This window comes from Tursiops truncatus, chromosome 11 (assembly GCF_011762595.2).
Source record: "Tursiops truncatus isolate mTurTru1 chromosome 11, mTurTru1.mat.Y, whole genome shotgun sequence".
NCBI classification, from domain to species: Eukaryota; Metazoa; Chordata; class Mammalia; order Artiodactyla; family Delphinidae; genus Tursiops; species Tursiops truncatus.
Genome location: NC_047044.1, coordinates 92,753,658 through 92,825,410, shown reverse-complemented (window position 1 = coordinate 92,825,410; position 71,753 = coordinate 92,753,658). Strand labels below are relative to the sequence as shown.

Genomic DNA, 71,753 nt, shown 5'->3' with positions numbered 1-71,753 from the left:
TAAAAATGAGCCACAGTTCAAAATTAATTTTGAAAAGAGATTTTTAAGAAAAGTCTCTGCTTCAGAAGGAGGTTTGATTGAAAGCTGCATCAGCCCGGAAGAGCACCCGCTCTGTCAGGATAAAGAGATAGTGCAGTGATACAGTACATGGGGTAGTAAAAGGAGGCAAACATTTGGTGGATGGGTATGTCTCATCGCTGCTAAAAGATATGGTAGGCCAGGGAAAAGTCCTTTGGTGGGAAGGATTCTGGAGTGGTCCGTACATGGTTTCTGGAGAAGCAGGAGGAAGAAGAGGTCCCTTGGACCTGCTGGCAACAAGGGACCACAAATTAGAGAATGAGGCATGTGATGGTTAGTTTTATGGGTCAACCTGACTAGGCTCTGGTGCCCAGTTGTTTGGTCAAATACCAGTCTAGATGTTGCTATGAAGGTATGTTTTAGATGTGATTTACATTTAAATCGATAGACTCTGAGTAGAGCAGATTACTCTCCATAATGTGGGTGGCCTCATCCAATCAGTTGAAGGCCTAAAAAGCAAAGAATGAAGTTTTCCAAAGAAGAGGCAAATCGGCCTCGAGATTGCAGTGTCTACCCCTGTCTGAGTTTCCTGCTTGCACATTTCACACTCAAAATTGCAACATCAGTTCTTCTCTGAATTTCTAGCCTGCCTGCCAGCCTCTTCTACAAATTTCAGACTTGCCAGCACCTGGAATCCTGTGAGCCAGTTCCTTAACTCTTTCTCTCTCTCTATATCCTACTGGTTCTGTTTCTCTGGAGAATCGAAACACAAGGCAGAAGAACGAACTCTGAGAGCAAAGGGGAGACTCTGAATGGAAAGGCATGAAAATATCTGCTCTCAGATGAAGCTGACCCGGTGGTGAAGATCTATATTGAAGGACACTCTCTGGGAGACTGAAACAGCACAAGCTTTATTCAATGACCATAGAATGGGGCTTTCCTGGTGGCGCAGTGGTTGAGAGTCCGCCTGCCGATGCAGGGGACACGGGCTCGTGCCCCAGTCTGGGAAGATCCCACACGCGTCTGGGCCTGTGAGCCATGGCCGCAGAGCCTGCACGTCTAAAGCCTGTACTCCGCAACGGGAGAGGCCACAACAGTGAGAGGCCCGAGTACTGCAAAAACAACAACAACAACAACAACCAAAAAAAAACCAAAAACAATGACCATAGAATGAAGAACTGGGAACTTAGTTTGCAAATCAACTTCTCATCAGGGGTGATCAAGGCAAGATTTTTAAAGGTAGGGTTGATGAGGGGGAAGCATAAGCATTGGTTTTTTGGGAATAGGTGGGGTTCTTCCTGGAACTGAGGTGCCACCTCTTTTTCTACTTTCTATGGTCCACTACTTCCTGTCATGGCGGCAGGTGGGTATGTCATTTAGCATGCTAATGCATGCTAATGGAGCTCAAGGCCTATTGGAGATCAGGTCTTCCACCATCTTGGGTTTAGCGTGTTCTAACCAGTTCTGGTGGCCTCCTGTTTTTCTCTTCTGATGGTTTCCTGTGAGACAAAGATAACACTTCCCCACAGCTTACATTCCCTCAGGGAAGCGGGGGTTAGAGTCTGAGGCTAACATGCATGGTAACATTTCTACTAGGAACAGTTTCCCAAAATTTATTTTGACTATCATTCCTCACTCACTGAGACTTATTGAAGTGTGTTGAGATGGACTGACCTCATCTTCAGCTCCGTTGCTGCCTGGATTAACTTAAGCCAATCAGCATATCCAGTCACCCAGCCCACAGTGACTAGTTTAGAGATCAGCATGACCAGAGTCCATAAAAGACAAGAAGACATTCACTCACTGCGGCTTCTGGGAAAGATGTCAGGATAATTAACCTTCCTTTGGGAAGGAGGTATTAAATTTCTACTTCTTACTATTCACAAATATTAATTAAGGTCGTATTAAGAACCTAGAAGAGTCTATTATTATTAGAAGATACAGAAAGGCAAAAGCCATACTGATACGTTGATAATTTGATTACATGATGTCAGGACTACAAAACATCATGAGTAAAATTAAAAGACAAGCAACTTAGGGACTTCCCTGGTGGCGCAGTGGTTAAGAATCCACCTGCCAATGAAGGGGACACGGGTTCGATTCCTGGTCTGGAAAGATCCCACATGCCGCAGAGCAACTAAGTCCATGAGCCACAACTACTGAGCCTGCACTCTAGAGCCCGCGAGCCACAACTACGGAAGCCTGTGTGCCTAGAGACCATGCTCTGCAACAAGAGAAGCCACCGCAATGAGAGGCCTGCGCACCGCAATGAAGAGTAGCCCCCGCTCGCCGCAACTAGAGAAAGGCTGCGTGCAGCAACAAAGACCAACACAGCCAAAAATAAATAAATTAAAAATAAATAAATTAAAAGAAAAAGACAAGCAACTTAATGGGAGTAAATATTTGCTACATACATAACAAGAATTAGTATCCATGTCATAATAAACCTTCTATATATAGATAAGAAAAAAAGGCAACCCAATAGAAATATAGGAAAAGGAGATAATGAACAGATAATCCATATAGAAGGATATGGGGGGGGGAAAGACAAAACAAAGACTACCCTAAGGGATATAACCCTTGATCTGTGATTTCCATTATTGCTCTTTCACACTAACATTTGTGTTTTGACTTCATTTCTGGTGTCTTTTGTCATATTCACTTATATGTATTTTTCTGTGATGAATTACATTTGTCTTTTCCTTTAGGCCCTTAAGTTTTCTACCTTGTTTTCTGCCATGTTTCCTGTTTTCTTTAATATTTCTTTTTAAAATTTTGGTCCATCTGGAATTTGATACACGTTGTGAGGAAGGGATCTAACTTTGTTTTCTTCCGCACAGATTGCCAATTAGGACAGCATCTTTATTAAATAAACTTGGACTGGGTTTTTATTTTAAATGTAAAAAAGGACATACACTACTGGAAAATTTTAAATTTTGATGCAATTGCTGTTTTTCTCCATAGGAGAATTACTGGTGCTTCTTGATAGATCTAGGTGCTTCTTGAAACTTATTCTACTTACAAAATAAAATTATGTCACAGGCTTAAATGATGATAATTATCTTTAAGCTTATTATAATCTAAGATACTTAAAGACAGAAATCATACTTTATTCATTCTATATCCTACTACAATTCATGGATTACTTTTCATATATTAGGTATTCAATAATACTTATTTAAGGTAACAGTATGGAAGTAGAGCATGTATCTAACTTATCCAAGAGAATTGAGACTATTTTGAAAAGAAGCTCAAACACAACTGTCTATGTTCCCATAGAAGACTCATTTTGCATGTGTGATAACATGCCTTACAGTTACTTACAGTTGAACACATTGTAACTGCTATACACCATGCAGTGAATAAGAGCACAGATTTTGAATCAAATTCTAGCTTTACCACGTATTACGTTTTATATTGTGATTGAAATAAACTTCTATCTAGTTTCTTCCAACTGGTTTTGTAACTAAAACGAATCCCAGCTGAGCCTGATCATCAATGAAACAGATAATTACAAGCAAAAAGAAGGATGCATAGATATATTAAACGTTGTATACTTGTTTAGAAACAGAATTGTACAATTTTTCACCCATCTGTGAAATGAGGACCAAAGGACTTTTCTTTGATTATGGAATCACTTACTGGAGTTCACACCAATATTGTGTGTGACCATATAAGTCATCATCCAAACTAGGACTCTGGGTGAAAGAGGTCACTAAAGTAATTAAAGTTGTGTAATTTTTGGAATATTTACTTATTGACAAATAGCTTTTAAAAAAAAATTTATTTCTTTCTAAAAAATAATGTATGTATACAAATATTTTTAAAATCTTCATATTAATTATCTGAATATTTAAAAATACAATAAGCAGAATAATTCAGTAGTCTTGATATGCGTTCACATGCTTTAATCAGTTTCTTAGCCTATCTTCTAATATTGGGTCACTGGTATTTTTCTAATGGATGTAATTTTTCTAATATGCTTTTCCTGATTTGTTTGTTTTCTTGTTTTTCTTTCCCCCACAAAATTGCCTACAATCATCTTCAAAATTGCATTTTATAGTCAATAAACTTTAAAATATTCACTTTCAATGAAAAAAAAGCCCACCCTAAGTATATGAAAGGTGTTCAAATTTGCTCATAATCAAGGGAGTGCATTTTAAAACGGCAGCATAAAATTCCATAGTGTGGATGTACCGAAATTTAACCATTTCCAGACTGGTGGAAATTTAGATTATTTTTAATTTATTACATACAATGCTCAATGAACGTCTCGATCTTGGCTTCTTTTTTTTTTTTTTTTCTATTTATTTTTGGTTGCGTTGGGTCTTCGTTGCTGTGCGCGGGTTTCTCTAGTTGCAGCGAGCGGAGGCTACTCTTCGTTTCCGTGCACGGGCTTCTCATTGCGGTGGCCTCTGTTGTTGTGGAGCACGAGCTCTAGGCACACGGGCTTCAGTAGTTGTGGCACGCGGGCTCAGTAGTTGTGGCTCGCGGGCTCTAGAGCACAGGCTCAGTAGTTGTGGCTCGCGGGCTTAGTTGCTCCGCGGCATGTGGGATCTTCCTGGACCAGGGATGGAACCCATGTCCCCTGCATTGACAGGCTGATTCTTAACCACTGCACCACTAGGGAAGCCCCTGTCTTGGATTCTTGAATCTATCTCTGCTTTTGAGATATTAAATCTTGTAAGCTTAAACCTAGAATGTAGCAGCAAACATCTTGGTATCTGGGCCCCAAATGGAAGCTGCATATTATGTGAATGTACTCTGAAACTTACCATCAGAATGTTCTTTGGATTTTATTCTTAATCATGGGCTTAATCTAATACACTTAGGGACTACAGGAACTTTTTCTGGTCAGATTAGTTCAAACAGTCAGAAATTGTTCTCTCTCCTTGAAATAAAGCTGATTGAAGGATTACATTGTCTGAATAGCTGTAGGATTCAGAAACTCCTTTACAAAGACTTACTTTATTTTTAGGTTTTAAAATATCCATGATTTCTTTTGGATTAATGGTCTAAACATGCATGTTTTACCAGAGCCTTACTTTTTCATTCATCATAGCTATAGCTTGTTTGTTGCTCATTAAATGTAAGTATGTTTCAGGGAGAGGAAACTGTTGACTCTCTGCCCAGCGGGGAGAGAAAATATTTATCAAATTTAAAATTAGTATGTTTCTGTTTCAGCAATTCCAGTTTTAGGAATCTCTCCTACAAAAATAGTCACCAAGAGTTTGCACACACATACACATACCCACAAACAAGGATGGTGGCTGAACCAGTGTTTATAATAAACAATGCAATTGAAAATATGATAAACGTCCATCAATAAAAGAATGGTTAAATAAATCACGACCTGTCCATAGGATGAGCGACAGCTACGTGTATCACCTTAGAAAAATGTTTGTGTAAGAGAGGGTCCCAGGAGGAAACAGAACTCACCCCCAGACGGGTCAAAGGAAGAAATTTTAAGGAACGGTTTACTTACAAAGGTTGAGCAGTGTTAAGCGAACGAAGAAGGGATGAGGACGTACCTACAGACTAGCAATAGTGGAAAGCTATTACCATTCTAGGGCTTAAGAGAGGCCTTAAGGTACATAAGAGAGGACATAAATACCAGAAACAGATTCACAGACATAGAGAACAGAATTGTGGTTGCCAAGGGGGAGGGGGGAGAGGGAGGGAAGGACTGGGAGTTTGGGATTAGCAGATGTAAACTATTTTATATAGGATGGATAAACAACAAGGTCCTACTGTATAGCACAGGGAACTGTATTCAATATCCTGTGATAAACCATCATGGAAAAGAATATAAAAAAAAAGAATGTGTAGGGCTTCCCTGGTGGTGCAGAAAAGAATATAAAAAAAAGAATGTCTAGGGCTTCCCTGGTGGTGCATTAAGAATCTGCCTGCCAATGCAGGGGACATGGGTTTGAGCCCTGGTCCAGGAAGATCCCACATGCCGTGGAGGAGCAACTAAGCCCGTGTGCCACAACTACTGAGCCTGCGCTCTAGAGCCCATGAGCCACAACTACCGAGTCCTCGCGCCACAACTACTGAGCCCGCATGCCTCGAGCCCCTGCTCCGCAACAAGAGAAGCCATCGCAGTGAGAAGCCCACACACTGCAACGAAGAGGAGTCCCTGCTCGCCGCAACTAGAGAAAAGCCCGCGCACAGCATTGAAGACCCAACGCAGCCAAAAATAAATAAATTAAATAAATAAATTTTAAAAAAAAGAATGTCTCTATGTGTATAACTGAGTCACTTTGCTGTACAGCAGAGATTGCCACCACGTTGTAAATCAACTCTACTTCAATAAAAAAAATTAAAAAATAATAGGAGTACAGTGAAATTTGGAACATAGGGGCAGGACCACCCAGTGGAACTATAGCCAACGCGGGATTCAGCTACAGTCATCCCTCAGTATCCGTGGGAGATTGGTTTCAGGACCCCTTACGGATACCAAAATCTGTGGATGCTCTAGTCCCTTTCAGTTGGTCCTCTGTATTCACAGGGATATATGTGGAACCTGAGGGTATGGAGGGCCGACTGTATTGCAAAAGACAGAGCTGAAGCAAGGGAAAGCAGGGAAGGAATACTCTGACTTCTTTCCTCTTAGGCTCTGATCTGTTGCTGGTATGTCCCATGGGCTGGACCCAATCAGAAGCGTCTGGCAGTGGAAGCTGAGTGAGGCAGTACACAGGAGACAGGCGGCTGGGGCACAGAGCAGGCAGAGGGAAAGGGCAAAAAATAATCTGTGGAGATAGAGAATGACTCTATTTAGGTCATATTTAGGCTCAATATTTAGGTCATATTTTCTCAGTGGAAAAAATTTGCCCAGCAATGCATAAGCACTATGCTATTTTGTAAAAGAAAATCACAGCCACATATTTGTATAATTGTAGACATTATGAAGAACACATAGCAAACTACAAACCTTCATATTACTTCTAGAGGGTGAAAACAGATGGAAGGGGAAAACCTCCTAACTTTTCGACATTTTTATACTATATGAATTTGTTACAAGAACTATTTCTATTGTGGTTAGGAAAATAAACTACATTTTCCATGAAAAAAAAAACACTGTTATGCCTAATATGAAGACAAAGTTACGAGAGACCCCTAAATGGTTGTTAAACAGTTAATTCACTTAAGGGCACTGCATAAACACCCCCCAAAATCTGTTATTATTATTATTATTTTTTTTGCAGTACGCGGGCCTCTCACCGTTGTGGCCTCTCCCGTTGCGGAGCATAGGCTCCGGACGCTTAGGCTCAGCGGCCATGGCTCAGCCGCTCCGTGGCACGTGGGATCTTCCCGGACCGGGGCATGAACCCGTGTCCCCTGCATCAGCAGGCAGACTCTCAACCACTGCGCCACCAGGGAAGCCCTTATTTTTTATTGTTAAAGTAAAAGAGTCAATCTTAACCGCTCTGGTGTTGGTTATAGTTCTCTGTTGCAAAGATCAGAAAGCAGGGCTTCACAACTTCTGAAGACCGTGCTCCTAGAGCCCATGTTCTGCAACAAGAGAAGCCACCGCAATGAGAAGCCCGCACACAGCAACAAAGACCCAACACAGCCAAAATAAATAAATTAATTAATTAAAAAAATTAAAAGTAAATAAATAAAAGGCTACAAGGTCATCAGAAATCATAAATAGTCACTGGTTTGGGAAAAGGTACCAATAACTTATATTTGCACCCAAATTTCTAGATCTCAGAAGGATTCCACATTCAATTTCTAATTTAATCATGAAAACTCTGTAAAGGCAATTGAGGCTCAGGGAGGTTAAGTGATTTGCCTACAGTCACACAGGAACCACAGACTCAGGATTCAAGCCCCGTGTTTTCACTGTATACATAGAGGTCTACCTTATAGGAATCTGCTTTCCCTCATTCTCAAAGGTGGTTTAAACTTTTTTTTTAGCATAGAAAGTAAAGGCAGAAATAATTTTTAAAGTGCTAAATTTTTAGGGGAAAAGTAGATTATGAAAAGTTATTTTCTCATCTAACTCAAAAGCAAATAGAGTCGAAAACCCACTATAGTAACCATTTATTTTTAAAAAAGCAAAAACTAGAACATGAACAATCAACTTTCAGGGTGTTGGAATATACACCCTTGCTTCACTATAATGTTTAATGTGGAATGACTGAATTCTTCTTATTAAAAATAGGCTTTAAACAAAGTTAAAAAAGAAAACCAGTATCTAACATTCTCTTGTCTACAAGAGACATGCTAAAAATGAAACTATTCAAATATCTGAGATTTGAGGGAGCACTTAAGATTTATTATGCTTCTCTACATACAGAACAAGCAGGTGTTATAATCCAGGTTGCAATGATTGTTGCATGTCTAACTTGGGAGAAAATGAGTAAGCCTGGGAAAGGAAGAGACAAAGGTAATTGTTTCCTGGTGTCCTGGGAGATAAGAGAATCTTTACGGCTATCGAAGGGATGTGGACTCAGCTGCAGTCTTTCTGGCACCAGAGGAAAAGGCATGTGGTAAAGATGTTACTATAATAGGGCCCATGGGGCCAACGCATCTGTATTAATGATGTAATATATGTTTCACCCACATAATCCCAGGTATTCTGTGCAGGTGTGCACACCTGTGGAAGAGAAAGTGGAACAAACTTAAACTGGCTTCAGTTTATCACATTGGGGAGGCTGGGGCAATTGAAGAGCTCCCAGTGTCAGATTTGTGCAGAACAAGCAAGATTTTCCAGGAAGAGGCAATTATGATAGATTCTCTCTTTAAAAATAAAAATCATATTATCAAGCAGTGATTTTCAAAATTATATTATATTGAATTAAAAACAGGTAAACTGATCAGTAAAATAGAATAGAGTTTCTAGAAGTAGATGTAAACAACAGTAACAAATCAATAAAAGACAAAGACAGGAATAACACATCTATAGAAAAGCATATTACTATTTTATAAAAGTGATCATTCTGGGCAAGAATAGCTTAACTCCCACCACGTACTATAATAAACTCCAGGTGGGTCAAATTAGATAAAAAACAAAGATGTTTTCTTTTTCTTTTTTTCCTCCAAGCATCAGTTTCCCTCTCCCTAATATACCACCCCAACCATAATTTCCTAGTGTGAATTTTTTCTGTCTGACTATATGTAGTGTTGGTGGGAGGGTAAAGTTCTGTTACTATTTTCCATTTGGAAGCTGAAGGTGATTTACCCTTTCTCTAACCACTCAGTACAGCCAGGAGATGGGCCCTTGACCTAAGCTCAGCCAATCCAGTGGTCACTCCTGGAACTTTGATTGTGATGCAAGGACAAGAAAGAACAGTGGGCCTTCCCTGGTGGCACAGTGGTTAAGAGTTCGCCTGCCGATGCAGGGGACGCGGGTTCGTGCCCCGGTCCGGGAAGATCCCACATGCCGCGGAGCAGCTGGGCCCGTGAGCCACGGCCGCTGAGCCTGCGCGTCCAGAGCCTGTGCTCCGCGACGGGAGAGGCCACAGCAGTGAGAGGCCCGCGTACCGCCAAAAAAAAAAAAAAAAAAAAAGAACAGTGGTTGGTCAGTGACACCCGAACAGGTCATTCCAACTACAGACCAGCTGCTGTTCTTCCAGCTCTGGTACTACAGAGCTCCTTGGTCCTTTCCCAATCTCAAGCATGTTTCCTCAGACTCACAGCAATAGTTTGTTTATACTGGCCAGGGTGAGATTCTTTCCATACCCATGTGGAGACTGCAATTCCAAAGAAATAACTGATGAAAGAAAAGACAACATGAAATGGTTGGTGGTGTCACAGCTCATCTCGGCCTATCTCCTTTACAAGGAAAGCACTCTGGTAGATGGTCTGATGGTTTGCATTTCTTCCTCTTGCCTCCTAATACGGGAGAGGTATACTTCTCTAACCCATTGACCTTGTCTTGGCCATGTGACTTGACTGACCAATAGAATGTAAGTGGATATGATGGGTATCATGTCTGAGCAGAAGCTTTAAGAATGATATGCCAAATTTTGCTTCCAAAATATATGTTTTACATTATCCATTCCATTCTTCTACCAACACTGTCCAAACCCATGCTGAACTTGTTCATCTACTTCAACAGCCTTCTAACGATCTCCTGGCTTTTAGCTGTGTGCCTCTGAAATCCACCCCTCACACATCTGTCAGTGACGGCAAATCTAACCTTAGCCACAGATTCAAAGCCTTCGATAGTTTCCTCTCCTCGACATGGCATTTGAGAGCCATCATGACTTGCCTCCTACCTATCCCTTCAGCCTCATCCCTGGACATCCCCAGCTTCCCACTTTATGCTGAGCAATAGGAAACTGCCTAAAGCATCCCGAACGCTGCACCATGCCTTTGTCCATTCTGTTCTCTTAGCTTGTCCTCTTCTTCCTCCTAATTTTTGTCCAAATAATCACTTCTGTTCAACTCTCAAGGTTCAGCTCAATGTCAGTGCTTCTAGAAGGTTGTACCCAGTGCTCTGTAGGCGTGCACTTTCTCTGTGCTTCCTTGGTGCGTTCATCCCTGCCACTTTCCACATGGTATTGAAATTATTTGTTCTGTATCCTTCTTTCCAATGAATTGCCTCCATTCGGGATGGCAGACACGGTATCTTATTCAGCTCTTTATCCTCAGAATCTAGCATGATGTCTGGCACATGTAGGTATTCAATACATGTTTGTGGAGCTGAAATAAACCAAAAAAATTAACCATGAGTATAAGAAAACTGTGAGTAGTGTCATCGCAGCTGGGATTCTTCCAAAGCTAAAAACATTATAAATTGGTTCTTCTGGAAAGCAGTATGACAACATACAACAAAAACCATGAAAATGTTCATTCCCCTTCACTTGGTATTTTCCTGTTTGTGAATACTCCCCAAAGAAATAATCCAAACAGGGAAAATTTATGCAGATGTTCCCGGCAACTCTAGTTAAAATAGTGAAAAAAACTGGAAGCAATCCAAGTGTCTAATAGGGAAATGACTAAGCAAACAATGGGATTATAACATAGCTATAAAAAATGACAGGGGTGGGCTTCCCTGGTGGCGCAGTTGTTGAGAGTACGCCTGCCGGTGCAGGGGACACGGGTTCGTGCCCCGGTCCGGGAAGATCCCACATGCCGCGGAGCGGCTGGGCCCGTGAGCCATGGCCGCTGAGCCTGCGCGTCCGGAGCCTGTGCTCCGCAATGGGAGAGGCCACAACAGTGAGAGGCCCGCGTACCGCAAAAAAAAAAATAGACAGGGGTGAGGACTCTGTCATCATGGAGAAGTGTGTATCTGGAGGAATGTTAAATGGAAAAAAGAACACAGACCAGTGTTTAAACACTAGTGGTTAAGGATGTGTGGGTACGTTAATGAGGATCAGAGGCCAACTTGGAGAAATGAACATGCATGGTGTTCAATATTCACTGGGTCTTTTCTTTCCTGTGCAGCTCCATGAGTTTATGACAATAATAGTTGAGATCTCATGCAACATAGATATCTTGCAGAATAAGGGCTCTAGGGACTTCCCTGGTGGCACAGTGGTTAAGAATCCGCCTGCCAGTGCAGGGGACATGGGTTCAAGCCCTGGTCCGCGAAGATCCCACATGCCGCGGAGCAACTAAGCCCGTGAGCCACAACTACTGAGCCCGCTTGCCATAACTACTGAAGCCCATGTGCCCAGAGCCCACGCTCCGCAACAAGAGAAGCCACTGTAATAAGCCCGTGCACCGCAATGAAGAGCAGCCCCCGCTCCAGCAAAGACCCAACGCAGCCAAAAATAAATAAATAAATAAATAAATATTTAAAAAAAGAATAAGAGCTCTATATTTCCTACCAGGTTCATCAAATTATTATGAAAATAATGACACTTCTTCAAGGGATCAAAATACTTTAATTCAACAAGCAAATCTGAGTTTAACTATGTGCTAGAGCACGTATATGCTCATGAAATTTACAAAAAACATGGGCAAAGATCCTCAGGTGGATTGTGTTATTATTTTAACTTATTTTTGTTTATTTGGGACTGTACACATTAGGACCTAGTACAAAAGAAAGTCTGAAAGATCTTTGGCCTAAATCTCACATTCACAAATTGTCTCAATTTTACACTTTTGATATTGTCTCCAAAAAGGGTTTTATGTACAGTCACTGAGATATACTGAGAAAGGTTAAAAGGAAAAAGCCAATCCCATCACTTTAAACTTGTGTCACACTGCCAATGTAGTGCACTGTTTTATAAATCTGTGATTATCTTGTGAATAGCAAACTATTGACATTGTAAGATATATTACATTGCAATTAAATGAAATAAACCACAAATTTTTATATCTTGCTTTAAAATTTCTTCTTTTTTATTTTTTATTGAAGTATAGTTGATTTACAATGTTGTGTTAATTTCTGCTGTAGCGACCAGGATGGATGGTCATACTAAGTAAGTTAGACAGAGAAACACAAATACCGTATGATCTCGCTTATATGTGGAATCTTAAAAAATGGTACAAATGAATTTATTTACAAAACAGAAATAGAGGCTTAAGAGGGAAGGGATATGGGGATATATGTATACATATAGCTGATTCACTTTTTTGTACAGCAGAAACTAACAACATTGTAAAGCAGATATACTCCAATAAAAATGTGAATAAAACCCCCACAGAAATAGAGTCACAGGTGTAGAAAACAAATTTATGGTTACCAAGTGGGAAGCAGGGGAGGGATAAATTGGGAGATTGGGATTGACATATATACACTACTACATATAAAATAGATAACTAATAAGAGCCTACTGTATAGCACAGGGAACTCTACTCAATACTCTGTAATGACCTATATGGGAAAAGAATCTAAAAAAGAGTGGATATATGTATATGTATAACTGATTCACTTTGCTGTACACCTGAAACTAACACAACATTGTAAATCAACTATACTCCAATAAAAATTAATTTAAAAAATTTCTGCTAGGGCTTCCCTGGTGGCACAGTGGTTGAGAGTCCGCCTGCCGATGCAGGGGACGCGGGTTCGTGCCCCAGTCCGGGAGGATCCCACGCGCCGCGGAGCACCTGGGCCCGTGAGCCATGGCCGCTGAGGCTGCGCTCCGCAGCAGGAGGGGTTACAGCAGTGAGAGGCCCCCGTACCACAAAAAAAAAAAAAAAAAAAAAAAAAAAAATTTCTGCTGTACAGCAAAGTGATTCAGTTATACATATATACATTCTTTTCTTTAATAGTCTGTTCCATTATGGTTTATCATAGGATACTGAATATAGTTCTCTGTCCTATACAGTAGGACCTTGTTGTTTATAAAATTTCTTCTTTTTTAAAAAAATTCACTGAGACCCTTAAAAAATGGAGGTGGCCCAGGCCTCTCTAGATCTCTGGGAGGCCCAGAATGTAATTATCACTTTATCTTTACAATGTGATAGTTTTAACTAGGGGCCCCAAATTAATGGGTTGTTAATAACTTAGCTATGTAAACACCTAACTGACAAACTGCTATCTACTAGCTGTATGTACTGTTTCTCCTGCCATGTAACCAGTGGTCAGAAAAGTCACAGCTTTTACAGAGGTGGTTCACAGCCCTGGTGGCAGTTCAGAATCACCTATGTTTTTTCAGACCCCACTCCAGGACCTAGGTTCTCCAGGGCTGAAGTCTAGAGATTCCTATGCTTAAAAAACTTTCTTCCTTTTTTCTTTCCTGCCCTGTATTTTCTTACAGTCCCAGGACTCAGAATTCAAGCTAGTACTGTTAATTGTATGGTTTAGCTGCATCATAGGTTTAACAGATCTGAAGGCTAATCTGAAGGTCAATCACCATTTTCAATAGAACCTCTCCGGGGTGATGTGTTATAAGGGCCCAAAAAACAATTTAGAAAAGAAGTTTGAGGGTGCGGTCCACAGATTTTGGGAGGAACTGCCTATATAACACTTTAAATCAAAATACCTTCAATTATTCCTCAAATTTCTTATTATGCTTAAATATATGAAAGTAAATAAATACTGAATCTAAGTGTTATGTTCAAGTGTCCATTCTTAGAAATGATGTGAAGTAGCAGGTTTTTATAAGCAGTAAAACCGCAACAAGCCCAAACTGTCAAACGACTGAATTCTTTTTGCTTCATAAAAACACAAACCTGGGGCTTCCCTGGTGGCGCAGTGGTTGAGAGTCCGCCTGCCGATGCAGGGGACACGGGTTCGTGCCCCGGTCCGGGAAGATCCCACATGCCGCGGAGCGGCTGGGCCCGTGAGCCATGGCCGCTGAGCCTGCGCGTCCGGAGCCTGTGCTCCGCAACGGGAGAGGCCGCAACAGTGAGAGGCCTGCGTAGCACAAACAACAACAACAACAAAAACCCCACAAACCTGAAGAATATGGATTTATAACACAGAGAAAAACAAATTCCAGGATGTGGGCTGAGGTCAGTACCCATGCTGTCCATTCTCCTGTACCTTCTCCTCTTCTTCCTAGCTCTGTACTATGGTTACTGATGCTCTGGAGATGATGACCCTCTCTATGTCCCAGCAACATTCGCCATCCATGAAATAAAGATTTATTTCTGCTCATCTAAACCCAAAACACACAAGAAAATGTCCAGGGCAGTTAGAGGAGCATATGGGAACTGAGAATCAGGGTTACATTGTCTCACTTCCTGCCTACCCTACTCCCCATTCACCCTACCTTACATTCCCGTTGGAGTGATTATGTCTATGGGGTCAGAGGAAGACATTTTCCTATTTCTTACCTCAAAAGCACAGACAGACACTGAAGGCATCTGACTAAGGGTTATGTTTATCCTTTGAGGAGCTGTTACCAGAATATTTGGACTTGGATCAAATTCAGAAAAATCAAGTTCAAAAGGACCATGATTGTGAGGGCAGCAAATGGCATGGTGTTGATCAATGCAATGTCTAGTTATAATGGTGGTGGATTTAATTGTGTTCCAGACAGATACGGCTGTTAAGGTTTTCCAGATGAACCAGAGAGCTGAGACAATAATTATTTAAGTTTAAATCCACTTTGGCCTTCCTTATTTGAAGGTAAGAGTGTTAGAAGAAGGATGAGATATCTGGGACCCTGTGGTAGGAAGCTTCCAGGCTGAACTGCCTCCACCTATGTGATTGCCCCAGAAAGCGTCCGCAGATGCTATACACGTTTTCCTCTCCCGAATGATCCAGAAAATTGCCCTTCAGCCCGTGCTTCATTACGAGGGGTAGAATGCATTCATATAACTATTGCCTGGGCTACAATTGCTGCTTCAGATGAAAACCCAGGAAGCCGAATCCCTGCTGCTGTTGAAAGCGTATAATTAGCTCCTTGTGCAGCCTGACCCCATTGATTCTTCTGACGCATTTGGCTTGAGGTGTGCCCTTTCTGGGACCTCCGATACCTTCTCCACAGCTGGAGATGCCCCAAACTGCACGCAGCACTTCCTGTGGGCGTGGCATTGCATTCTGAGGGCTGCGCGCAGAGTGAATCACGTGTTTCAAATGTTCACAGATTCACGGTGCTTCTCTTAAAACACAGGAGTGGGTTGTGAGTGGCTCTGTTAGACACAAGAGAATCCCCTCCTTCCTTTTTCTTTTTAAAAAGTGATTTTGTAATGGTAGGCTCTCAAGAAACACTATAATTGGTCAGCCTGGGGTGCGTTAGATGTCCTACCGGATAACGTCATTAGCTATTCTCAGGAGAGGAGAGGAAAGGCAGGGTATGCCCCCTGGGACAATGACAACACTTGTTTCAAGTTGGGGAAGAGCCTGTGGTTCTTTTCCTGCATTTGGAGGAAAGCGAACACACAATGTTCATTTCCTAAATACGGGATGTGCTGCGAGGCTGGTGTGTCATTTTCCACCATGTCACATCCTTCTGGATGGAGGCAGCAGGGGCCAGGACAGGAAATGGCAAATTCTCAGAATGAGACAAGGCTTTCCCAGTGCAGTCATTGGCTCTCTGGAACTATAAAGCGTGCTCATCCAGAAACAGCCTCAGATTTTTCTTTCCCGGAGATAGCCCGAAGTGAATGGTAAGTGGGGAGGCCAGAGGGATGCTGTCTGAAAAATAGCCATTGGACTTGTAATACTGGGGTTATATCCTTGGTCTGTTATATATTTTGAGTAACTTTGTCTCATTTTGCTCAGAGGTGTCTTTATCTGTAAATTTGTCAGTGGTGGGTGGAATTATGGAGGCATGCAAGTAAAGTGAAGACTTAGGAGTCAGGAGACCAAGATTCTAGACTGGGCTCTGAAGAATCAGCTGCATCTAGAATGTGTCTGTGTTTCGATTTCCTCATCTTCCAGTTGAGAATGATGATTTCTGCCCTGATATCTCACAGTAGTGAAATCTTCCATTTCTGTGGCTTCTGTGCCTCTTCCAAGAAGTTCCTGATACTAAGGAGTGCAGTGGATGTGAAGGGAGGGATTTTTGGCAACTAGGAAGGATGTACTTTTACCCAGGATGTACAGTTCTCTCTGTCAGTCATCTTCAATTGGCTTCATTTCAACTTGGTACAGGTAGCCCTCAGTGAGTTGTTAAAAAATTTTTGGCCACTTTTAAAATCGTTCCTCACTTTTAAAGGAAGCTTTCATAATAAAGGGACATAGTGGTGTTAATCTAATGTAATTTATTTTTAATTAAGTACACATCAAAGAATGAAATTTCTGAAGACCCGATGAGCTCTAATTAGAAGAAGTGGCACAAGCCACATCTTAGTCTTGCTTCTAAGATAAGAGACAGGGAAAAAAAACAAGCAGAAGAGTTGCTTCAGGTGAGCATCTAACTTAGAAAGATTAGTTTCCTTACACTTGATAGACGGTGTGATTTTTGAGTTTTTGGTGACTTGTGTTTTTCACTCATCAGAGAGAAAAAGAAGACAACAACCCTTTTGCAATAAGAGTATTGCAAAACTCTTAGGATCCCAGTCTTCATGTAAGGAAAGGGCCTTGTAAAGGGGTACCAACGTAAGGCTTGCAAAGTGTCACCTTTCAGAGAAGAGGCCTCAATATTGCAGTGGACTTCTAATACCACCACTCCCTTATTTAACAGATAAGAAAATCCATCCTTGGCGTACCCTGGGAGAAAAAGCGGACAAGAGCATTGTTCCTATTGGCTTACTCGGATTTAAGGTCCTGAGAACTGGAGGACTTGTCCCAGATTATAGAACGGGTCTTTCAGAACTTGACACATGACTCACTGGAAAATGACCCGTTTCCCCTTGGGTGGAAGCAGCTGTTGTGGTTGACTCCGGGCTAATCGCGTGTCGTGTCCCCGCAGGGCATGGAGGGGCCGGAGGCCCGGGAGCTGCAGGGCGCGGATGCGCTGCGCCGCTTCCAGGGCCTGTTGCTGGACCGCCGCGGCATGCTGCACGGGCAGCTGCTGCGCCTGCGCGAGGTGGCCCGCCGCCTCGAGCGCCTCCGCCGGCGTTCCCTGGCGGCCAACGTGGTGGGCAGCTCGCTGAGCGCGGCGGGCGCGGTCGCAGCCATCGTGGGACTCTCGCTCAGCCCCGTCACCCTGGGGGCCTCTCTGCTGGCGTCGGCCGTGGGGCTGGGGGTGGCCACCGCCGGAGGGGCCGTCACCATCACGTCCGACCTCTCCCTGATCTTCTGCAACTCCCGGGAGCTGCGGCGGGTGCAGGAGATCGCGGCCACCTGCCAGGACCAGATGCGCGAGATCCTGAGCTGCCTCGACTTCTTCCTTCGCGGGCAGGGCCGCGGGGACCTCCAGCTGCTGCAGAGCGGGAGGAACGCCTCCATCGCGCTGTACAACTCGGTCTACTTCATCGTCTTCTTTGGCTCCCGCGGTTTCCTCATCCCCAGGCGGGCCGAGGGTGCCACCAGGATTAGCCAGGCCGTGCTGAAGGCCAAGATCCAGAAACTGGCCGAGAGCCTGGAGTCCTGCACCGGGGCTCTGGACAAGCTCAGCGAGCAACTGGAGTCCAGAGTCCAGCTCTACACGAAGAGCAGCCGTGGCCACGACCTCAAGATGTCTGCTAACCAGTCCGCTGGGCTGTTTTTCTGAGAATATCTTTTCCCCCTAATGACCGAGGCCAGAAACCATCCCCATGGGATGCCCCAGATTTGTAGCTCCCTCAGGAAAACACCAAGTTGGGTTGGGAGCTGAATGCAAAGGATGAGAAAAACTGTTCTTCAACAGTTTGAGAACAGTGGTTTGAGCCGAGGCTGGATAGGGGTGCAGACATTGCCACCCTTTGGGTCTTCTCCAAGCCCCACTAGGCTTTGAAGTCCTCAAAAAACCTCTAAGAGGAGACACTAGCTTTAAAACCTCTCTGCCAGAGTTTCTGAGTACAAAGAAATCCAGAATCCAGAGCACATCAGACCCTCTCGGAACTGTGTGGGAGGGTTCAGAACCCAAGAGAGGCACCTCCCGCTAACACGTGTCCCCTCCCCTCTCAGCGTGCCCACTCATAGATCCAGCCTGCAGATGGAGTGGAGCTTCCTGGGTGTCTTCATATCCAGACCTCCAAGGTACTCTGAGAGGGGAAACCAACTAAATGGTCACCTAAGTCCCGCCCCCTTGCAGAAGAAACTGAGGCCAAGGAAGAGGAAATGACTAACAGCTTCGTTTACTGACATCATAGCGCAGAGAAGGGAGCAATGGCTTTTGAGTTAGTCCTGGGTTTACTGTCTAAGACTTGGCTTACTGGTCTGTAAAATGGATGCTAAAACCTCACCCTGTTGGGAGGTATTAAGTGAGATAAAGTGCCAAGCACGGCATCTGGGTCACATAGTGTGGCCCCCTGGGCTGGCAGCATCACCTGGGGACTTGCTAGAAAGGCAAATTCTTGGCCTCAGCTCTAGACTTAAGGAGTCAGAAATTCTGGAGGTGGGGCGCAGCAACCTGTGTTGAAACAAGCTCTTGGGGTGATTTGATGCCGGATAAGGTTTGAAAACCGCTGCAAGGGATGTTGGTTTCTGATCCTCTGATGAGCTTTCACGAAGTCTATAGCCTCTCTGGGCTCCTTGGTCTTCAGAGTCATTCACAAAAGGTCAAGGACAGTGTCCCAGAGGTAAAAGAAAGAAGGTGCGTGGGGACGGCTGTGTCAATGCTTCCCGGGGCAATTTCCTGCCAGGTGAACTAAGGGATGTAACAGAATCAGCCCTTAGAGGGCAGTGTTGCCCACTCGTTGTAAAAACTGGTACAGAAAGGAATGTGAATTTAATGGAAATTGACCTTTATTACCTTTTCTGAAAACCTCCAGACCATTTTTTAATTATTTATTTTAAGTTTCTTATTTAATTACTGTTTATTATTAACCTTTAATTTTATTTAACCACAACATTAGAAAGTAATAGGAATAGCCAGTTGCTGAATGGGAGACTACTGAGGTTCTTTTCGGGAGATGAAGTTGAGTCTGCCTTTCTAAGGTGGGCCATGAGCTGAAAATAGCATTGCTTTCCTTGAATAAGTCTCTCTCCTTCAGAGGGGAATTTTTTCCCCCAGTGTTTTAAATGAACCTTTTAAGTAAATGTGGGAAGTTCTGAATAGAGAGACCAGGAGCTGAATTTAAGCTTACAAACGGAGGCTTGACTTGTCAATATACAGATGATGCAAGCGTATCTATCCTGAAGGTACAAGACTTTGCCAGCAGATAACACTTGACCTGAAAAGCCTTCCCTATTTCGTTCAGGGGGGAGAAAAACCAATTAGAGGCATATGAAGGAAGCACTTGGAAGCCTGATGTCCTGTGAAGTTGGGTTTTATGAGCCATAGACAAATTAGCTTGTGTTATGATGGTGATGTGTTCTATTTTCACTTTGGGAGCTGTAAGAAATCTGTAAACTGTCTCTTAGAAAATACTTCCAATTTCTTCAATTTCCATTCCTACAAATGTATTGTTGAAAAGTCTTTGGGACCACACGCACAATAAAACTTGGCTGTGTTATTTAATTATCTAATACGCTTTAAATTTACCCAGTTGACCCCCATGCTTCCCAATGATGGCAGGGTGTCTGAGGAAGTGTAATTTCAGTGCTGGGGAGAGGGGTTGATGTTTCTATATTTTTATTTTTCCTATAAATGGCAATGGATCTGTATCCTGGTTTATTCTGAAGTTGGTACCAGTTGTCTTTTTTTTTAAACTGGTGTCATTTCCTAGATTGCCTTGCACAGATGCTAGCATTTTAGATGACCAGAATGTACTTCACAGGGTTGTGTTATGTTATAAAGGTACAATCACTGCCTAACCTCATCTTTTATTAATGCTTAAGTTTAAATTATATTCTTCCAGTGCCTGAGCTGTTCCCTAGAAATAAACTGGGCATTTTTGGAAGCCCCAGCCCCAGCCTCAGTGGCAGCAACAGCAACCATTTCATATTATTAGGGTATTTTGCGTGTATCAAAGTCTTAAACTCTCGAAGTTATAATTTCAGTCACCCACTGTACATCTAAGGCAGGGTGTCTACTTTGGAGCAATACTTTGCACGTTATAGGAGCTCAGTAAATGCATTTGAATAATTTAATGAACTGCTTAACCATATTAAGAGGAATTTGTTGATAATGAAAGAGCATCTATCCTCTTATGTGTCTGTTATAAAGATGGAAGCCTCTACCAGGATTTAAGTCAAGTTCAATTAAATGGATCCTAGAGACAAGCATTTTCTTTATTTCTTTTGTGGGAATGTGAATAAGGCTTTTCCTTAAGGCCTTCGTTCTATCAAACAGATTGAAATGGTATGTGGTAAAGGGAAGAAGAGAAAGGGGTATTTAGATTACAAGTGTACTTCAGAAAAATACCCGAGTTCGAAACATAAATATGTTCCTATTGAAGGTTTAAGTGCTTCTGTTGGTTTCTGGGGTTTGCAATCCTGTGGATTGTTTTCTTTTACAATAAAGGAGATTCATTCGGTTCTGCATTTCAAGGGTTCAATAAAGCTACATTCTACTCTATTAAAAAGATAATCCTTAGCAGACATTTCTGATTCTAATCACTTTGATGCATTTGTCCTCAGGCACCTGTTATTTCCAATGTGGTAAATGTCAAAGTCAAAAGTATTTACTGGGAGAAAAAAGAGAGAGAAGAGTGGTGTAGAAGGCACTGTAGATCAGATATGTCAAACAATTTGTCAACTTGATATATTTCTCACTCAAAGCCTTGGCGTGAAAAGAAAGTAGAAGGAATGGAGATGTTGAGAGAAAGACATTGTGCAGAGATAAATGGGGATACCATTAAATGCAGCAAATTTTGAATTCCACATTTTTTTCCCATTGTAGCAAAAGCAGTCCTTCCCTTTATTGAAATAAATTGCCCAGTCCTCAAACATCTTCTTCTTCTTTTTTTTTTGGCCGTGCTATGCTGGCTTGTGAGATCTTATTTCCCCAACCAGCGATCAAACCTGGGCCCGGCAGTGAAAGCACCGAGTCCTAACCCCTGGACCGCCAGGGAATTCCCAACTTCTTTTTTTTTTTTTCGGTACGCGGACCTCTCACTGTCGTGGCCTCTCCCGTTGCCGAGCACAGGCTCCGGACGCGCAGGCTCAGCGGCCATGGCTCATGGGCCCAGCCGCTCTGCGGCATGTGGGATCTTCCCGGACCGGGGCACGAACCCGCGTCCTCTGCATCGGCAGGCGGACTCTCAACCACTGCGCCACCAGGGAAGCCCTAGATCAATTTTTAAAGAGTTATCGACTCATGTATAGGAATTCTCTCATTATCTAGAAATCAGACTTCCAGCAGTTTCAAACCTTTGAACATAATTACAACCTGAGAAGTAATTGAAAAGAATCCCAGAGTCAGCCAAATTAGGCTTCACAAAACCCAAACACTAGAGATCGAGGCAGAGAGGGAAGGCAAGGGCCAGCATCTATATTAGGAAGGCAAAACTTTCCCAGGAGTCTCCACGGGACTTCACCTGGCAAGTCACTGATCTTCACCGTGCAAAGCAAGCTGGGAAATGTAGTACTTTTAGCTAAGAACTAGCTGTTCCCAAAATACCTAGGATTCTGTTTGTAAGGATAAAAAGTAGGATGGACATTGGGTCGAGGGGCCAGCAATCCAAACAAAGAGCCTACAGTGGTTGCTGCAGTGAGTTGAGAACTTCTGCTGAAGGTAACCTGGAGGTAATCTCGTCATCTGAGTGCCAGCCTGAGTCCGCATCTTGGAAACATCCCTGGATGTTGCACTGTTAATGACTGTGCAACCGAAAAAAGAAAAAAAAAAGGCTGTGCTGGCAGGATCCTGGCTGTTTGCAAAGGCCAGCCACAAGCTGGGACCATATCTTTGCTAAAGCATATGGTATTCCTGTCATAAGAAGTAACCTTTTAGTTAATTGCAATAAATCTCTCCTTGTTGAGTTGACAGGAGGTTGGAAAATTGTTACTTTTTGCTCCTGGCAAACTCATAAGAGGAAAGTAAACCCTGCTGTGGTCTGGACTAGGACAAAGAGTGAGCCCTAAGATCTGGAAATAATCCCTTAGCAACCAGAGAGTTGTTAGAAGAGGGGAAATTGTGCTGTTGAAGCGAGACCCCTAAGGGGCAGGAATGAACCTTAGGGACCCTCAGCATCCCCCAGTTCTGACTGGCATTAGCACTGGGCTGTGGAGAGAAGCCCCTCCAACGTGGTCTTGCCTGTACAGAAAAAGCTTGTCCATACGAAGCTATGCCTGCAGAGAATGATGTTTAATCCCATTCTGTATTTCCAGTGTAACCCCAGGGATGGGAGTGCCGGCAGGTCTGCAACCTGATTTGCCCCAGAACTTTAGCAATGAGTCATGGCCAAGGCCTCTGACTCTCAAGAGCACAGGGCAGCCACAGCAGGACTTGTTCCAGCATTTGTGCGCATCCAGTTGCTAAATTAATAAAACAGTTGTAATTGGGAGAAGCTTTTTGTGTAAAGGGAGTTGGGGAAGGGCAGTGATAGCTAAAATCTTTCTTTTAGGCTCCAAATTTCTTATGCCAGTTTCCCTGGATGACATGGGGACATTTATTAAAACTGATCTTGTTATTCAAACTGCACTGAACTTATTTACAAAACAGAAACAGACTTACAGATATCAAAAACAAACTTATGGTTACCAAAGGGGAAACATGGGTGGTGGGGGAGGGATGAATCAGGAGATTGGCATGAACACACACACACTATATATATAAGATAGATAACCAACGAGGACCTACTGTGTCGCACAGGGAACTCTACTCAATATTCTGGGATAACCTATATGAGAAAAGAATCTAAAAAAGAATGAATATATGTATAACTGAATCACTATGCTGTACACTTGAAACTTACACAACATTGTAAATCAACTATCCTCCAATAAAATTAAAATTTAAAAAACTGCACTGTCGGGGCTTCCCTGGTGACGCAGTGGTTGAGAGTCCGCCTGCTGATGCGGGGGACACGGGGTCGTGCCCCGGTCGGCGAGGATCCCACATGCCACGGAGCGGCTGGGCCCGTGAGCCATGGCCTCTGGGTCTGCGCGTCCGGAGCCTGTGCTCCGCAGCGGCAGAGGCCACAACAGTACCGCAAAAAAACCAAACAAACAAAAAACTGCACTGTCAAAATTTCATTACAGAACAATACTTTTCTAAATGCTTAAATAAAATGACATTTAGATAATAAAGTTAGAAAATAAATGTGGATATTTAAAGATGATAATGATAGTTAACATTTATGGAAAACTTACTAGGTATTGTTCTAAGTACAATTTGACATGTGTTATCACACAAACATCTTATGAGGTAGACACTGTAATTACCGCATATTATTAGATAAAGAAGGTAAAGAACTGAAAGGTTGTACAGCTAGCAAGAGCTGCCCCAGGATTTGAATCCTGGTAGGCTGACTCCAGAGTTATGCCCTTAGTTCTTCTGAGACCAAGTATATTCCTAATGTAAAATAATGGCCCACAAGAGTGACAACATTAATAACAAGGCTGACAGATTCATTCATCCAGAAAACATTTATTGAGTACTCACCTTGCATCACCTACTGTCATTTGTGAGCAATGCAGACAGGGTTCTAGATCTTATGGCCCCAACAATCTAGTCATTCAGGTAGGATATACTCTGATACCAGTAGGTTAATTGATAAGAAATTAGAATGCAGTTTGGCAAATGGCTAGGATGTGCAAACAGCAATATAGGTGCAATTTGAGAATGATGAAACTTCAGTTTGGATTGTAAAAACTTGTGCATAGGTATTTTGTAATGCTGCCCCAGACGTCCCAGACATGGCAACATTCTTGTGAACAAAACACGTGAAACGGAAGGATGTGATTAATAAGAGAGTTTTGCCAACTGTTGATGTGTTGGGATGAAGGTATGAAAAAGCCCACACAGACATGAATAAAGGAATTACTGGTTCAACAGGTCTTTCCAGATCTTGCATAAAAACCTCTGAAAATGAAACTTCTTGGGGTCATTCCATCGAAACTACCACTGAAACTGCTTGTCAGTTTTCTTCCTGTTAGGGGTGTGTATTCAATTTCAGTATGGTAGCTATGAACTAAATCTGCTGGACACTTGTGGGTGAGTAGACAGGTGTGAATAGGAATAAGACTCTAATAATCATAAAATTATTCAAAATAATAATGCTTTGTCTCTGGATGATTTGTTTTTGACATTGCTCGCTGAGCTTTTGCATGGCGAACACTATTAATTGTTGGACTTTCTTTCTTTCTTTTTTTTCAACCATCAACAAGTTATTAATTTTCAAGACCTCAAGGAAAGCATTTCTGTTGATTTCTCTGTTACTCAAAGGACCTTTCTTAGATGTTTGAGCACCTCTGGCAATTCACACTCTACCATCATCTAATTATCACTGGAGGGAATTCCCTGGCAGTCACGTGGTTAGGACTCCGTGCTTCCACTGCCAGGGGCCTGGGTTCGAACCCTGCTCAGGGAACTAAGATCCTATAAGCCGTGTGGCATGGCCAGAAAAAAAAAAAATCACTGGAGCAGGATTGGGCATGAAGTCTTGGAAAATCTGAAGCAGATATGTTAAGATTGATGTAGCTATATGAAAAAAAATTACTAACCTTTAAAACTACAATTTAATTTATGTTTAATACTTTCTTCCCCTAAGTAGAATTTTAGAGTATATTGAATATTTTAGGTGACATTGTAAAAAGGTGAAATAGTATAAAAAGTGATTTTATCTTTCATTTGTTTCACATTTATTTATATATTATGAAAGGATTCAGTCTTCTCTAAAATTGTGTACCCCAAAAGAATAACAAACAAAGACATTAACAGACAATATAAAAAGAGAAAAACATGTGCAGATGGTCAATAAATAGGACTTTCATTCTTTCTAACTTTTCTGCAGTTTTGACATTGTTGACTACCCAGTTCTTAGAAGACCCTTCTATCTTGAATTCTGTAACGCCTTTCTTATTTTTCTCTCTGTTTAGCTTCTTTAATTGTTTTCTTTCTCTTCTATTCCTAAACTTCATACCAGCCTGCTACTCTCCCACTTCCATCATGTAGTCTGAGTCTTTCACATCCAGTGTTTCACTAGTCCTAGGTTGAATGTTGGTATGAATGAAAGCAGTGCTAAAGGATTCTCTTGTGTCAGTTTGAATTTGTTAGGTATTAGATGAGATTAAAAACAAAGGTGAAGATCCCTGACTGAGTAAAGCAGGTGCAGGGAGCATGTATGAAAAAGACAGTCCAAGCTGCTTCCTCCTACCCTGTTCTCCTCATTGGAGTGCTATACTTTGATTTCAGCCAGATGTGGTCTTGTACCTATCTGGATATCTAAGAGCAATCTGTTTCTGTCTCAAACAGACTTGTCACATGGTACCTTTTATTAGAGACATTTGTGCCTACTCGAAGGCTCTTTAGGACAGAAACAATATCTCAGATATCATTAAGCCTCCGCGCAGTGTCTCTCCAGCTTGTGCACCAGGAGATGCTGCATAAGCATTTGTCGACTGAATGAACCAATGAACAAGCACTGTTCATCCAAATGGGTATATGGGCATCGCTTCTCAGCACATCTAAAGCTAAACACATCCTCCTTCTCCTCTGCAAAACGCCCAGTCTCACAACCCTTCTATTTCTGTCAAAGGCAACATCAGGGCTTCCCTGGTGGCGCAGTGGTTGGGGGTCCGCCTGCCGATGCAGAGGACACGGGTTCGTGCCCCAGTCCGGGAAGATCCCACATGCCGCGGAGCGGCCGGGCCCGTGAGCCACGGCCGCTGAGCCTCTGCGCGTCTGGAGCCTGTGCTCCGCAACGGGAGAGGCCACAAGAGGGAGAGGCCCACGTACCGCAAAAAAAAAAAAAAAAAAAAAAAAAAAGGCAACATCGGTATCCCAGCTGCCTACCTTGAAATCTCATTCTTATCTCCCAGTCTTTCCCTCCCTTATTTCTCTGATATACCTTTGCCAAAGTGTATCCTTCCCCTTAAATGTCTCTCTAGTGCTTTCTGATCCATTCTACTGCTACCCTAACCCATGTAGGCTTTTACTCCTAACGCTTCCAACAACCTTCAAACTGGTTTTCCCGATTCCAGGTTCTTTCCGCTCAAATTCATGCTATACTCCAATCCTGATTCATGGACATAAATCATGGATCTCCTCATATTACAATCTAATGGAACATCACCTTACCTAAAACTTGACTCTGAATTTGAATACACACCCCAGAGAGGGTTCCTGCGGTGTTTGTTATATTTTAACCATGGATTATGATGGGTGATGCTGAGAAGGGCTAAGACAAACTTAATCCTGTGGAGTTCTTTTCATTTCATTTCATTTATTTATTTATTTAGGTTGCTCCAGGTCTTAGTTGTGGCATGCAGACTTCTTAGTTGCGGCGTGTAAACTCTTAGTTGGGGCATGCACGTGGGACCTAGTTCCCCGACAAGGGATCGAACCCGGGCCCCCTGCATTGGGAGTGCAGAGTCTTACCCACGGACCACCAGGGAAGTCCCAATCCCGTGGTTTTAATGGAAAAAACAATAAAGTACTTTATGGACTTTGCAAAAAGGGCCGAGTCTGGAAGAACAGGTCCAAGGGGGGAGGAGCCTTAGGAGGGGGATGAAGGTGGAAAGCAGAGGGCAAGCAGTTGGGATAGGCAGGGTTGGGCCATCCCTAGGGGAATATCCTCCATGAAGCTGCAGGTATCCTGGTTTTGAGTGACCTGGAGGGAAGAATCCGACCACCACATACCAACAAAACAAACTGTTTGCAGGACCTTCGATGGTGAGAAACAGGAGCAGAGAGGAAAGGTGGTTGAAATTGATGTCTCACCTCCACAGGCTCTTAAACCTGTGCAGTTGGCATAAAAAGAAAATGCACGCCCAGATCTAGGTCAGCACTATTTTGTAGCTGAATCATAAATCTATGGAGCTGACAATGAACTTCCTGACCCCTGAAAGCTTTCCTCCCCAGAGAGGCCTCCTTTTAAAGGCGTGTTATCCAAAGAAGAGAAGACTTCAAGTGACCTGGGATTCTATGTGCCTCCTCTCCAATGTGACCAGTTCTGTAAGCTCTGTCTTGAAGTTGCTAATCCACATTCACCTCTCAGAACGGGAGAGGGGGACACCAGTGTGCAGGAGCTGCTAAGTGAGGTTTTTCCTTTGTGTACCACCATCAGAGTGGACCTTGTCCCCATACCACTGCCTTACACAAGGAAAGCTGTCGGGCTTCTGACCTCAGCAGGAATGACCAAGCTTGGCTCAGGGTAATAACCTGTCTCCAGAAGTGCAGTTTAGTTCATGACACCTTTTACACACAAGGATATGGTCTTTCCACATCACAATGGCTGCTTCATCTCTCCTTCCTCAACCCCGCCCATATACACTACACACCTGCAGACCCTCGGATAATCATTCAACAAAATAGTTATTGAGTGCCTACTATTTGCTTGGTCTATTTCTAGGCACTGAGCATAGAGTAGTGAACAAAAACTGTCAAATGTCTTGACTGTCATGGACTTTTGATTCTAGTGATGACGGAGCACAGACATAAAGAAATTAACGTCTGGTTTGCAAGGTGGTGTGTATTTGTTTGCGATTGCTGCTGTAACAAGTTATTGCAAACTTAGTGGCTTAAAATAACACAAACTAATTTTCTTACAGACAGAAGTCTGATGTGGGTCTCACTGAGCTAACATAAGGTAGTTGACAGGGCTATGATCCTATCTGGAGGATCTCAGGGAGGATCTGTTTTCTTGCCTTTTCCACCGTCTACAGGCTGCTGCTTTCCTCAGCTTATGACCCTCTTCCACCCTCTTCAAAGCCTGCAATGATGATTGAGTGCTTCCCCACTGTGCCACTCTGAACTTCTGCCTTTTCTTCCACTTTCAGGGCCCTTTGATTACATTGGGGCCACCTGGACAATCCAAGCTTATCTCCCTATTTTAAGGTCAGCTGATTAGTGACCTTTATGCCATCTGTAACCTAATTCGCCTTTGCCATGTAACATAAAATGTTCACAGATCCTAGGGATTGGGACGTGTGCGTCTTTGGGGTCATTATTCTGCTTACCATTGGCGATAAGTGCCATGAAGAAAAACAAAACAGGGAGAGAGAGAGAGAGTATGGGGAGGGGATGGTTTGCAAGACCTTGATGACAAGGTGACACTTGAGTGAAGACCTGAAGTTGGTGGGGGAGAGAGCCAAGGGGGTATCTGAGGACAGAGCATGCCAGGTGAAGGGAACAGAAAGGACAAAGAGTCTGAGGCAGATGCATGCCTGATGTGTTTAAGGAACAGTGAGAGTGGAGTAGGGAAGGGGAAGTGCAGTGAGGGAATGAGTTCAGAGGGATGTCGGCTGGAACATGTAGGGCTTTACGGACAGCTGTAAGGACTTTGACTTTGACTCTGAGATGGGAAATCTTTGGAAAGTTTTGGGCAGAGTAGTGATCTGATCAGACTTACGTTTTAAAAAGATGCCTTTGCTGCTATGTTGAGAATTCGCAGTTGAGGGAGTCTGAATAGTGGCAAGCGAACTAGTTAGGAGGTTGGTTAGCAGACTAGATAGGAGGCAAGTGGACTAGTTAGGAGGCAAGCAGACTAGTTAGGAGGCTATTACAGTAATCCAGGTGAGAGCTGTTGGTGGCTGGGAGTGGAGAAGAGTAGTCAGATTCCAGATACATGATGAAGGTGGACCAACAGGACTTGTTGACGGATTGGATGTGGGAGGGGAGAGAGAGAGAGGAGTTTGGGCCTGAGTCATTTAGAAGGGTGACACTGCTATTACCTACCATGGAGAGGACAGGGAGATGCGAGTCATGGAGAAGTGGAATCAGGAGTTCAGTTTTAGAGACGTCAGGTTTGAGCTACCTGATGTATCCAGGAGGAAAGATGATGAGACAGTTGAATATATGAGTCTGCAGTTCAAGGAAGGAGGTAGGGGGAGATATAAACTTGAGGATTCTTAGCAAACAGGAGGCATTTCAAGCGATGAGAGTGGATGTGACCACTATGGGAATAAGTGGAACTAGAGAATAGAGAGACTAGGTTTGAGCCCCAGCTGGCCCTCTACCGTTGAGTGAGGAGCCAGTGGAGATGAAGGGGGCTAACTGGGAAGACTGAGAAGGAGTAGCCGGCAAGGCAGGAGACAAATCAGGTGTCTCTGGTATCTTGGAAGCCAAGTGAAAAGGATTTTTCATGGAGGACAGCGCCAAATGCTGCTGAAGGGTCAAGTCAAATGAAGGATGAGAATTGGCCATTGGGTTTAGCAGCATGGAGGTCACTCCTGACCTGCCAAGTGGGAAAACAGAGGCGAAAGTGGTTTTGAGGGACAAGAATTGGAGGCAGCACAGGTGGACCCCTCTCTTGAAGAGTTTTGCTGTCAAGGGGAACAGAGAAGTGGGCCTTAGTTGGAGGGGGATGTGGGGTCATGAGAAATGTTTTTCAAGATGAGGAGAAATAATAGCACGTGTGTATGTTATGGGATGATCCAGTGGAGAGGGAAGAATTGATAGTGAGGGAGGGAAAAGGGAGACTTGAGAGGAACGTCCTGGAAGGAGTAAGTGGGGGTGGGATTTAGCCCCAGAGCACAGGTGGAGGCGTGGCCTTCATTTGGTAGGAGCATTGAAAGCACACCCGGGACTTCCTGGCGGTCCAGCAGTTAAGACTCCGAGCTTCCTCTGCAGGATGCCTGGGTTCTGATACCTGGTCGGGGAACTAAGATACTAAGATCCCGCATGCCGAACGAGAGGGAAGGTGGGCAGGTAATTAGATGGGTGTGGGAACTTGTAGTGGAAAACGCGACGTTTTCTTCATTTTCCCTTGAAATAGGAAGTGAGGTCATGGGATGAGAGTGACAATGGGGGAGGAACACGGGATGGTTGACAGGTCATTTAGGAGAGGGTGGGCTGAGGAAATGCACTCAGCTTGCCAAGAAGCATGAAGGGCCACTTACAGAGGGACAGTGTGGTGAATGTGTTTTAAGGATGTATCATCGGGGAAGCATAGTTCTTTTCCCTCAGAAGGTTGGCTAGTTAGGGTTCTTAGCTTCAAAGAGCAGAAGCTCCTCCAACTAGTTAAGCAGAAAAGGAATTTATTCATTTCTGTTTAGACGTTATATATTACTTGCTAATGCATTAAAGCATAACGAGGAAGAATCTCCAAGAAGGTGAAAGTCAGGTTTGGGGGCAACGCAGCCGGAAACAATGCCCCAAGCTGGAGATCACTGCTCCAGCAGAAACTCCACCGCCACTGTCACTAAGCTAGGATACCTCAGACCGCATGTCCCACAGACGCTCTGGACACCAGAACCTTTGCCACTGCTGCCCACTTGAGCTGGACACCTGTGCCGATGTCAGTGTCCACTTCCTCGCATTGTTCTTTTCTGAACTAAGCTCCGGAGGGGTGTGTCTGCTTGGTAGAGAGCAAGTCACGTGTCTGTGCCCTGGGTGCAAGGGCGAGTGGGAGAGTGAATTTCTGGTTTCCACTCAAGGAGAAGGACTTGTATGGGGAGAACTTTGCACATCATTGGAAAATCGTTCAAAAGATTTTGGGCTATCACCAAGCATGAGAAATTGTCCAGGATAGCAGTTAATGTTTTCTTTTATCTGTTTATTTCAAACACTTAGACATTAAACTTCTACTTAAATTCCTACGCTTCCATTTGAAAGTGTGGCTGGAAGCTGCTGTGTATTATACTTACTATTTCATTGCGGCAATGGTATCTGGATTGCCAAGGAATTTCTTAAATACCTCCATTTCTAGCAAGTTGTTTTCTAAACAATTGTGTCCTCATTTAAAATAAGACTCATATGAAAGGAATACGAAACAACCAGGAAATCAGGAAATGAGTCCAAGCTGCCTTCCCTTTATTAGCTACCCCGTAGTATGAAGTGACCTTGAAACTCTAGCCTCTGTGGTTTGTAAGGATTATAAAATAACATTTGAGTTTCCTGCTTGTTGTTGAATTCAGGTTAAACCCATTCCTTACATATTTTATTTACAGCTCAGAGTATCTTTGATCTCTTCATTGTAATTCTCAGTCTGAGACATCAGGTTTTTTCAAGTACTGGACATAAAAATCTTTCATCCTAAAAATCCAAGGATGGTAGTAGACAAGGGTTTCTGACCACTGTTCCAGGGCCCAAGTGGCAAGTTTGGTAGAGAAGTGGCTTTACTGCCATGCTGAGCTGCTTCTGGCCCCTGCCTACGGGGTGATGCCTACCATGGGAGTGGCTGCAGCCTGCCTTGTTAAACGACCACATTCCAAGGTCAGTGTCTCCATTTTTTTTCCCGAGATTCAGAAATTCCCTGTTCAGATAGTTAGCGAATAAATAGGCTCTGGGGATTTATTCGTGCCAAGCACGCTCACAGGAGACTAATTTACAAACCATTCTCATATTCATTGAACAAAAATTTGCTGAATGCCTGCTTTGTGCAAGGCGCTGGGAATGGAGTGCTTATAGTCTGCTAGCAAATCAGACAATATAGTGAAGCTCATTTTGGACTAGGTGGTAGTGATGGAAAGGGAGGAGGCCTAGAGGGACTCAAGATAAATGTAGGCAGCTGAGTCTGCAGGACTTGCTGATGTGGAGGCTGGAGGAAAGGAAGAGGTGAGATGAAGAGATGCAGAGAGAAACAAGTGTGGAGGAGAAATCCAGATGCTCGTGTCTTAATGTTCATTGGAAGACAAGGCCAAGTTGAGACTCAAAGCTATCCACAGAAGAGACACCCTTTGGGGTGTGTAACTACACAGGACACAATAATTTGGCTTAAGCTAACTGAAAAATTTAAGGGCACGTTACTTATATTTCCAACTCCCTTTGTTACACTAGGGAAAACACAGTGACAATACACTATGGTGGTAAGAGTGTGGGATCTCAAGCCAGTCTGCTTGGGTGCAAGTCTTTGTTTCTACAGTAACCATTACCCTCTGATCATGACCTTGTTTCCCTATCCTCCCACGTAATTGCCCCTCTTCTGGTGTTTTCTAGCTTTGTAAAGGTTCCACCAAGTCTCTGCTTGCTCAAGCCAGAAACCTAGAAATCACGGACACATCCCTGACCTTCATCCTCCATGTTAAATCAGTCATGAGAATTTATGTAACCTCTACACACCCTTGAACGTTGTCCAGTTCTCCCCAACCCCACTGCCCCTATCTGGTCCAAAATGCCATCATCGGACTTCCCTGGTGGCGCAGTGGTTAAGAATCTGCCTGCCAAGGCAGGCTCTCTGTAGATCCTGTGAGCCACAACTACTGAACCCTCATGCCACAACTACTGAAGCCCACGCACCTGGAGCCTGTGCTCCACAGCAAGAGAAGCCACCGCAATGAGAAGCCCGCGCACCACAATGCACAATAGTCCCCGCTCACTGCAACTAAAGAAAGCCCACTTGCAGCAACAAAGTAAATCGCTCCCTACACAGCCAGTGAGTGGTGCTCATCTTCCAGGTCTCAGTTTAAAAGTCCCTTCCACGAGGAAAATGTCCCCGATGTGCAGAGAAAGGCCGGGTCATCCCATCATACGTTGCTCTAGCATCTTGCTCTTTTCCTTTTTACCATGCATCTCACTTGTGTTTACTTTTTTGTGTCCCACTTGACTGTGAGGATTTATTTATTTATTGTTATTTAAAACATAGGCTGCCCCTCCTACCACTGGAGCATAAATTCCATACTTACTTCTGGTTCCTAATGTGTGGTCCGTGGCCTGCCGTAGTGTTTGAGAATGTTTGTTGAATAAAAAAAGAAATATACAGATTTTCTGTATTTTAAAAAACTTTCCAAACTAAAGACAAAAAAAAAAAAAAAAAGGAAAGAAATCAACAAGTAACCAGAGCTAGTTATCTTTTTTTCCCTAGTCACAAATTGGTTCGATCATGAAGTATTTTGTACATCATCTCTCTTTTTCTAGATTCCTTGGAGACTGTCCTCTTCTCTCTCTGCCCTCATTATTACATCATCTACCTCCTTTCTCCCCTTGGACATACCTACTCATAACAGATTAGAATTCATAAATTATGGGGAATTCCCTGGCTGTCCAGTGGTTAGGACTCCATGTTTCCACTGCAGGGGGCACAGGTTCGATCCCTGGTCGGGGAACTAAGAGGCTGTGCGGGGCAGCCAAAGGGAATAAAAAAGAATTCATAAGTTAAAGATAATTTTTTGATGGATTAAATTTTGCATTGCTTCCTTCATGATGAGTATAGGACACTTTGTTAGAGGGAGCTCTCTCCAAAACAGACTAGAGGGTATGCAGCTTCTGGGAAGATCTTGAGCAGAAACTGATTAAGAATTTATTCTTATCTGAATCAGTTCCACAGAACTCTTGTCGTAATTTTGGGCTCATGTTACTTCTGGTCCAGGAGCCACCTCTATCCTCACATGCTCTCACCCCACAGCAGCCTGTGTCACTGGTTTGTTGAAGGCTTCCCTGTGGTCCTCACGCCCTTCCCTCAACCACTAGGGCCGGGAGCCACAGTGCCTGGGAGACCACCACACTTTCACAGGCCCACATTAATGTTTAATTTCTTTTTTTTTTTAATTTATTATTTATTTTAGGCTGCATTGGGTCTTTGTTGCGGTGCATGGGCTTCTCATTGCGGTGGCCTCTCCTGTTGTGGAGCACGTACTCTAGGCGCGCAGGCTTCAGCAGTTGTGGCTTGCAGGCTTAGCTGCTCCGCGGCATGTGGGATCCTCCCGGACCAGGGCTCGAACCCGTGTCCCCTGCATTGGCAGGCGAGCTCCTAACCACTGAGTCACCAGGGAAGCCCCAAGGTTTAATTTCTTTTAAAAAATCAAAAGAAAAAATAAACTTTTAAGTCCAAGAACATATTTTAATATATATTAATATATTTATCTTTATATTAAGGCAGTCATAAATTATAATTTTTACTAGATATTTTTGTGTGTTTGGAGGAAGGGGCACATGAAGGCCTATGAAAACCTTTCGGAGGGTTATGGTTACTTGTTGATTAACAGATACACACTACTATATATAAAATAGATAAACAAGGACCTACTGTATAGCACAGGGAACCGTATTCAGTATCTTGTAATAACCTATAATGGAAAAGAATCTGAAAAGGAATATGATATGTATAAATGAGTCACTTTGTTGTACACCTGAAACTAATACAACATTGTAAATCAACTGTACTTCAATAAAAAAAATTGAAATTAAAAAAAAAAAAACCTTTCAGAGGGAGATGGGGTCAGTCACTTTGACCTCTCCTTCTGGGGCCAGTGTATTGTTTCAGGCCTGCTTTGCCCCTTACTTTGAATGTTTATTTGGATTTCCTCTTTAACCTTTCTCATTGTTCTGCAAGTACAGGATATGACATGGTTCAGTTACTAGAATGGACCTCTATTATTTCCACGACCAGAACGTAAATGTCCAAACTACTCCAGACTTGGTAGGAATAGTCAAAAGCAGACAGTCCTCTCCGCTGGAATCCGCCTGTGCTTACCCTGCTGGTCTGACGTGAATCCTGTCACCGAGGTGGGCACTGGCACCAGAGGAAGTTTGAAAAGGAGCCCATGTCTGATTATCCAAGAACACACAGAAGAACTTTTTCCTGGCTAAAATGAGCAGTGTTTGCTGTTATAATAGCAGCTTGGTGGTTTAAATCAGTTTCCCTTTAGAGCAGCCCCAGAGTCCCAGAAATCTTAGGCCTAATTTTTTTTTCGTTCCTGTAACACGTTTTACCAAAACTTGGGTAACTTTAGACCCGGTATTATACACAGTTTTATAGTCCTCCCAATTGTTTCCATCTGGGTCCCCTTTTCCAGGCCTCTTCGCTCTGCTTCCCTGAATTTTACGATTGAGTCGTTCACCTTTTCCCAGCACTTTTAATTCCCATTCCACTCTCCTACATGAAATCAGAGTGTGAGCCTAAGGGAAGCAAAGTAAGTCCTTCTCTCTTTGTTTTTACAGAAAAATCTGTGTGGCAGAGGAATTCCGAGTGTGACTGTGGAGGGGAAATTGCTTGTTGTGTAAAGCGATGTTTCTCTCAGTAAAAGCACTGGTCTGGGTCTCCAGAGGCCTGGGTTCTAGTCCTGTCTCTTGTTACCTTGCCATGTGACATGTCTTTTTACCTTCTGGGACTCGAGTTCCTCCTTTGTCAAACAAGGAGCACAGATTCCCCAGCAGGTCTACAAAGCAGAGGACAGTGTTAAAAAAAGAAACAACAGGGACTTCCCTGGTGGCGCAGTGGTTAAGAATCTGCCTGCCAATGCAGGGGACATGGGTTCGAGCCCTCGCCCGGGAAGATCCCACATGCCGCGGAGCAACGAAGCCTGTAAGCCACAACTATGAGCCTGCGCTCTAGAGCCAGCGAGCCACAACTACTGAGCCTGCGTGCCACAACTACAGGAGCCCGTGTGCCTAGAACCCGTGCTCTGCAATGAGAGAAGCCACCGCAATGAAAAGTCCACGCACTGCAACGAAGAGTAGCCACCGCTCACCGCAACTAGTGAAAGCCTGCATGCAGCAATGAAGACCCAATGCAGCGAAAAATAAATAAATTTATTAAAAAAAAGAAACAACAGGCCCAAGATGGAGTCACTTATGCTAAGGCCACGTCACCAAATCCAGACTTAATACCTAACCTAACTGCAATTTCAGATGCTTTCAGGAAAGTAATCTTAACCAGTCACTTTAGAATTACCTGGTCAGAACTAGGGAGGTAACTGGCCTCATAGACCCATACTGTGCCCCAAAGGAAGATGACGTGGCCTGAAACAATCAGCTCTTTGATAGAACAACTTCCTTGTCCCACCTCCTCCTGCCTATAAAAGCCTGCCCTTTTGTAGAACTCTTTAGAACTCCTTTCTATCTGCTAGATGGGATGCTGCCCAATTCATGAATCACTGAATAAAGCCAGTAAGATCTTTAAAATGGACTTGTTACCGACCAGGGTTCTTGGACTCCTTAATCAACAGAAATTGATAAGAGGCTGGGACTTCCCTGCTGGTGCAGTGGTTAAGACTCCATGCTTCCACTGCAGGGGGCGTGGGTTCGATTCCTGGTCCGGGAGTGGGGGGTGGGGAAGAAATTGATAAGAGGTTAGATGCGAAATTCAGGGAAGGCTTTATTGGGACTCGTGCTGCAGCACGAGGGAACAAGGGAGTGAAAATAAGTAACAGGTTCCCTTGCTCACTCCCCGGAGCGGTGGAGCTGGTCCCTTAAATGGGGTGAGCGTAGAGGTGGATACATGGGTGGGGTCAGAGGGGCGGCTTAGGTGGCCTGCCCACCCCCTTGGTGGTGCTGTGTGCAGGGACCATGGGTAGTACCCTGCTTTTGCTCCTGACACCCGGGTCCCAGCCTGTCTCATATTCAGTTGAATTTTGTTTTTATCACAACAGGAAGAGGAAGAGACAGAGCTTTTTGGGTGGGTTTTCTTTAGGATAAATCAACTCCCTCTTATCTCAAAGCGTGTTATCTGCTTTGGACATCATCTAAAGTGGCCTAATCCCGGTCCTAGGAAAATGGAGAGGTGGCCGTGAGGGAGAGCTGAACAGCGGGCCTGAGCACCTTAGGCTGCCACGGCGTAAGCACCTGTTTCCGACTGCCTGATGGAGCCGATTTCAAGGTGACCTCTCATTTCATACAATGTGTGTCTTCTCTCCTTACCTTTAACTTGGAGTAAATCAACATAAAAAGACAAAAGGCCTATTCTGCAGTGGTGTAATCTCAAAGATGGAAACAACTTCATTCCCTAAAGAAACAACCAGCGATGTCCTTCCTGATCTGCCACCCTGCCTGATCCCAACGCTCCGCTGAGCTGCAATTCATCCAGGTGGGGTTCCTGGGTGTCTAGTTCGTGTCAGGCTGGGGGTATGCAGATCATCTCTTGCCTCTCAGATGGCCTCTCTTTTTCATTATTTCCTCTCTGCATATAAAGTTAGAGTGATATTTTAAATATGTAGATCATGTCACTCACCTGCTCAAAACCTTCCAGTGGCCTCTTTCATATTTAGGATAACATCCAATCCCCATACCTTCGACTCTAGGGCCCTGCAGGGTCTGACCCGAGCCTCAGGGCCTTTGTACTTGCTGTTCCCTCAGCCTGAAATCATTGTCCCCTGGGTTCTTGAAGGAACTTTCTTCTGCTTCCCAGTGACGTCTCAGCTCAAACATCACTACTTCAGAGAGGCCTTCCCCAATCTTGCTGTTATCCCCATAATCCACCCCCCCCAAGTTGCTCTCCATCATTTGAAAGAATTTTATTTTATTGAAGTATAGCTGTTTTACGAGGTTCTGTTAATTTCTGCTGTACACCAAAGTGATTCAGTTATACACATATATACATTCTTTTTCATATTATTTTCCATTATTGTTTATCACAGGATATTGAATACAGTTCCCTGTGCTATACAGTAGGACCTTTTTGTTTATCCATCCTATATAGAGTAGTTTGCATCTGCTAACCCCAAACTCCCAATCCATCCCTGCCCCAACCCCCTCCCCTTTGGCAACCATAAGTCTGTTCTCTATGTCTGTGAGCCTGTTTCTGTTTTGTAGCTCAGTTCGTTTGTGTCATATTTTTTTAATATTTTTAAATTTTATTTATTTATTATTTTTGGCTGCATCAGTCTTAGTTGTGGCACACGGGATCTTCGTTGCGGCACCACAGGCTTCTCTCTAGTTGTGGCGTGCGGGTTTTCTTTCTCTGGTTATGGGCTCCAGAACGCGTGGGCTCTGTAGTCTGCGGCACGTGGGCTCTCTAGTTGAGGTGCTCGGGCTCAGTAGTTGTGGCGTGAGGGCTTAGTTGCTCCGCGGCACGTGGGATCTTAGTTTCCCGACCAGGGATGGAACCCACGTCCCCCGTGTTGGAAGGCGGATTCTTTACGACTGGGCCATCAGGGAAGTCCCCATTTGTGTCATATTTTAGATCCACATATAAATGATCCAAAATTTACAAACAGCTCATACAACTCAACAACAAAAAACCCAATCGAGAAACGGGCAAAAGACCTAAATAGACATTTCCCCAAAGAAGATATACAGATGGCCAACAGGCACATGTAAAACGCTCAACATCGCTAATTATTAGAGAAATGCAAATCAAATCTATCATTTTTATATCTGTTGCATCATCACACTTTCCACAAATTGAAATGATCTGTGATCACTTATTTATCATGTCTTCTCCATGACGGTAGAGGTCGCTGTCCTGTTCAGTAGGCATTTAGCATAGCCCTAGCATATGGTAGGCTCTCAAGATATTATTATTATTATTTACTTATTTATTATTATTACTTTTTTTTTTGCGGTACGCGGGGCTCTCACTGTTGTGGCTTCTCGCGTTGCGGCGCACAGGCTCCGGACGCGCAGGCTCAGCGGCCATGGCTCGCGGGCCCAGCCGCTCCACGGCATGTGGGATCTTCCCGGACTGGGGCACGAACCCGTGTCCCCTGCATCGGCAGGCGGACTCTCAACCACTGCACCACCAGGGAAGCCCTCTCAAGATATTATTGAATAAATGAATGAAATAATATTTATAATAAATAAATAGTACTGTAATATGAACATGTTCAAAACTCTATGGTTAGAAGAGGGAGGAACACAGCGGTTGTGAAAGGTGGGGAAAACTTTCTAAAGGGACCTAAAGGGCAGATTAGAGGTCCTGGTCATCAGGCCCTTCTGCACTTGGCTCAGCTCCGCAACTCCAAACGCTTATACCCATACCTATTTTTTTTTTTAACTGCTTTTCCGCGAAACCCCTCCAAGCCCGCAGGGGGCGCCCACAACACGCCACCCGGGAGAACGAGAACTACATTTCCCAGCATCCCGCGCGCCGCCGACCCACTTCCGGAGCCCGCGGACAGCATGGCGGCGTCCGAGGAGCGCGATTCACCGGCTGAGGTGCCCCAGATGGCGGTGGAGGAGGCGGAAACGAAAACATTTAAAGACCTGGTAAGTGTAGATGACGCCGGTTTCCCTTTTTCCTACGGGCGCCAGGCGCGGGCAGAGTCCGGTTGCCTTCGATACAGGCCGCTGCAAAAAACAGCCGGGGCCTAGCTCAGGTTTCCCCCGGGGTGTCCGAAGCTCGGGTTCCGGACGAGCTCCCTCGGCTCTGAGTTTGGGTAGTGGGAGGGCGGCCGGTGCCCGGCAGCCCCCATTTGCCCTTTTGAATTCCACCTCGGTGTGGCAGCGTTGTGTCTGTGCAGGGTGTTGTCCATGCGGCGAATCCGAATTTTGTGCATCTTTGGGCTTTGGATTCAGATGAACCGGTATTGAATTCTGACCCAGTCACTGACTAGAGGCAAGTTATCTCGGTGCCTCACTTTCCACATCTGTAAATTGGGGATTATGATAAGTACCGCATAGAGCTGTTTAGATTAAATGAAGTAACACAGGCAAAGAACTTGGCTTTGGCCCCGGCGACTGGAGAGTGATTGGTAAGTCTTAAGTTCCTGTCCCAGTTCTCAGAGTTAAGGAGAAGACTGGGTAGACTCACAACAAAAACCTTTTGAATGAAAGCGTAGGGGACGCACATGTGGCCAGCAAGGCGGCCCTAACAGTCATTTAATTATGTGGGAGGTGAGTGTGTGTTTCCCTTTGCTAAACTGTGTTTTTCCGAATTCTAAGGGTGTGACAGATGTGTTGTGTGAAGCTTGTGACCAGTTGGGATGGACAAAGCCAACAAAGATCCAGATTGAAGCTATTCCTTTGGCCTTACAGGGTAGGTTGAAATTAAGTGTGTGGCCTGTTTCAGATTCAGTATGAAGTTACACATATTCAATTAAATACCACTTTTGAGAGCTATTGCTTTGCATACGTCAAGTGAAATAAAATATGGTCCCTAAAGATAAAAAGTTTGTGGCTTATTGCCTTTTTTTTTTTTTTTTGCGGTACACGGGCCTCTCACCGCTGTGGCCTCTCCCGTTGCGGAGCACAGGCTCCGGACGCGCAGGCTCAGCGGCCATGGCTCACGGGCCCAGCCGCTCCGCGGCATGTGGGATCCTCCCGGACCGGGCACGAACCCGCGTCTCCCGCATCGGCAGGTGGACTGTCAACCACTGCGCCACCAGGGAAGCACGGCTTATTGGTTTTTGAAACAGTAATTCTCCAGTTTTACGGAGCTTACTTTCTACGAGGGGGTTTGTTGTCTTCTGTTTTTCTAGCCTTTTCTTTCTCAGTTTCCTTTGGCTCTTTTCCCTTTGCCTTGCGGTGTTAATTCTGGCTTTATCCTTTTTTCTCACTCTAAAATGTTACTAAGATTTCTCATCCAGTCCTGAAGCTTTAATACTGTCTGCATCAGTGAGTTTCAGCCAGTGCTCATTAGAATCACCTGTGGAACTTTTAAAACACTAGCGATTTCTGGGCTCCAACCTAGACCTTCTGAATTAGAATTTCCAGGCATGGGACCTAGGCATATATAGATAGTTCTGGGACTTCCCTGGTGGTCCAGTGGTTAAGAATCCGCCTGCCAATGCAGGGGACACGGGTTTGAGCCCTGGTCCGGGAAGATCCCACATGCCGGGGAGCAACTAAGCCCATGCACCACAACTACTTAGCCTGCACTCTAGAGCCCGTGAGCCACAACTACTGAAGCCTGCGTGCCTAGAGCCCGTGCTCCGCAGCAAGAGAAGCCACCACAATGAGAAGCCTGTGCACCGCAACAAAGAGTAGCCCCTGCTTGCCGCAACTAGAGAAAGCACGTACACAGCAATGAAGGCCCAGTGCAGCCAAACGTAAAAAAAAATAATAATAATAATTAATTTTAAAAAAACTTAATAGTTTATTCTAATGTGTCTTCTCCTGGGGGAGCACACATGAGCACTGGTCAGATGCTCATGGCTCCCATATCTATATTTCTAGCCCACACTTCTTTGCTGAGCTCCAAACAAGTATGTCCAACTGGTTTTTAGATACTTTTCTCTAAGCTTACTGCAGGAATCTCAAGTTCCCTATGTCCAAAACAGAGTCCTTATTTTTCTCACCAGAAGTAATTTCCCTGTAGCCCTTATCTCAGTATATGGCTTTTGAGTTTCCCAAGCTAGAAACCTCTGTGTCAATCACATTTTCTTTTGTTACTTTCTTTTATTTTTTTATTTTCTTGAAGTATAGTTGATTTACAATGTTGTGTTAATTTCTCTTTCCTTTTTTTTTGGAAGTCGCATGAAGAAAGAAAATGTATTCAGTATATTTTTAACAATTTTGAGAATACGTGAACTTTACATTTATATTTGCAAAAATGTACATGGAAAATATGATGAGAATAAGTAACAGGTCAACAGTACTAACACCAGCAGAAACAATAAATTGTGTACATCACACCTATGAACTTTCTACATAAGAATGATTCCAAAGGTCTATAGAAACAAAATAACACTCACGAGAGAGGTTATTTTGTGAATAATCATATATGTGTTGATTCAAATAAATTAGAATTTCATGTTGTAATGCTTTGTAATGTTCCAGTTCTCATACAACTTGAGTTTATTATCCAATACTGCTTAGTCCTCTGGAGTCTCAGCAACAACATAGACTTTTACAGCTTGATGATTTTTCAGTCTCTAACCGGCCACGTAACATTTAACGTCAGGCCTAGTGTTACGGAAGCAGCTCTTGAAAAACCACCTAAAGAGGGCTTGAGATCCCCAGGCAGAGCCTGGTGTTTAAGGTTGGAAGGCAGTCTGTGATAAAGTAGCAAAGTGGAGCCTTTGATTTATTTCTTTATTTTAAATTAATTAATTAGCTAATCTGTTTATTCATTTATTTTGGTTGGGCATTGGGTTGTCTGCCTGACAGAGAGCATCCTTCCTCAGGAAATTCGACTCTTGCACACTAAGGGAGAACAGAATAGTCGGGAAAGGCATGGATGACCTTTTTAATTTTTCTAATATGATACAGTATAACATATCTCCTCAGAGCTCTGATTACAAAGGAAAATTCCCCACTGCAGTCTGGTGTGCCATCCCATTATTCAGTTTTAGAAGCATAAAATGAGCCTCAAGGCAAGACATCAGAGAGCTCACTTAACACATATTCTCCAACGTAAAGACAAAAAAATAAATGGAAGAATGGAAGGAAGGAAGGGAGGGAGGGAGGAAGGAAGGTCTTATTGTTCCACATTGTTTTGGCTATTATCAGCTTTTGTTAGATGTTTCCTTCTTTCTCTCCAAGGTGTGTGAAACCTAGGAAGCTGTATGTGCCAGACATTTGTCAGGCAATGTGGTCCTAATTATATAGCTGTTATTTAAACAAAATTCCAATCACTGATGTTAACAGCAGGTTATCTGCCTATGGCCTAGAGATTTGGATCTATACTGTACTATCAACTTTTATTGCATATAAACGAAAATTTGAAATTCATAATTCTGTTATTTGAAATCCAATCACAGTTTACATATCTGTATCTATACATGTGATCTCATATAATCTTTATCGTATCAGTTTTACAGTAAACAATATGATCTTTCTCCCTCAAGCTTTATTGCCAACTTAATGGGAAATGCACTTATTTTGATGACCAAAAATTGCCCCCCAAAATTGGATGCAAATTTGTCCAGTGGAGTATCATATTCTGACTCTGTAGTTGACTCAACTTAAGGATTTTGATGTATTTTATTCCTACTTACTTCAACTTGATGTGCTTGATAGCCCATTTTTATGCCAACTATCTGCAGGAAAACAAAAAGATTAGTAAAAATCATTAATCACGGCATTTTGTTGTTCATGTTCCAAACTGAGAGCAAAAGTTATGCAAATAGAGTATCTGTTCTATTTCTCTGAATATAATCAACAGTAACAATTTTAAATGCCTGTTTAAAGAATTGTAAGAAATAATTTCAGTAAGTTTTATCTATGACTTTTTTTTTAACATCTTTATTGGAGTATAATTGCTTTACATTGTTGTGTTAGTTGCTGCTGTATAACAAAGTGAATCAACTATACGTATACATATATCCCCATATCCCCTGCCTCTTGCGTCTCCCTCCCAACCTCCCTATCCCACCCCTCTAGGTGGTAACAAAGCAAGCATGGCCTGATCTCCCTGTGCTATGCAGCTGCTTCCCCCTTGCTATCTGTTTTACATTTGGTAGTGTATATATGTCAGTGCCACTCTCTCACTTCATCTCAGCTTACCCTTCCCCCTCCCCGTGTCCTCAAGTCCATTCTGTACGTCTGCGTCTTTATTCCTGTCCTGTCCCTAGATTCTTCAGAACCGTTTTGTATTTTTTTTTAGATTAAATATATATGTGTTAGTATACGGTATTTGCTTTTCTCTTTCTGACTTCACTCTGTAGGACAGATTCTGGGTCCATCCACCTCACCACAAATAACTCAATTTTGTTTCTTTTTATGGCTGAGTAATATTCCATTGTATATATGTGCCACATCTTTAGCCATACATCTGTCAGTGGACACTTAGGTTACTTCCATGTCCTGGCTATTGTAAATAGTGCTTCAGTGAACATTGTGGTACATGACTCTTTTTGAATTATGGTTTTCTCGGGGTATATGCCCAGTAGTGGGATTGCTGGGTCATATGGTAGTTCTAATTTTAGTTTTTTAAGAAACCTCCGTACTGTTCTCCATAGTGGCTGTATCAATTTACATTCCCACCAACAGTGCAAGAGGGTTCCCTTTTCTCCACAGCCTCTCCAGCATTTATTTTTTGTAGATGTTTTGATGATGGCCATTCTGACCGGTGTGAGGTGATACCTCATTGTAGTTTTGATTTGCATTTCTCTAATGATTAGTGATGTTGAGCATCTTTTCATGTGTTTTGTTGGCAATCTGTATATCTTCTTTGGAGAAATGTCTGTTTAGGTCTTCTGCCCATTTTTGGATTGGGTTGTTTGTTCTTTTGATATTGAGCTGCATGAGCTGCTTGTATATTTTGGAGATTAATCCTTTGTCAATTGCTTCATTTGCAAATATTTTCTCCCATTCTGAGGGGTGTCTTTTCGTCTTGTTTATGGTTTCCTTTGCTGTGCAAAAGTTTTGAAGTTTCATTAGGTCCCATTTGTTTATTTTTGTTTTTATTTCCATTTATCTAGGAGGTGGGTCAAAAAGGATCTTGCTGTCATAGAGTGTTCTGCCTATGTTTTCCTGTAGGAGTTTTATAATGTCTGGGCTTACATTTAGGTGTTTAATTCATTTTGAGTTTATTTTTGTATATGGTGTTAGGGAGTGTTCTAATTTCATTCTTTTACATGTAGCTGTCCAGTTTGCCCAGCACCACTTATTAAAGAGGCTGTCTTTTCTCCATTGTACATTCTTGCCTCTGTTATCAAAGATAAGGTAACCACATGTACATGGGTTTATCTCTGGGCTTTCTACCCTTTTCCATTGATCTATACTTGTTTTTGTGCCAGTACCATACTGTCTTGATTACTGTAGCTTTGTGGTATAGTCTAAAGTCCGGGAGCCTGATTCCTCCAGGTCCGTTTTTCTTTCTCAAGATTGCTTTGGCTATTTGGGGTCTTCTGTGTTTCCATACAAATTGTGAATTTTTTGTCCTAGTTCTGTGAAAGGTGCCATTGGTAGTTTGATAGGGATTGCACTGAATCTGTAGATTGCTTTGGGTAATATAGTCATTTTCACAATGTTGATTCTTCCAATCCAAGAACATGGTATATCTCTCCATCTGTTTGTATCACCTTTAATTTCTTTCATCAGTGTCTTATAGTTTTCTGCATACAGGTCTTTTGTCTCCTTAGGTAGGTTTATTCCTAGGTATTTTATTCTTTTTGTTGCAGTAGTGAATGGGAGTGTTTCCTTAATTTCTCTTTCACATTTTTCATCATTAGTCTGTAGGAATACAAGAGATTTCTATGCATTAATTTTGTATCCTGCTACTTTACCAAATTCATTGATTATCTCTAGTAGTTTTCTGTTAGCATCTTTAGGAATCTCTATGTATAGTATCGTGTCATCTGCAAACAGTGACAGTTTTACTTCTTCTTTTCTGATTTGGATTCCTTTTATTTCTTTTTCTTCTCTGATTGCTGTGGCTAAAACTCCCAAAACTATGTTGAATAAGAGTGGTGAGAGTGGGCAACCTTGTCTTGTTCCTGATCTTAGTGGAAATGGTTTCAGTTTTTCACCATTGAGAATGATTTTTGCTGTGGGTTTGTCATATATGGCCTTTATTAAAGGGTTAGGTCCCTCTATGCCTACTTTCTGGAGAGTTTTTATCATAAATGGGTGTTGAATTTTGTCAAAAGCTTTTTCTGCATCTATTGCGATTATCATATGGTTTTTATCCTTCATTTTGTTAATATGGTGTATCACATTGATTGATTTGCATATATTGAAGTATCCTTGCATTCCTGGGATAAACCCCACTTCATCATGGTGTATGATCCTTTTAATGTGTTGGCTGGATTCTGTTTGCTAGTATTTTGTTGACGATTTTTGCATCTATGTTTATCAGTGACATTGACCTGTAGTTTTCTTTTTTTGTAACATCTTTGTCTGGTTGTGGTATCAGGGTGATGGTGGCCTCATAGAATGAGTTTGGGAGTGTCCCTCCCTCTGCTATATTTTGGAAGAGTTTGAGAAGGATAGGTGTTAGTTCTTCTCTAAATGTTTGATAGAATTCACCTGTGAATCCATCTGGTCCTGGTCTTTTGTTTGTTGGAAGATTTTTAATCACAGTTTCAATTTCAGTGGTTATGATTGGCCTGTTTATATTTTCTCTTTCTTCCTGGCTCAGTCTCAGAGTTGTGCTTTTCTAAGAATTTGTCCATTTCTTCCAGGTTTTCCATTTTATTGGCGTATAGTTGCTTGTAGTAATCTGTCATGATCCTTTGCATTTCTGCAGTGTCAGTTGTTAGTCCTCCTTTTTCATTTCTAATTCTGTGGATTTGAGTCTTCTTCCTTTTTTTCTTGATGAGTCTGGCTAATGGTTTATCAATTTTGTTTATCTTCTCAAAAAACCAGCTTTTAGTTTTATTGATATTTACTATCATTTCCTTCATTTCTTTTTCATTTATTTCTGATCTGATCTTTATGATTTCTTTCCTTCTGCTAACTTAGGGTGTTTTTTTTTTTTTTTTTGTTGTTCTCTCTCTAATTGCTCTAGGTGTAAGGTTAGGTTGTTTATTTGAGATTTTTCTTGTTTCTTGAGGTAGGATTGTATTGCTATAAACTTCCCTCTTAGAACTGCTTTTGCTGCATCCCATAGGTTTTGGTCCGTCATATTTTCATTGTCATTTGTTTCTAGGTATTTTTTTATTTCCTCTTTCATTTCTTCAGTGATCTCTTGGTTATTTAGTAGCATATTCTTTAGCCTCTATGTGTTTATATTTTTTACAGTTTTTTTCCTGTAATTGATACCTAGTCTCATAGCATTGTGGTCAGAAAAGATACTTGATATGATTTCAATTTTCTTAAATTTACAAAGGCTTCATTTGTGACTCAAGATATGATCTCTCCTGGAGGATGTTCCATGAGCACTTGAGAAGAAAGTGTATTCTGTTGATTTTGGGTGGAATGTCATATAAGTATCAATTAAGCCCCTCTTGTTTAGTGTATCATTGAAAGCTTGTGTTTCCTTATTTATTTTCATTTTGGTTGATATGTCCATTGGTGTAAGTGGGGTGTTAAAGTCCCCTACTATTATTGTGTTATTGTTGATTTCCCCTTTTATGGCTGTTAGCATTAGCCTTATGTATTGAGGTGCTCCTATGTTGGGTGCATAAATATTTATAATTGTTATATCTTCTTGGATTGATCTCTTGATCATTATGTAGTGTCCTTGTTTGTCTCTTGTAATAGTCTTTATTTTAGACTATTTTGTCTGATATGAGAATTGCTACTCCAGCTTTCTTTTGATTTCCATTTGCATGGAATATGTTTTTCCATCCCCTCATTTTCAGTCTGTATGTGTCCCTAAGTCTGAAGTGGGTCTCTTGTAGACAGCATATATATGGGTCTTGTTTTGTATCCATTCAGCCAGTCTGTGTCTTTTGTTTGGAGCATTTAATCCATTTACATTTAAGATAATTATCAGTATGTATGTTCCTATTACCATTTTCTTAATTGTTTTGGGTTTGTTATTGTAGTTCTTTTCCTTCTCTTGTGTTTCCTGCCTAGAGAAGTTCCTTTAGCGTTTGCTGTAAAGCTGGTTTCTTGGTGCTCAGTTCTCTTAACTTTTGCTTGACTATAAAGCTTTTGATTTCTCCATCGAATCTGAATGAGATCCTTGCTGGGTAGAGTAACGTTGGTTGTAGATTTTTCCCTTTCATTACTTTAAATATGTCCTGCCACTCCCTTCTGGCTTGCAGAGTTTCTGCTGAAAGATCAGCTGTTAACCTTATGGGGATTCCCTTGTATGTTATTTGTTGCTTTTCCCTTGCTGCTTTTAATATTTTTTCTTTGTATTTAATTTTTGATAGTTTGATTAATATGTGTCTTGGCATGTTTCTCCTTGGATTTATCCTGTATGGGACTCTCTCTGCTTCCTGGACTTGATTGACTATTTCCTTTCCTATGTTCAGGAAGTTTTCAACTATAATCTCTTCAGATATTTTCTCAGTCCCTTCCTTTTTCTGTTCTTCTACTGGGAACCCTATTATTTGAATGTTGGTGCATTTAATATTGTTCCAGAGGTCTCTGAGTCTGTCCTCAATTCTTTTCATTCTTTATTCTGCTCTGCGGTAGTTATATCCACTATTTTATCTTCCAGGTCACTTACCGGTTCTTCTGCCTCAGTTATTCTGCTATTGATTCCTTCTAGAGAATTTTTAATTTCATTTATTGTGTTCATCATTGTTTGTTTTCTCTTTAGTTCTTCTACATCTTTGTTAAATGTTTCTTTTATTTTCTCCATTGTATTTCCAAGATTTGGGATCATTTTTACTGTCATTACTCTGAATTCTTTTTCAGGTAGACTGCCTGTTTCCTCTTCATGTGTTTGGTCTGGTGGGTTTTTTTCTTGCTCCTTCATCTGCTATGTGTTTCTCTGTCTTCTCATTTTGCTTAGCTTACTGTGTTTGGGGTCTCCTTTTCGCAGGCTGTAGGTTCGTAGTTCCTGTTGTTTTTGGTGTCTAACCCCAGTGGGTGAGGTTGGTTCACTGCGTTGTGTAGGCTTCCTGGTGGAGGGGACTGGTGCCTGTGTTCTGGTGGATGAGGGTGGATCTTGTCTTTCTGGTGGGCAGGTCCGCATCCGGTGGTGTGTTTTGGGGTGTCTGTGAACTTATGATTTTAGGAAGCCTCTCTGCTAATGGGTGGGGTTGTGTTCCTGTCTTGCTAGTTGTTTGGCATAGAGTGTCCAGCACTGGAGCTTGCTGGTCGTTGAGTGGAGCTGCGTCTTAGCATTGAGACGGAGATCTCTGGGAGAGCTCTCATCGATTGATATTACGTGGAGCTGGGAGGTCTCTGGTGTTCCAGTGTCCTGAACTCGGCTCTCCCACCTCAGAGGCTCAGGCCTGACACCCAGCCAGAGCACCAAGACCCTGTTAGCCACTTGGCTCAACTTGGTACGAGGGATGCTTGCCAGTGAATTAAGGTGCGAAAAAGACGTAAGGCATAAATACCAAAGGTGTTGCCTGCAGTGCCAACTCTCTGGTTCCACAGACCTCTTTCCGTACTTTGTAATTCTCGCTTCAGCTGGCCTCCATTCAGGCCACCATCATAGCTCCCCTGGTACCCTAACTGAGCTCTGATTTTCCTGTGTGTTCCCCATTCTGCACTTTAGTTCATTTTAAGTTGTAGGGAAGAGAGTCATATTCAGGTTACCTCAGGGGAAGGGGGTTATTCTCTAGGTGAGGAAGCCTCAGCAGTCAACTGTGGAAGTCATTACTCGACAGGAAGGCTTCCCACTGGGTGCTGTCCTCGTGCTCAGCTACTTTGGGAGCTGCAGCACAGAGGCGGTGGTCTTGGCTTCGAAATTGATTGCCAGGTCTTCTCAGTTATGGCTTGATTGGTGACAACAAACCATGGGGATCCATTCTTAAGGTATTACTGCTGGCATTCTTCCCTCAGAAGGAGCAGTGTAAGTGGCTTTACTGTTAAGCTGCTTGGGTCCTTCTTATGCCGTCAGGCCTGGGGTTTACCTTCTTAATGAAAAACATTGGTCATGATATTCCCTGCTTAAAATCCTTCAGTTCCTCTCTCGTATAGGAAGATGTCAAAACTCCTTAGTATGGCTGTGGGTTTCCTTATTCTTCTCCCTTTCCCCCTTGACTTCTGTGTTCTGGCCACGTTGTACTTCTCCCTCTCTGAACTCATGCTGTGTTCTTTTTTTAAAATTAATTTATTTAATTTATATATTTTTGGCTGCATTGGGTCTTCGTTGCTGTGCGTGGGCTTTCTCTAGTTGTGGAGAGCGGGGGCTACTCTTCGTTGCAGTGCACAGGCTTCATATTGCAGTTTCTTCTCTTGTTGCGGAGCTTGGGCTCTAGAGCGCAGGCTCAGTAGTTGTGGCTCACAGGCTCAGTAGTTGTGGCTCACAGGCTCTAGAGCGCAAGCTCAGTAGTTGTGGTGCACGGGCTTAGTTGCTCTATGGCATTTGGGATCTTCCCGGACCAGGGCTCGAACCTGTGTCCCCTGCATTGGCAGGCGGATTCTTAACCACTGCGCCACCAGGGAAGTCCCATGCTGTGTTCTTTAAAGCATCTTTCCTCATAAGGGACTGCCCTTCCTTTCCTTCTTTGCTTACTTACAGATTTAATTTACTCATCACCTCTGTTAACCTTTCCTGACTCTTCCTGGCAGTAGGTTGCTCATTCCATTTTGTTCTCACTGTATCCTGTAGGGACCTATCATATTAGAACATATTTGTGTATTTCACCCCTGGATTTTGAGCTAATTTAAGACAGAGACCGTGTCTTCTGTCTCATCAACTCCCCCTCCCCTGAATTCATCAAATATTTATTCATGGTCTACTTTGTGCCAGCATTGGGTCCTTGTGGAATAATGTGGAAATGGTGCAGAGATCATTTCTTTGCTATTAGGTGTTTTCTTTGTCTTCTAGGTCGTGATATTATTGGGCTGGCGGAAACCGGCTCTGGGAAGACAGGGGCCTTTGCTCTGCCCATTCTGAATGTGCTGCTGGAGACGCCCCAGCGTTTGTTTGCCTTAGTTCTCACCCCCACTCGGGAGCTAGCCTTTCAGATCTCAGAGCAATTTGAAGCCCTGGGGTCTTCTATTGGGGTGCAATGTGGTAAGTGTCCAGAGGAAAGGAATCTTCAGAATTTCTTCACAGGTTGAGAATGAGTGTGAAAGGAGAATGGAAGGAAGTGTCGTTAACATAAGTTCATTGACCTAAAGGGCTGATTTGGTATTTTAGCTTCGGAAAAGTTGTAATTGTAAGGGAAGAAAAATGAAAGTAGAAATGTGTCATTGGCTTTACAGTGAACTATGGAAAAAAATTAAGGATCTCTTTTCAATATTCTTTTTCTTTCTGTAGCTGTGATTGTAGGTGGAATTGATTCAATGTCTCAATCTCTGGCCCTGGCCAAAAAGCCACATATAGTAATAGGTGAGTAATGACAACGGTAGAAGACACTGGTGATGATGAATTGGAGAAAATCTACTGATATTGGGTGCAACTTCTTTGTGCAGAAAGAGTTCAAAGAATGGATTTAATTTTTTGTTTAATTTTTTTTAATTTCTGAAATTCTGGTTGGGAGGGGGTGGTCACTTTCTTTCTGTCCTTTTTCTTAAACATTGCCCTCTCTCCTCAACTTTTCTTGTTAGCAACTCCTGGTCGACTAATTGACCACTTGGAAAATACAAAAGGTTTCAACTTAAGAGCTCTCAAGTACTTGGTCATGGATGAAGCAGACCGAATATTGAATATGGATTTTGAGACAGAGGTGAGCTCAACATCTTTCCTCTTCCTAGAGCATCTCAAAATCTGTTCAAAATCTGGTTCATTGCATACCTGCTTTTGTGGAGCACTTAACCATTGTTGGTTAATTTAACATCTCTGCTGCTTTTTTCATTCTTGATGCTCTTTACACTGTCTGCCTCAGCATCCTCTTTATTTATTTTTTCTTTCTTTTTTATTGAAGGATAGTTGATTTATATTATTATATTATTTTTAGGTGCAACATAGTGATTCAGTATTTCTGTAGATTATACTCCATTTAAAATTATTACAAAATGATGGCTATATTTCCCTGTGCTGTACAATACATCCTTGTTGCTTTTAAATTAAATTTAATATAATTAATTTTTTACTGAAGTATAGTTAATTTACAATGTTGTGTTTCTGGTGTACAGCAAAGTGACTCAGTTATACATACATATATAAATATGTGTGTATATATATATATATATATACATATATATATGTGTGTATGTGTGTATATACATATACCTACACAAACTCCTAATTTTCCTCCCCTCTTTTCCCCTTTGGTAACCATAAGTTTGTTTTCTATGTCTGTGAATGTGTTTCTGTTTTGTAAATAAGTTCATTTGTATCATATTTTAGATTCCACATATAAGTGGTATTATGTGATATTTGTCTTTGTCTGACTTCACTTAGTATGATAATCTCTAGGTCCATCCATGTGGCTGCAAATGGCATCATTTCATTCTTTACTATGGCTGAGTAGTATTCCATTCTGTATATATACCACATCTTCTTTATCCATTCATCTGTTGATGGACATTTAGGTTGCTTCCATCTCTTGGGTATTGTAAATAGTCTCAGCATCCTCTTTCAAATATAGTCTGACTTGGGGGGTGAGGGATAAATTAGGAATATGGGATTAACATACATACACTACTATATATAAAATAGATAAACAGCAAGGACCTACTGTATAGCACAGGGAGCTACATTCAATATCTTGTAATAACCTATAATGGAAAAGGATCTGAAAAAGTGTAAATATGTATGTATGTGTAACTGAATCTCTTTGCTGTACACCTGAAACACTGTAAATCAACTATACTTCAATTAAAAAAGACAGTTGGGCAAAAAACATGTATATATATATATACATACATACATACATACAGACTGACTTTGTTTTCAGAGATGAGAAATACCAAAAACAGATTTTCTTTTTCCATTTCATTTGATTTCAACCTCTTCCATCTTTTCTTTGATGACCCATTCATCATAGCTTATTTAGTTGATTAATGCTTATTCTTTACTTTTCTCTTAGATTAGCTCTACTCTGCTGATTTAAACTGTGCTTTTCTCTGACTGGCATTATTTTTTGGTAGCATCTGGTATGGTATCAAATAGTAAATATTCAGTCAGTTTTAGCTGAACTGAATCAAAGTTTTGAGTCCCCAAATCCCCACAGTGATGTATTTAGTTTGTTACCCCTCATCTTCACAAGCAGCATTTGCAGGTGCCCAGTCTAAATGTTATGTTGGTACCGTTGCTCTTTCTGCCTTTTAGGTTGACAAGATCCTGAAAGTGATTCCCCGAGATCGGAAGACATTTCTCTTCTCTGCTACGATGACCAAGAAGGTGAACTTTTCTAGGATTTCTCTTTTCTTCTTTATAAGAATTGATAAGTAGAAACAGTCACAGTGACAATAATAAAAATAGAGTATTTAGGAATCAGTGTACTACTCTAGGTTTTCTTTCTTCAGGTGCAAAAACTTCAGCGAGCAGCGCTGAAGAATCCTGTGAAATGTGCCGTTTCCTCTAAATACCAGACGGTTGAAAAGTTACAGCAATATTATCTTTTTATTCCTTCTAAGTTCAAGGTAAAGTGTTTGCTTTGATCATTTCTGCCTCTCCCTCTCCTTCTTCACCAAGACATCTGAAAATGTGTCAACTCTTGATTAGCTAAGAGCTGTGCTACAGATTGGAGTCCTTTCTGTTTGTTTTAGAGCTCATGCCGTGCTTTATTTTATCACTGATAAAGTCAAACATTCCGGGAATTCACAACATATTAAACCACAGTAATGAAATCATGACACAATCCCTTCCTAACCCCATCCTTGAGGTAGTTTTTCTTTTGCCTGCTTATTATGTGGCTTTTTTATGGACAAAGGACCTAGTTTTGTGCTTTGATGTCAGGGCTTTGCGTGCTTGCTGAGTACAGATCTCCTTGTGCGCGGCTTCAGGCTGTGTGCGAAACTCATGGTTCACAGAGATGATAATGATAATGCCAGTTAAGGAGTGCAAAGCTGGCGGCTGGGGGTCTGGATAACTGAGAAGCAGCTATGGGCTTAGTCTTTTACATAATTTGTATGCCCAGGACGCCAGCCTTCTTCCAGGTTCAGTTACATATGTTATTTTGGCTTTGTGACTTAGGATACCTACCTGGTTTATATTCTAAATGAATTGGCTGGAAACTCCTTTATGATATTCTGCACCACCTGTAACAATACTCAGAGGACAGCTTTGCTACTCCGAAATCTTGGATTCACTGCCATTCCCCTCCATGGACAGATGAGTCAGGTAACTATTCTTTGGAATCATTAGTGGTGAACTGGGGCATGAGAAAGCTAAATCTTGTAGCAGGAGATTTCTGCAATAGCAACACATGACATTAATGCGTCTTCCCATAGTTGTCCTGATTTTATGGGCATTAAAGTGTTGCTTTGGATGCTACTTCCTCCTTTCAGGATAGCAAGAGGCTCAAATTAAAATATTCCACAGGTAGTTGTCTGGGATGGAAGCTACTGAGTTGATTTATTCAGCCCTCATGGTAATAGTGACTCTCTCGTCTCTGAAGACTTTCAGTAGATTATTTCTCAGTTATCCTTCTGTCATGTTTAACAAACTCTGTTTCATGCTAGTATTTTCTAGCTTTAGTCTTAAATATCTTTTTATTGCTTCCATGTTTCCTTCTGACCTGTGAAGCCTAGTTCAGACTAAGGGGGAAACATCCTTTTAAAAATTTCTCTCTTGGTTCTTGTATTTATTTAGTATGTCTAGTTTGTGTGTCTTGGATTCCAAGTTTTTCAAGATTAAAATTCTTTCCATTTCTTCTTTTCATCATCTCAGAGCAAGCGCCTAGGATCCCTTAATAAATTTAAGGCAAAAGCTCGTTCCATTCTTTTAGCAACTGATGTTGCAAGCCGTGGTTTGGACATACCTCATGTGGATGTAGTTGTTAACTTTGACATTCCTACCCATTCCAAGGTGAGTCCTGTTGCTGACCTGACTTTCTAGCCCCAAAGTGCTTTTCTTTTCTCTTTTCTTTTCTCTTCCCCTTCTCTTCCCTTTCTTTCCTTTCCTGTCCTTTCTTTCACTTCCTCCTTTCCTCCCTCCCTCCCTCCCTTCCTCTTTCTCTCTCTCTCCCCCACCTCCTTCTTCCTCCTTTTCTTTTCTTTTTTTTAAAATTGAGATGTAATTGACATATAACATTATATTAGTTTCAGGTGTAAAATGTAATGATTTAATATTCGTATATATTGCAGATTGGTCATAGTAAGTCTAGTTAACATCTGTCACCATTCATAATTACGCATGTCTTTTCTTATGATGAGCATTTTCCCTTAGCATTTTCCCTTAGCAACTTTTAAATATGCAGTACAGTATTATTAACTCTAGTCAGCATGTTGTACATTACATCCCCATGACTTATTTATTTTATAACTGAAATTTGTACCTTTTGCCCCTTCACCCATTTCACACACACCCATCCCTGCCTCTGGCAACCACCAAATCTGTTCTCTGTATCTGTGAGCTCAGTTTTTTTTGTTTTTGTTTTAGATTCCACATATAAGTGAGATCTCAGTATTTGTCTCTGTCTAACTTATTTCACTTAGCTGAATACCCTCAAGGTCTATCCATGTTGTCACAAATAGAAAGATGTCATTCTTTTTTTATGGCCGAATGCTATTCCATCGTATCCAAAGTGTATTTCTTAATGGAATGTTTTCTGTCTTTCCTTAGTTACAGTATTGGAGTTTTTTTGGTGTGTGTGTGTGTCCTTGATTAGTTAAGTGTCAAAAATAGGGAAAGCTCTAGATCTTTTCATGCTCCTCATCTTGCACATGCCTGTGGATGTGATATTAATGAATGTGAATGAAGGAGCCCAGGAGAGGGGTTAGAGGCTCACCGTCGGAGGCGCAGACGCACCGCGTGCTCACCTCTGTCGGTCTATCTGATGAGAAATGGCAGCCTGTGGTCCTCAGTGTATCCCAGGGTTTCTCAGCCTCGGCACTGTTAACATCTTGGTCTGGGAATTCTTCCTTGCGGGGCTGTCCTTTGTATTGTAGGATGCTTAGCAGAATTCCTGGCTTCTACTCACAGGTGACATTGTGACAACCAGATATATTTCCAGACATTTCCAAATGCCCGCTGGGGAGGATGAAACTGACCCCAGTTGTGAACAACTAGTGTGTCTCGACTTCGTATTAAACTGCTGTAGACAGGGTCCTGTCTCACGATTTTCACAGTAACTCTGTGTGAGTTTGGCCATGTATTTGTGTCCCTGTTTTATAGATACAAACCAGGGTTCAGAGAAGTTCTGGACTTGTAGACAGTTGTGTCGCTGGGCGGTGGGAAAAGCAGATCTGTGGCCCAGGTCTGCCTCTAGATCTAGTGCCATTTTCCTCTGCCTGTGCTCTGTCCATGGGGATTTGCTTTGGAGATTTGTCTTTATATAAAAGAAAGGAAAAAGGGGGTCAGTTTTGTGCTGTGAGGAGAATAAGAAAAGTGAAGTAGATTTATCTGTGTAACAGATTGCCAGTTCATCTCTCCACGTTCCAACACAAATCTGTTTTCTTTCAAAGGTTTGCAGGAAGAATTTACATACAGTTTTAAATTTATCTTCCAGCTAACTCAAAGTTACTTACCGTTTTCGTTTCAGGATTACATCCATCGCGTAGGTCGAACAGCTCGAGCAGGGCGCTCTGGAAAGTCTATTACTTTTGTCACACAGTAAGTGACCCGACTTTGGGGCAGAGCAATGTAGAGAAAAGAGCAGAACTGTGGGGCAGACAGACTTGCAACCTGACTTCACGACTTACTGTAACAGTCACTTAACCTCCCTCATCCCGCCTTCATTGTTTGTAAAATAGAAATAATAATACCGATCTAGCAGGGTTTTAATGAAGACTGGAGATGTATATGTAAAGAGCATATACTATACTGCATATGTGTAGTATAGTACTTGGCATATAGAAGCGCACACACAAAAAACCCTGTTATTTCTTTTAAATGCTGGAGCCAGAGAACAGTGACCATTCCCTCAACTCACAGTATTACAATAACTATTTCTGATTTTGTTTTCTAGGGAACAAATTGTTATGTACCCAGGGCTTTTCTGGGAGTAAGGGGTATGTTGGGTGGTTTTCTGCTGGGCTGTGCACAGAAGATTGCAATTAGTTAGTATTCTGAAAAGGAATAATAGGTTCGATATTGTTGAAAACTGTGGCCCCTGTTGCGTCATAGTTTTGGAATGGACAGACACGTGCATTGTCAGCCAGCCAGAGCCATGGCAGTTTTCCTTTTTCAGATACGACGTGGAACTCTTCCAGCGCATAGAACACTTAATTGGGAAGAAATTGCCTGTCTTTCCAACCCAGGATGACGAGGTTATGATGCTGACAGAACGTGTGTCTGAGGCCCAAAGATTTGCCCGAATGGTATGCAATGCATTTTCTCACCAGCAAATGAAATTAACTTACATGCAAGACACTTTATCGTGTTAACCCTCAACTTGGAATATTTGATTCCAAATTTAAGATGAGCATACTAAAGTGCAGATGTAGGTAATTTGCTTTCGACTGTACAACTAAATGGTTGAATCAGGGTTTGGACTCAGTCTGACCACAGTGACCACGTTCCCAGCCACTGTTCATGTTTCACATGAGGCAAAAAAAAAACCTTTGGACTTGAGATCAGATCAGGAGGTGCAGCTGTGAACTGTGAGCTTGGACAAGGTGTCTAACTTCTCAGAGTCAGTTCCTCATTTGTAGATTGGGAATAATAGTTACCTTGAATACAGGGTTTTATGAGCGTTGATCAAGCTGATGTAAACAGCGTAGTTACTGATAGCGGTGGCGGTAGGAGTGGCGATGAGAAGGTTCTAAAGGAGCCCCTTCCAAGTGCCGTCTGCTCTCTGGGGTGCTGGTCTGAGGGGTGAAGAAACTTCGCCCGTGGGGTGCTTTCTGAGTAGCTGAGGTGTGGACTTGTTTTTGTTTTTCTCCCCACATGGAATTCTTTGTTTGGTATCTTTGTTTATAAAAATATTGCATGTGCGTTGGGAAACATTTTTAGAAAATACACAAAGGATTAAAATAGTAAGTGAAACACGTAAGCCACCCCCCGCAGAAAACCTGATAACAGTTGGCTATTTTTCTTTCCTTAGCCATAATTAGACTTTATCTAATTGTATATGACTTTATCTAAATGTATATCATTTTCCTATTTGAACTAGCAGAGATTCATGCGATCACTTCTTTTTTTTTTTTTTTCACATTTTAAACTTTATTCAAAAAATGTCATCTAGGCTGTGTCTTAGCCCTGAATCGATTCAGTTACCAAACTTTCCTAAACACCAGTGGCAGGAGTAATCTCTTGGAGTTGTTGCAAGGTCCTTAACTGCCTTCTGACTCGTCAAGGGAAACCAAATTGGGTCTTCTAGGCTTTGCATTAGGTATATTTTATTACTTTCCAATGTTTTGAAAATTGGTAATCTGAGGGGAGAGAATTAAGTTTTTTAAAAATAGCACCGCTTGCAAGTTTAGAAACTGATATCTTAGACGCTAGCATCTTAGAATTCTCATGGGATCATTTCTTAATGGCTACAGAGAATTCTGTCATGAATATATAACGTGATTTACATTGATGTGTGTTTATGCTTTTCCCGGTTTTTTGTATTTTAACTGGAACTCTGTTGAACATCCTGATACGTACAGCTTTGCACACTTGTCTTGTTTCCTTAGAATAAATTCCTAGAAGTAGAATCAATTGTTGGGTGGAGGAGAATACACAGTTAAAATTCGAATTCATACATAATGTCAAACTGCCCCCCTAGAAAAGCTAAAGCACTTTTACACGATGAGCGACAGTGTATGTGACTGTCCGCACACCTGACCAGGTCTAGGTATTACCATTCTCTTAAATCTTTGCCAGAATAATAATAATAGCTTATTGTTTTAATCTTCCTGTCTTTGATTACTAATAAGATTAACATTTTTGTATCTTGGGATTTTGGTCTTATTCCTTTGCTAATGTGAGGTGTTAGGGAGTTAACTTAGTGTTTGATTTTAAGGAGCAGAGACTAGGATGTGTCACTCTCAGTGACAGCCATTCATTTTCAATCCCATCCTTTCCGTTTCTTGCAGGAGTTAAGGGAGCATGGAGAGAAGAAGAAGCGCTCGTGGGAGGCTGCTGGGGATGGTGACGATAGGGAGGGTGCAATCGGTGTCAGGAACAAGGTGGTTGGAGGAAAAATGAAGAAACGGAAAGGCCATTAATCTCTTTTATAAAGACTCGACTTCTGCTTTCTGTTCTGTAAAGAGGATTGAAGGAGAGAATGGGACCTCTCCCTCCAGAGTGCTACAGGCCGAAATCCATCAGAATTGTGTCAGAATCTGCCCAGCTCACTCAGTGCTCATCCCCCTTTCCGTGTGTTAGAACATCGTTGCCTGCAGAATATTTTTGAAGTGCTGATGTCAAGACTCGGACTTTTCTTCAGCTTTGGTTCCTTGCTCCTGACACTAGTAAGATATGTTCTCCTATCCCTTCACACAGACCTGTGCTTTTTTCAGCTGCAAGTCAAGGACTGGGCTAATGAAGCCCTTGACCTGTGATTGTAAAGGAAAGGAGCTTCTAGATCTAAAAACAGTGATACTTCCGCAGTCTCAGCTTGTGTTTCGTGAGACCAAATGGGAAATAATAAATTTAAATATTATTAAAAAAAAATTCAAACTCCTTGAGGACCTTTTTGGGTTACAGACTTTATAGATTTAGTAAGATCTTCCTAATAGGTAAGAAACTGACAGTGGTGATTCCATGGCAGATTCATTGGTTGTCCTTAATTTGAGGTAAACATTATTTATGACTTTAAAAAAATCAACAAAGAAACAAGAGGATGGATGGCTTTGAAAGGGAAGTCCTGCTTGAAAGGAGGTTGTGTTTTTCTTGGGGATGGAGCAGAGTCTCTTAGATCCCTGAATAGATTCACATCCCTGGCTCCTTGGATTAAAATCCTCTGTGGGGGGCTTCCCTGGTGGCACAGTGGTTAAGAATCCGCCTGCCAATGCAGGGGTTATGGGTTCGAGCCCTGGTCCAGGAAGATCCCACGTGCCGCGGAGCAACTAAGCCCGTGCACCACAACTACTGAGCCTGTGCTCTAGAGCCCGCGAGCCACAACTACTGAGCCCACGTGCCTAGAGCCCATGCTCTGCAACAAGAAAAGCCACTGCAATGAGAAGCCCACGCACTGCAACAAAGAGTAGCCCCCGCTTGCCGCAACTAGAGAAAGCCTGCGCGCAGCAACGAAGACCCAACACAGCCAAAAATAAATAAATTAAAAAAATATATTCTCTGTGGGAGTCAAGTGTGGATGTTGATTGCAGGAAGATCTTTATAAAAATAGGGGGTGGGGTGCCTACCTCTGGGGGGCTAATTCTCCATTTGTTTCCTGATGGGACTCTCCAGAGTGGGTTAGCTCACAGCAGCTCTCTCTCCCTCTGGGCTGGTGGGTAAAAGCCAGTGGATGGGTGCTGTTTCAGCTCAGTGGAAGACTTCAGAAGCAAGCTGAATTTGAATCGGGTTATGGGTGGTGGGTAAGAAGGGATTGGAATTATCCTGAAGGAGTCTGAACTTCTAAATGGGCAGGATCTCTAACTTAGGGTCTGTGGACCCCTGAGGTATATGCATATTTCTGGGGAGACTAAAAAGGTTAAAAATCTCTTCTAAAGCTTATCTATTGTTTCTGAAGTATATACGTATTATGCTTTGCTAGGATGGGAAGATAGGACTCTAAGGGGAGAAAGGTGGATGATGTGTCTTCAGGCATATTAGTAGGCCCAGACCATAAACTAGAGTCCCAAGCAGAACAGGTAAAATGCCATTGTGAAGGGCAGGAGGCGCAGAAATAAACGAATGCGATCTAGTAGTAAAGGAGGGCAAAGCTGCTGGTTTGTATCACTAATCTGAACTGTTCTCATGCTCCCTGTCTGCAAAGGCAAGATTGCAGAAGTCTTGAGGCTGAAACCCTAATCGAGGTGTCTGTGAGTTTCCTGGGGCTGCTGAAACAAAGTACCAGAAACCGGGGGACTTAAAACAGCAATTTGTTGGATCACAGTTCTGGAGTCTAGATGTCCAAGACCAAGTTATCAGCAGGGTTCCATCTGAAACGTCTCGGGAAGGGTCTGTCCTTGCTGCCTCCTAGCGTCTGGTGGTGGCCAGGGGTCCTTGGCTTGTGGCAACGTAGCTCCAGTCTCTGCCTCCATGTCTTCACGTAACCTTCTTCCCTGTGTGTCTGCCTTCACACGGCCTTCTTATAAGGATGCTTTCATTGGATTTAGGGCACATCCTAATCCAGTATGACCTCGTCTTGACTCATTATCTCCACAAAGACCCGATTTCCAAATAAGGTCACATTCTGGGATTCCACGTGGACATGAATTTTGGGGGGGACACCATTCAGCCCAGTACAAACCGTCTTTCTGGACTGTTGTGTTTTGGGGGGTTTAAGATTGTGTTGTGGAATACAAGTGGTAGATAGAGTTAATTACAAAGAAAGTGGAGAAAAGACAGGAGACAGGTCTTCAGAAACAGGATGGGTAGAAGTAGAGAAATTTACAATGACATCCTCTGAAATGAAATGTAAATTGTTTTGTAGTCAAGGTCCCAAAGGGTCTCGTTTTAGAAATGGAGAAGGTTTCCGGCCTTTCTTCTTGTCCCATTTTAGTGTAATTCCTTAGTTCTGCTTGCCTGATTTAAGAAACTGAGGACTTCAAAACAACCAACCAACCTCTCCCCCTCCCTCAATTGCAAACGATTCCCACACCTAACTTTTATGACTTAAAGGGAGTATCTTGCAGTAGTCATTAATAATGCTGGCCCAGAGAAAATTCTCCCTTATTTCTCATCCGAATCATAAAACCACTTTATGCAGTATTCATTGTATCATGGCTTATACTAGCTAACATGGTTTTACTTCCTCTGTCCAGAGCTAAAGTGAGATGAGGAAAATGTCTCTACCTTGTGAAGGGGTCTTAGGATCCCAGTGATGGGGTTTCAGCTGAGCAGGCTATTCTAGGCTTAAAAGCAGGCCCAGAATTCCAGGCTCTCGAATTTAAGGGCACTCGGGATTCTAGTAGTTGCCCAGAGGGATCTAGACTCAACTAGATCTTGATGATTCTTTTCTTAGTCCCTCAAAAATGTGATGAATATCCTAGAACTTGGCTGACTCTATAAAGACATCTGGCTTACAGCCAGAGTGTTTTCCAGGTAGCTTCCTACCTGCAGATACATCCAAAAATCCAAATCAAAGACTCTGTGTACCCCAGGTCCCTCAAAGCCCTGGGAAATGAGACCAGAAAGAACCACAGGCTGTGGTATTGGTTACAGAAAATGAAGGCGTCCAAGTTATCAAAAGCAGGTAACAAAATAACGTCAAGCAAGTATGCTCCAAAGACTTGAATGCAGAATTAGAGAGTATACGAGAAGTTTTAATCCACATAGTTCTCAAGGTGAAATCTAGCCTCAGGGCTGATAATAAATCAGGGTGTGAGTCACCCCTCTTCAGTAGGAATGACGAGAGACCCAGACCCTGGCACTAGAGACTCAAGGGCTACCCACACCCACATTCTTTTTCATGCCTCACCTGTCCCAGGTATGCACTAAAAATAACTGCAGAAACTTGAACTCTGGGAAATCACACTGAACAGTCTCACCTAGAAGAAAGAGTTGATTTGTGCCCAGTGGAAGAGAGATGGGGAAAAATGGGCTCATGTAGAGACTGTGTAATCTCTAGTTGCTGGGCCCTGATGTCTTCATATTCTTGAAGTTTTTATCTGTTTGTAGTCCACCCAATACCTTCCAAAACTATAATTCTTCATTAACCTGTGGATGCCATCTAGGGACTGGAAGAAACTGGAGGGATGCGGAACACAGCGAAGTGTGGGGAAAGTGTTAAGAGACTTGCTCACGCTGTAGCTCTGTGACCTCGTGAGAGTTACTGAACCTCGATTTCTCTCACTTGTTAATACGGAAATAAGAGCATCTCGCCAATCTGCCTCAGAGTCTTGAAGCTGGTTTTATTGATTTTTAAATTCTGTTCCCTCCCTCTCTCCCTTCCAGTGTCTGCTCTGTCCCAGCCACTGTGCCAGGTACCAGGAAGACCACACTGAAGAGAAAGGTCAGACGCTGTCTTGGATGAACTCAGTCTTAGCCTGGTATTGTGGTCGTGCTTGCCCGGGGAGCAGGGCCTCTTCGTGGGTGTGACTCTAACATCTTGCAGGGCCCAGCACACAGTGAAGGTTCAATATCTGTCCTTTTCTGCAACTGTGTATTGGCATCTTCACACGTGTCTTTAGTTCCCTTCAATCCTGAAAGGTGGATGTTACTGTTCCCATTATAAGCTAAGGAGCCGGACTATCCAGTCTGCTTCTTACCAGCTGTGAGACCTTGGGCAAAGTAGTCAACCTTTTCTTGTTTCAATCTCCTTATCTGAAGAAACACAGATAGTAATAAACCTACCTTGTGAGGTTTAAATGAACTGTACTGCGGCTGTCCTCATGATCAATGAGTGTTAGCCATTGTGATTGTCATTATTCTTACTATTATTACAGATGAAGAGTCGCTAAGTAGCTCGCCCATACAGCTTGTCATACAGCGTGTAATGGACCAAATTTGATTTCAAGCCTCTACTCTTTATGCTAAATACACTATGTGTGTGGTAAGTGTGTGCGTATAATTTCATATTATTCATTCAGCAAGTGCTTATTGCATGAAGACTGAGCCATCATTTGTAATTTCTTCCTTTGGAAAAATGTATTCCACATAACAAGTATGACACAAATGAGCTTTCGGACTCCAGCCTATTCAATATTTGCAGATTGGAACGGCCAGGTGGGAGAATATGACATTTTCATTTCCACCAGTAGATGGCAGAAGGGAGAAAAGATACCCCTAAATGGGAGGAGTTTTCACAGTGGCTGATTAAAAGAGCTCTTTGTCTAATGTTTGGCCCACAGTGACTAAGGGCCCGGGGGTCAGGGTGGGTATGAGAACTACCTTCAGGTATTTGAAGGTGTCAGCCTTCAAGAAGGTCTACTAGGTCGACCCAGCAGATGGGGACTGGGGATAGAAGTAAACTGAGGCTCAGATGTAGTAAGAAGAAGAAGTTGCATTCCACTATTATCTCTTCCTCACATTCCCAGCCTGCATTCCCTACTGTTCAGCCTGCAAGCAGCTTTGTTCTTTTGAAAAGTCTGCCCTTCCCTCCTGGGATTTTAAGTCCCTTGTCCTCCGTTTATGCCCCCTCCAGCTCCCACCCCAGTCTGTAACCTCAGAGTACCGTTATTCTCCCCCAACATCACTGCCTACTCCCACTACATGTTCGTGTTTCTGAGTGTAAATTTGCCGAGCCATGAACCCCCCTTCTGTTGTACCTTCTCTTTTACTGCACATCCATCTAGTAAGCTTTGTCCATAGCCCTCACTCCTCTGTCAGATAAGCCTGGTGCCGGTGAACTGGAGAGCCACTTGTTCCTTCACTCTGTCCTAAAGACATATCTTTCAGCTCCAAGTGATGGGCCATTGTCCCTCTGGTTCCAGAAGAGTGGTAGCAGCCTTCAGGTGTGGTGGTCAGAAATAACGGAGCTAACTCCACCGTCACTGATTTCTGTGCTGGCTCGCTCTTCACACATTCCTTTTGGGGGAGGAGTCCACTGGTGACTCCTGCCCAATACCTGACCTCTTAGAAACTCTCCAACCCGAGCTGTTCTATCCTGTGCCGACTTCAAACCAACATCCTTATTGTGTTTTCTGGGTCGGTCAAAACAGCAGGGACCAGGAGAAGGCTTCTTATCTGACATATTTCCACTTGTATATTTGTAATGGATTGTTTGCTGCTCTTTACATAAGGATGTGGAGAGCCTGCTGTGTGCTAGGCATTTGCTAGGTGCTTGGCATATACTGTTCCATTCACTGGAGATAATGAGTCATTTCTTGAGGAAACAGAAAAGCTTGTTTGTGATATTTTAAAATCACAACCTGGTCACTCCTTATTCTTTGTCTTCCGTGATTTCTTAAATTCATCCAAAGCTGTTCAGGAAATTAGCATGGTGAGCTGATGCTGACAAAATGAAATAGAGATTTGATCGCATCAGAGATAATCTGTGACTTCTCTGTCCATTTCGTTGATCTGGGTAGAATCCAAAGGCCTGAGGGTGAGGGGGGAGTGGAAGAGATGCCTCTCTTCACCATAGTTTTATATTTTCACCAAGTCTCTATAAAATGAATAAATTTGATGTTTGGACTCTGTCATAATATTCATGTGAAACCTCACCCCAAACCAGAATTTTAGGGTTGAGAGGACCTTGGTGGTCAACCAGATCGTTCATTTTTCCTTTGAGGATACTTAAAGGCAGTATGTGTATCTTTGTAAGTTTGTATATGTTTTACAATGTGTAAGTTTGTGTTTGTTTTATAACATGCTCACAAGGTTATAACAATTTAAAGGGAGACACTATTCTTCAAAAAAGTTCTACTCACTGCTGAGGTCCTGGGTTTGACCCACCGTTTCGGGAACTAAGATCCCACCAGCCGTGCAGCACAGCCAAAAAAAAAAGCTCTGATGGAATTTTGTTCATAATACCTGCCTAAAGGGAAAAAACGCTTGCTTTTCACGGTAACAGCTTAAGACTGAAGTCTCCTTTTTGAGAAACGTGGTGGAAGATGTTGAGGCACAAATACGTGTTTTAGATGGCCCTGGTTAGCCTAATTTTCCTAACGAACGCCAGTGTTGTCCCCAGCCAGGTTCCAGGTGCTATCTTGGGAGGAGTACGGGTAAGTCATATTTCATAGCTCACCTCTTTAACATCTTTGCCCAGGTGAACTCCAGTTGATGTGATCACCAAGAGCGGCCTGGAAGGAGGCCAAAAGCCCCAAAAGGACAAGGTTCAGGCCAGCAGTTTACGTGGGAAAGAGAGAAGAGCCACCTCTGGGCTGATCACCTGGGTAGGGTGTGGGGAGGGAGAGGAAAGAAGGAGTGAGTGTATCTCCTGAGACTGACAGCCTGACGTAGGCTGCGGAGTTTATGGTACTGGCAGGAGTACCGTCATTTCCTGCCTCATCTCCTCCACTCTGCAGACTGCCTGAGTCACTCACTGGTCAGTGGCCCGTGGCCAGGGCTCGTTTCTTTTTCCTCTGACCTCGAGGAGCAGTGGCCACAGTGGGGCACAGACATCCAGGGGAGTGCATGACAGTTTATCGGAGTATGAGAAGAAGACACTAGAATTTTTACTTATATTTAACTCATCCTTTTTGAATTTCTATTCTTGTATATTTTTTATAATGCACATAAAATATTATTTTAATGACAACATATACAAGTATGGAAGTATCTTAAAAATGTTAAATAGGGGTGCACTATTGGGAAAGTTGGAGACTAAAGCCCTAGGAAATTATTCTGACAACAGTCCTTTAGAAGAATTACGTTTCATTCTGAAATTAATTTTCAAACAAAACTCTGATATATCCTTACAGTTAAAAAAATTGTTTTTTAAAGAGCAGTTTTAGGTTCACAGCAAAATTGAGAGGAAGGTACGGAGATTTCCCATATACCCTGCTGTCTCCATGCTTGTATAGCTTCCCCCATTATCAGCATCCCCTACCAGAGTGGCACATTTAACCACAGTACAGTTAACAATCACTGAACCCACACTGACCCATCATAATCACCTGAAGTACATAATTTACCTTAGGGTTCACTCTCGGTGTTGTACCTTCTATGGGTTTGGACAAATGTATAATGATGTGTATCTACCATTGTAGTATCATAGAGTATTTTCACTGCCCTGTAAATCCTCTGTGCTCCACCTGTTTGTCCCTCCCTGTGCCCTGAAACCCTGGCAACCACTGATATTTTTACGGTCTCCATAGTTTTGCCTTTTCCAGGATGTCACATCGTTGGAATCATACAGTATATATATAGCCTTTCCGGTTAGCTTCCATCGCATTATAGCTCATTTCTTTTAAGCGCTGAATAATATTCCATTTCCTGGATGTATCATCGTTTATCCGTTCACCTACTGAAGGACATCTTGGTTGCTTTCAAGTTTTGGCAATTATGAATAAAGTTGCTATAAACATTCCTGTGCAGGTTTTTCCTCCCCCTACTTCTCTTTTAATGTGGTAAAATACACATAACATAAAATTTACCATCTTAACCATTTGAAAGTATACAGTTCAGTGGTATTAAATACATTCACATTGTTGTGCAGCCACTACTGCCATCCATCCCATGGCTCTTTTCATCTTGCAGAATTGAAACTCTACCCATTAAACAATAACCCCCCTTTCTCCCCTCCCCTCAACTCCTGGCAACCACCATTATACTATCCATCCTTATGATTTTGACTAAGTACCTCATGTAAGTAGAATCATACCGTGTTTGTCTTTTTGTGACTGGTTTATTTCACTCAGCATACTATGCTCAAGGTTCATCCATGTTACAGCATATTGCAGAATTGCCTTCCTTTAAAGAAGGCAATAAAGAGTTGTATGTATAGACCACTTGTAGGTATAGCCACATTTTGCTTATGCATTCGTCTGTTAAGTGTGCACTTGGATTGCTTTCATGTTTTAGCTATTGTGAATAAGGCTGCTATGAATGTGGGTGTACAAATATCTCTTTGAGACCCTGCTTGCAATTCTTTTGGGTATATATACCCAGAAGGGAAATGGTTGGGTCATAGGTAATTCTATTTTTAATTTTTTGAGGAAGCACCAAACTATTTTCCACAGAAGCTGTACCATTTTACATTTCCACAAACAGTGCACAAGGGTTCCAATTTCTACATCCTCACCAAAAGCTGTTTTTTTCTGCTTTTTGTTTGTTTCTTGTTAGCTGCCATCCTAATTTGTGTGAGGTGGAATCTCATTGTAGTTTTGATTTGAATTTCCCTAGGTGATGTTGAATATCTTTTCATGTGCTTACTGGCCATTTGTGTATCTTCTTTGGAGAAAAGTATTCAAGTCCTTTGCTCAGTTTTGAATCAGCTGCAAACAGAGATAATGTATTCCTTTCCAATTTGGGTGTCTTTTACTTCTTTTTTCTTGCCTAATTGTTCAGGCTAGCACTTCTAGTACTATGTTAAATAGACAGGGTGAAAGCGGACATCTTTACCTTGTTCCCAGTCTTAGAGGAAAAGCTTTCAGTCTTTTATCATTGCATATGAGGTTTGCTATGGCTTTCTAATATATGGCTTTTATTATGTTGAAGTAGTTTCCTCTACTCCTAGTTTGCTGAATGTTTTTATCATGAAAGGGTATCAGATTCTTTTTCTGCATTAATTATATGATCACGTGTCTTTTCCCCTTCGTTCTGTTGATGTCACGCATTATATCCATCAATTTTCCAACGTTGTACCATTCCTGCATTCCAGGAGTAAATCCCAGTTGGTCACTTGTAATCCTTTTAATATGCTGCTGAATTCTGTTTCCTACTATTTTGTTGAGGATTTTTGCATAAATGTTCATGAGGAATATTGTTTTGTGGTTTTCTTGTAGTGTTTTTGTCTGGCTTTGGTATCAGGGTAATCCGGGCCTCAGATAATCACTTAGAAAGTATTCCTTCCTGGGAATTCCCTGGCAGTCCAGTGGTTAGGACTTGGTGCTTTCACTGCTGTGGCCCGGGTTCAATACCTGGTTGGGGAACTAAGATCCCGCAAGCTGCACAGCATGGCCAAAACAAAAAAAAAAGTATTCCTTCCTTTTCAGTTTTTTGAAAAAGTTTGAGAAGGATTGGTATCAGTTCTTTAAAGAGGTTTAAAGTCATTTAAAGAATATTTGGTAGAATTCATAAGTGAAACCATCAGGTCCAGGGCTTTTCTTTGTTGAGAGATTTTTATTACTGGTTTACTTTCCTTGCTAGTTATAGATCTGTTTAGATTTTCTATTTCTTCATGATTTAGTCTTCGTAAGGTCTTGTGTTTCTAGGAATTTGTCCATTTCATTGAGGTTATCCAATTTGTTGACATACAGTTGTTCATAGTACCTCTTACAACCCTTCTTATCTCTGAAGAATCAGGAGTAATGTTTCCACTTTCATTTCTTTTTACTTTTACTTTTTGGCTGCATTGGGTGTTCATTGCTGCATGCAGGCTTTCTCTAGTTGCAGTAAGCAGGGGCTACTCTTTGTCACTGTGTGTGGGCTTCTCATTGCTGTGACTTCTCTTGTTGCAGAGCACAGGCTCTAGGTGCACAGGCTTCAGTAGTGGCAGCACACAGGCTCAGTAGTTGCAGCATGAAGGCCCTAGAGCTTGTGGGCTTCAGTAGTTGTGGTGTGTAGGCTCAGAAATTGTGGCTCGTGGGCTCTAGAGCACAGGCTCAGTAGTTGTGGTGCAACGGCTTAGTTGCTCCACAGCATGTGGGATCTTCCCGGACCAGGGATCGAACTTGTGTCCCTTGCATTGGCAGGCGGATTCTTAACCACTGTGCCATCAGGGAAGTCCCTCTACTTTCATTTCTGATTTTAGTAATTTGAGCCTTCTTTTTTCTTAGTCCATCTAGCTAAAAGTTTGTCAATTTTGTTGATCTTTTTAAAGCAACAATTTTTGGTTTCATTGATTTTCTCTATTGTTTTCTATTCTATATTTGCTTCTCTCTGCTCTAATCTTTATTATTTCCTTCCTCCTGCTAGCTTTGAGTTTAGTTTCTTCTTTTTCTAGTTTCTTAAGTTGTAAAATTAGGTTGTTGATTTGAGGTCTTTGTTGGTTTTATTTTTCCTTTCTTTTTTATTTTATTTTATTTTTTTTTTATTTTTCCTTTCTTTATCACTTTTCTTTTAATCTACCTGTGTCTTTATATTTAAAGTGGATTTCTTGTAGACAACATATTACTAGGTCTTGTTTTTTGGTCCACTCTGGCATTCTCTGTCTTTTAATTGGTATGTTTAGACCATTCACATTTAAAGTGATTATTAATATAGCTAGATGAACATTTACCATGTGTAACTATTTTCTTATCATTGCATATGTTTTTTGATCCTATTTTTATCTTCCTCTTTCCTTCCTTTTTGTTTTTGTTTTTTGATGTGTTTATAGCTGTACAGTTTCCCCATAGCACCACTTTTGCTACATTCCATAAGTTTTGGTAAGTTGTATTTTCATTTTCACTACCCTGTAAGTATTTTCTACTTTTCCTTGTGACTTCTTCCTTGATCCATTGGTTGTTTAAAAATGTGGTGTTTAGTTTCTCCACAATTTTGTCAATTTCCAGCTTTCCTTTTGTTATTGATTTGTAACTTCATCTGGTTATGGTCAGAGATCATACTTTGTATGATATCTGTTTTTAAAAGTCTACTGAGACTTAATTTGTGGACTATCCTGGACAATGTCCCACATGCACTTGAGAAGAATGTGTATGTTGCTGTTGTTGGGTAGGGTGTTCTGTGTTTGTCTGCTAGAGCTAGTTGGATTATTTTGTTGTTTAAGTCCTCTATTTCCTTACCTCTCTCTCATTGTTCTATCCATTATTGTGAGTGGGGTATTGAAATCTCCAACTATTATTGTAGAAGTTTTTCTCCCTTCAATTCTGCCAGTTTTTGCTTCATATATTTTGATGGTCTATCATTAGGTACGTGAATGTTTATAGTTGTTACATCATCTTGCTGTATTAAACATTTTATAATATATAACGCTTTTCTTTGTCTCTTGTAAACTTACTTGATTTAAAGTTGGAACTTCCCAGGTGGTCCAGTGGGTAAGACTCCACACTCCCAATGCAGTGGGCCTGGGTTCAATCCCTGGTCGGGGAACTAGATCCCACATGCATGCTGCAACTAAAAGTTCACATGGGGCTTCCCTGGTGGCACAGTGGTTGAGAGTCCGCCTGCCAATGCGGGGAGCGTGGGTTCGTGCCCCGGTCTGGGAGGATCCCACGTGCCGTGGAGCGGCTGGGCCCGTGAGCCATGGCCGCTGAGGCTGTGCGTCCAGAGCCTGTGCTCCACAACGGGAAAGGCCACAACAGTGAGAGGCCTGCGTAACGCAAAAAAAAAAAAAAAAAAAGTTCACATGTCACAACTAAGAAGCCCACATGCCACAACTAAGAAGCCCACATGCTGCAACTAAAAAGCCCACATGCCACAACTAAGAGTCCGCATGTTGTAACTAAAGATCCCACATGCCACAACAAAGATCCTGCATGCCACAACTAAGACCCGGTTCAGCCTAAATAAATAAATAAAGTCTATTTTGTCTGATATTAGTATAGCATCTCTGCTCTCTTTTGGTTACTATTTTCATGGAATATCTTTTCCATCCTTTTACTTTCAATCTGTTTGTGTCTCTGGAGCTGAAGTGTGTCTCTTGTAGACAGTCTATGATTGGATCATGTGTTTTTATCCATTCTGCCAATCTCTGTCATGTGATTGGAGGGTTTAACTCATTTACATTTAAAGTAATTACTGATAAGGAGGGACTTCTGTCATTTTGCTGTTTGTTTTCTATATGCTTTATGTCTTTTTTTGGTCCCTCATTTCTGCATTGCTGTCTTCTTTTGTGTTTAGTTGATTTTTTGTAATGAAGTGTTTACCTTTCCTTTTTCATTTCCTTTTAGCTGTTGTCTTTGTGGTTACCATGAGGATTACATTTAAAATCCTAAAGTTATAACACTCTAATTTGAATTTATGCCAGCTTAATTTCAATAACATACAAAAACTCTGCTTCTTTACAGTTCTGTCCCCAGTCATTTCTGCTGTTGATGCCACAAAACTGGACTTTTATACATTGTGTGCCCCAAAACATGAGCTAATAATTCTTTTAAATGCATTTGTTTCTTAAGTTATGTAGAAATCAAGATTTGGAGTTGCAAACCAAAGTTATAGTAATAATAGCTTTTACACAAATAATTTTTTTCCTTTAAATGTATTAGTCTCTTAAATCATGTAGAAAACAAAAAGTACAGTTACAAAACATTGTTATAATAATACTAGCTTTTATAATTGCCCATGTATTTACCTTTATTGAGGTCCTTATTTCTTCATATGGCTTCTAGCTACTATCTAGTGTCCTTTCATTTCACCTTGCAGGAGTCTGTTGAGCATTTCTTGCAGGGCAGGTCTAGTGGCCACAATGTCCCTTAGCTTTTGTTTATCTGGGAATGTCTTAATTTATCCCTCACTTTTGAAGGACAGTTGCCACTTAGGATTCATAGTTGACAGCTTTTCTGTTGTTGTCATTTTAGCATTTTGAGTATATCTATCAGCCCACTGGCTTCTGGCCTCCAAGTTTCTGATGAGAACTATGCTGATAATCTTATTTTATTGAGGATCAATAATATTAATACTCTTATTGTATGTGATGATTCACTTCTCTCGCTGCTTTCAATATTCTCTCT

The 71,753-nt window shown here is 42.2% G+C and overlaps 2 protein-coding genes across 4 annotated transcripts; both read left to right on the top strand.

The window, feature by feature from the left end:
* Window positions 1-15,830: 15,830 nt before the first annotated feature.
* APOLD1 (apolipoprotein L domain containing 1) lies at window positions 15,831-20,823 on the top strand. Of its 3 annotated transcripts, none has more exons than XM_073789029.1 (2): window positions 15,831-15,984; window positions 17,232-20,823. In XM_073789029.1, the coding sequence occupies exons 1-2, from the start codon at window positions 15,982-15,984 to the stop codon at window positions 17,973-17,975; spliced, it is 747 nt and encodes a 248-aa protein (XP_073645130.1). In that variant the 5' UTR covers window positions 15,831-15,981; the 3' UTR covers window positions 17,976-20,823. The 3 variants fall into 3 exon arrangements, with proteins under 3 accessions (XP_073645130.1, XP_073645131.1, XP_019793041.1); XM_073789030.1 differs by having other exon boundaries at window positions 15,838-15,984; window positions 17,004-20,823; XM_019937482.3 differs by having other exon boundaries at window positions 15,851-15,984; window positions 16,818-20,823.
* Window positions 20,824-39,113: 18,290 nt separating this feature from the next.
* On the top strand, window positions 39,114-59,725 carry DDX47 (DEAD-box helicase 47). Its single transcript, XM_019937472.3, has 12 exons — window positions 39,114-39,251; window positions 39,927-40,020; window positions 50,272-50,460; window positions 50,707-50,778; window positions 50,997-51,115; window positions 52,663-52,734; window positions 52,860-52,976; window positions 53,530-53,676; window positions 54,226-54,363; window positions 56,039-56,109; window positions 56,687-56,816; window positions 58,521-59,725. Exons 1-12 carry the CDS (start codon window positions 39,165-39,167, stop codon window positions 58,650-58,652), a joined length of 1,368 nt encoding a protein of 455 aa, XP_019793031.1. The 5' UTR covers window positions 39,114-39,164; the 3' UTR covers window positions 58,653-59,725.
* The last annotated feature ends 12,028 nt before the right edge of the window (window positions 59,726-71,753 follow it).

Coding starts and splice junctions, on each gene's coding strand:
- DDX47 (XM_019937472.3), top strand. CDS start 39,165: ATGGCGGCGTCCGAGGAGCGCGATTCACCGGCTGAGGTGCCCCAGATG. Junction 50,779..50,996: donor AAAGCCACATATAGTAATAG/GTGAGTAATGAC, acceptor TTTTCTTGTTAG/CAACTCCTGGTCGACTAATT. Junction 56,817..58,520: donor CCCAAAGATTTGCCCGAATG/GTATGCAATGCA, acceptor CGTTTCTTGCAG/GAGTTAAGGGAGCATGGAGA.